Below are 72,089 nucleotides of genomic sequence, written 5' to 3'. Positions count from 1 at the left end.
TGCTTGCTTCTTGTGCTCTGTATAGGGTAATAATAAACACCCATAATAGTACCACTATTCATCATCCCAGCAATGAGACTGCTAATGCCCAAAGAAATGTGCCTGGAGTGCAATAGCTTTACTTTGAGGATTATTTTCAAATGGTGGGGATAAGCCTCCAGCCCTCACTCCAGCCTTCACATGCTGTTCCTGCAGCACAGAGGGGAGAGATCCCTGCCTGGTAGATCACCAAGGGGAATTTTAAGCTGCCATGGAGCTACATAAGGGGCAGAGTTGGAAGGAGGTCTGGGTGAATACACAGTGCTCCAGGAGAGCTTCCTATTTTACCAGCACCTCAGAGAGAACTAGAAAGATTACAGCACCTTAAACATTACTTAAATCAGGTCAGGAGCCCAGTTGAGTCCTTCCTGCATTTCCTTAGGTACCTTCATCATCAATTACAATCATAACAAACCCCACCAAAATGTCGCTGTTTATAGGTAAAGTGTCACCCAGATCTATCTTCACAGGGTCTGGCTGGATGTCCACACATTTTTGTAACAGATGAACTTCAGTGAAACCACTGAACCCTTTGGCAGCCGCACGTTTGGGAACCAGGGCTGTTTTTCCTAGAGGAGCAATTGGTGAGAATGCCAAAAGTGCTCAATGCTGGCAGAGATCCCACCAGGGTGCTGATGCAGCGACCCTAAGACTGGGGAAACCCCACACTGCTTTTACTGTCTCTTCTCCAAAGAAGTGAACAGCAAAACTGCAGAAAGCTTAAGGAAGTAAAGAAGAAAAGAAAAGAAAGTTGCCTGTCCAAACGTGTGAAATTCTTTAGGCTGCGTCATTGTTATCAAGCTCTCCAAGAAGCTTAAAAATACTTGAGTTTTTAAGCTATGCCTCATCTCTTTAAGATTTTCCCTGGGGAAAAAGAAGTAGAATAAAATGAAGATTAGACCTTGTTCTTTCTTTTGCCTGTGGAAGGTTTATTTGGCCTTCTACCAGACCAGACGTCTTCAGTTCCTCGGGTTGATCCAGCTGCTGCTCCAGCCACGCAGTTCAGCTTCCCCTGTTATTTGGGAGGTCAAATCTTACAAATGAGACTATCATTTCAGCCCAGGTAACTCTGCTTTGCCCAGGTCCCAGACGTTTCCCTCCATGAAAATGTGTCAGCCACTGCAAGGGAAAGCCTCTGACCCTGACTGTCAAGTGTTAAGCACAGCTCTGAATGTACACTGTTTTCTGCATCCATGGCACTGAAGGCAGGCTGCGTTCACTGTGGTCACCCACAGTTTGTCTCACATCAAGCAGCTGCCATCCCGTTACTGGCTTCCTTTCTTTCCCTGTTTATTGCTGTGATTTTTTTAAGTGAAGTATTCATGGGTGGAGTGACATTGGCAGAAACTGAGACTACAGCCCTTCAATCCCAGAATGGTTTCAGACCTAGCACGGGCAGCAGCTCTGCAGACCCCTTTGTGCTGCATATTCGCTATTTTGCAAGCCTTGTGTCAGGGTGAGAAAACTTATTGATCCCTTCAGTCCTTGCTTTTTCTGCTGAGACCAACTGCTGGCTGGACTCTGTTATGGACAATATTTCTGCACAAGCAGAACAAGAAGCATGGACAATAAATGAGTCAAACCACAGCAAACAGGACTGGGCAAAGCCAGTCTCGACTTTCAACAGCCTCAGGGATCTTTCTACAGCTGAGCAGACTCAAACCCACTGAATCCAATGGAAAGTCTGGAGGAGCTGTACCAGGTGCAAGTACTTCTGCACATCTCACTGCTCCTCTCCGCAATGATAAAGTCAGGGGTTTAATCTGAATGGTGAATTGTGAAATGATACTGTCTGGCCTGTGGGTAATTTTGCACCACCACATAATTAAAAGGTTGAGTTCCCATCTGCACAGGGTTCAACAACAAGTAAATCAATCGTCAAGTTGGATAGTCCTGGTTTAAGGCAAATCAGTCCAGTTGATCCCAGGGACGCATATTGCCTACAAATAATTTTCCCTCTCCTGGTGTCATAAGCATTGGCTGGTTTTGTTTAAAAAGTGATATTTGTAAGACTAGTGCAGCTCAGTTAAGTGAAATAAAGCCATTTCATTGTGATCCCAGTTTTCCACTGGCAGATGCTCTCAGCACTGCATTTCCAAAAGCAAGCAGCAAAGAACACTTGCTCAGCCCTGTCCCGCAGGCTGTGCTGTGCCAGATCTGATGGGTTGTTTTGATCCACAGGTGGTGGCCATTGATGTGGATATGGCCTTTTTTGAACCCAAAATGAGGGACATTCTTGAACAGAACTGCACAGGCGATGAAGACTGTAATTTTTTTGATTGCTTTTCAAAATGCAATCTGAAAATCAGAAGATGTGGAGCACAGAGAGCCAATAACAACTTGCAAGTGAGTAGACACAGCTGCTTTATGCATCCATTTCTTTTAAAATCACATTGACTAGAAAATGCATGGTATGTACTAGGAGACTGTGAGATGAAGAGAGTCAGGTTTTTAAACGTGGCCACATAAGTGCCAGTCCTGTTCAGAAATCCCATCTTGGGGCATACAAACAGATCTTTATAATCACTAGTGTTTATTTGCCAGCTTTTTGTGTGGCTGTTAGCCCAATGCTTCAGATAGGAGAGCGGAGTAAGTAGAGGCAGGGGATTAGCATTACTGTCTCCACTAATGGTAAAGTTGTGGCTGTCCACATGTAAGCAGTGAGGGGCTATGGCTGCGATTCTCCACACTTCAGATGTGGTATGTGGATATAGTGGAGAGAGGCATCTTGGCCCTGGGATGAGGTGTCTTATAGCTCACCCAGACTGTGCTGGTGGGAGGCACCAGCGCAGCAGAGAGGCTGGGGGAGCGTACCTGTAGCTCGGTGGCCTTTTGGCTGCTTCTCCCACCCCCTCACCATCACCAGTTGTTATGCAGAAGTGCAAGAGCAGCCTGAGAAGAAGGGGGGTTCCTCAGCTAGAGCATAGCCTTTGTGGATGCTTCTGTTCTATACCTTCCTCTTTGGATGGCTGGAGGCATTTTGTATTCAGATGACATTTTGCTACAGTCCCAGGGAAGCAGCGGGGCATTAGTTGTAGCTCCTGAAAGACAGCAATCTGCTCTTTTCCCTTTCCTCAGGTAATTTGTGACAAAATATTCCGTCACTGGTTTTCCCCACATCTCAGAGGACCGTTGGTTTCCTTCCCCCTGCAGCTGCAGCTGCAGAAGGCTGTGCAGGAGTGTGCTGAGCCAGGGCACGTGGACGCTGCCGGGCACCAGAGGACTCTGAAATCTCTCTCCAAGTTATACCACCTGCTTCGGGTCACTCAGCAAGAACTCCAAAGGGCAGAGTAGACACAAAAGGCAGAACTGCAAAGGCCACATCCCAGCCACTGCTAAGGGATGCTGTATGAGATGCAGCCTGTGTTTTCTTTCTCTCTCTCACCCTTTCATCCCTCCAATCCATTGTATTACATTTACAGCACAGAGATCGGTTTTCTCCTATGCAAACGCAGGTGCAGCACGTCCTGTTAATATCCTTTCAAGTGTGAAATTATTTTACGTTACCTAGATTCTGTTCTTGCTTATTTTCCTGAGCTACCACTAGCCCTCTCCATCAGCATTCAGCACATCCTTTGCTTACCAAAAGCTGTAGTCACTGCTCAGATAGCATCTGTCTGAGTGCTGTGGTCAGAGTAAGGATGCATTTACTTACGGATGGTGCTTCAAAGAAGAAAAGCATAAATACAGTAAAATTAATATCAATAATTAAAATAATGTGTGGGTGGGTGCAGATAAGTACATGCATGGTGTTTGTTTTAATTTCTCTGTAGAGTAAGTGTTTTTTAAGCTAGGGACAGAGTGTTCTGTGTGAAAAAGCAACCTCAAACAGGGAAATGTATTGTCACACGAGTGAAGAGTTGCTTTTGTAGAAAGCAGTCCTGTCTGATGTCGCCAAATGCATTTTCTCTTGTGTGTTGCATTACCTGTGCCATAGCTAACTTTCTGGGGAGAAATTATGTGAAGGTACTTAGGACTTTTCTCGAGTAAAATAATGATACCCTTGTTGAGTTCCCACGTGGGTACTCATATTCTGCAGTGGAAAGGTATGAATAATGCCACTGAATTTTCCCGTGTGAACAAGCCCTCAGGCACTTGAACATCAGAGCACTTGATAAGAAGCACTCCTTTGCCAGAGAGCAGATTTACCCAGGAATGCCAACAATCTGTCCTTTGGACTGAACAGAACAGTATCCAGACCCAGAGTTTTCTTACACAGTATTTTTTAATGAACAAAAGGAATTTTTTCGTAAGAATTCATTATCTTGCAATCACTTACATAAATAAGGATCCTTAGATTAACTTCAAATCATTAACTTTGCCTTTAAAAAGTACGTAGTTATGGCTGGAGAATCTAACACGTGGGTTCAGAAGACATTGCATTTATTTATGCCCAATACTGGGCAATATATCCATGAGCTGGTTTTGGCATGAAGACATTAAAAACCCCACAAACGAAAATAAACCAACAGCCTATGACAGCCCTCAGTGTAGAAAGACTCTTCAATATTAAGACTGACAATACTGGTTTGTGGATGTGAGACACATAACAGCACGTAATCTTTTTTGTCTTTATAGCCCTCAGCCTTGTGACAGCCCCGAAGACTGTGAGCACTAATTATCCACAAACTTTCAATTTCTGGAGTGGTTCTTTAAAGTGATGTTAACGACTGCCTATGACCAGAAAAATGTGAGCTGCTTGGGCGACCTTGACACTTGTCTAAAACTAGCTCAAATTTTCAGACTAGTGCTAGTTTTTTTTCTATTATTTCTTGCAGCAAACTACCATAATTTTAAAAATTAAGCAAGGCCTCAGGAAGCTCATAGTGAGGGCAAGGTTGTCTGCCTTGCCTGGGGCTATACTGAAGAGAAGCTGCTGCTAAGCCAGAGCTACAGCTTAGGAGGTCCTGACTAGTAAAATTGTGCTCAGTCCGTGCTTCTCCTCTAACCATGGAGACAGACAATGTTTCAATACTTTAAGATCATCTTTTGCAAAAGCAGGAAGGCAAAGCAGAATAAGAAGAAACTCAAATTCCAGAGCAAGCCCTTTACCAAGTCATAAAATTGATAGAGGAGAAAATAATTAAGGATAGAATCAGATTATGGTAAAGGGTTGGGGACAGATAAAGTATCAGGTAGAGGGAAGATGAGGAAAAAACAAAGGAGAAATAGGAAAAATTAAGTAAAAAATATGTCCCACTTTGTGAAAACATGGTTTATGATGTAAGATTAATAAACTGGCATTTATTCTGAGAAAGAAGAGGCTGAAGAGAAGCACGGTAACACTCTTCAGAAACAGAAAGAGGCTGAGAAAAAGAGAACAGAAGAGAACTGCCCTGTCCAGATTTCCTTGGTGGATATGATGAGCAATGATCTTACATTTTAGCAAGGAAAATTCAGGCTAGACATCTGTTACAGGCTTTCTAATAGTAAGGAACAGGGGAGAAATGGCACAGATCATTTGGGAAAACTTCAGTCTTCGTAAGTTGTGATTTTTAACTACAGGCAAGAGTGAGTGCCTGACAGGAATGATGGACATGCCGTTACGTTGATGATCCTGCCTTGAGGTAGCCTTTTGTCTTCAAGTCCTGTGATTCTGTTATTACCAGCTTACGTTTGTGCTCTTGTGACTCCCTCACAACAAAATCCACCCTTCTGAAACATGGGGATAGGTAACTCTCCTTTACCTTATATGTGCAAATCCATGGCGTCCCCCAGGAAGGGAAGGCACAGAGCTCTCCAACTGTGCAGATGATGCTACAGAGCCTGGTGGTGTGATCAGGGTTCGTGTGTTCCCCACATGATCTCCCTACTGAAGGCACTGATCCTTGCTAGGTCAGGAGCGATGCAGGATATACCCCAAATGCTGCTGGGGAACCTGAAGATCTTACATATTAATGCTCTCCTGTTTCCCTGGTCCCATTAATTCTTTCCTCCTTCCCAAGCCCGAAGGGTACCGTCAGGGAAAAGCAAGCATCATGCAGACACTTGGTGCTTTGCAGCAGTGTTACACTCCACCATAGCAGGGCTCCCCTTCCCATTTTCAGGTTTGCATTTCAAACAGGCTAAATTTCTGCTGGATGTGGTGTTTCAGTCTTAAAACAGGTGGAAAAAACATAGCGAAATGAAAGCTGGTGGCAGCCAAACTATGGTGGAATGTCACTCTGCTCAGAAGATCCTTCTCCTTGGCAGGATTTAGGAAGGAAAGTTGCCTTCGACAGATTTCTCCAACCCCCCCAGGGCCTGGCTGCAGCCACCTCCACCTGGCAGGGACCTGCTTCCCCCACACTACACACTTTCCCAGGTCATTAGCTTTCACTTCTTCTTTTCAGGATACAAAGAATAATCCTCAGAAACCTCTCAAGAGCAACACAAACAGGTTATTTGTACTTGGCTGGGCTGTGAGATTGCGTATCACTGATGCAGCCAGCTCCGGCTGGCTTTGGTACACCTTCACCAGTGAGTGGAATGACCAGGAGAATCTGACAGGCTGCGTGAACACAGGGCTTGGTTCTTCACTGCCCCCCGCGCACCTTGTAAAGTCACTCAAACCTGGGGAGCAGGAGAGAAAAACACTACCAGTGAAGCGAATGAAATACTCCAACTTACTTAGCACGAGTACCGATGACCAGGAATAAAACAGTAGCCAAGGAAAAGAAAATGAAGGCACTGGTTTAGTTGCCATTTACCTTAAGGAGGCAAGTGCAAACTGCAATCATTTGAGCCTCTATTATTTTACACCCACGTATTGTGGTGGAGATACCTCTACAGGTGTTTGACAAGGAGAACCAGGCTCACATGGCCCTGTGCTCCCTTCCGACAAAGCCCTTTTCATACTGCCTTGGTAGTACTGCCCACCAAAAATAGCCCTGGCATAAAGAGATACCCACCTGGCACGTGCTTCAGAGGGCATGGCCAGGTCAGATGGGTATTGAATGAGAGTCCTGTGTGCTGTTGAACCCGGGCTGTTGGCACCGTGTGTTGCAATACAATAGCCAGCAGTCATAGCCGGGAAATTCTGCAGTGAACCATTCCTGGGCTACGGTCAGAAAATGAAAAGTTGCCCAAAATTATATCACGCACTACAAGAGTATTTTATTTTTTTTTTAAACACCAAAACTCTCAATTTAAAATGCTTTTAAGTCAATTTTGAAGATATCTAACGTACTTGGTTTTGACAGTTTCTATCCGAAAAAATTTGCAAGTTATTTTCTCAATTTTAATTAATTCATACTGAAAAGGTTGGCAAAGCAAAAAGACAAAGATTGAAATGAATCACAATTTAAAAAACAGTGTTTTGTCTGGTCCATGTAGCAAAGCTTGTTAGTACCTTCAGCATTTTCTGATGTTTACTTTTCATCCCAATTCAGATGAGAAATTTTATGAAAGCTCATAATCTTTTGCAGAAACTTTTTCACCTAGCCCGAGTGGTCAGATCCAGAAAAGAGGAGGTCCACAAACAGTCTTCAAAGTCACCTTTGCTTCCCACTTCATTTCTGCGTACTGGTTGTGCTGTTAACTTGGGCTGCAATGGTTTCTGCTTGGTTTCTCTCACTATCAGGTATCTCCAAAGCACCTGCCTGCTGGCATCCTGTTTGGTATCTAGTTCACTGCAGCTTTGCGAAATCACAGACTACGTAAGATTCTTCACATCGTTCATCCCCTCCATATAAAAGGTGACTCCTCTTATATAGGTTCACTAATAGCATTTGGCTGCAACTAGGAATGGCCACTTAATCCAAGAAGTCTGTTCCCATTCAATTGATCTCAGCCCCATCTCTTTGCTCGGTCAGTCTGTTCCTGAATCCTTTTCGCCCTATAAAAGTGGCACTACCTCTTGATTAATTTCTACCACTTGCTGCGCTAGTGCCTTAGTCAGCAACTTTCTCCCGTATTTATGGCTCTCTGTGGAACCAGAATGGCATTAAAAGTCATTGTTTATTTCTTCTTTGCATCTTGGTTAGCAGCATGTGCTTCGACTCTGCAATAATCTAAATACACTGTCTGTTCCCACATTTTGCAAGAGGTGAGTCCAGTTAGAGGTCTACTTCATAATCTCTGGAAAGACAGATTCAACCCCTTGCTCAAGATTTTCACAGAACAACTACTTCTTAAATAGAGATTTTTCTCCAGTTGGCATTGTATGCTCCGCAAAAACATCTGCAAGCAATAGTCCTGCACTAGGGTGATGCGAAACAGAGCAAAACTCCTTGCCCCAAAGGATTTACATGGTCTCCCTTGTGTTTTGAGGTTGGCTTAATGGTGACTAACCCAGAACAACAGGTCATTGCTACAGCCGCAGTTATTCATATAGAGACTACTACTCCCTAGTGTGAATTCATGGACCCTCCTGCACTGAAAGCATTCAGATACATTGCTGGAAGCAGCACTAGAGATAACAACAAATATTTGGGACTGGGGGGGAAGAGAGGGAAGGGTTTGTTTTCTTTTGATTAGAGACATTGACTGAACGAAACACTTCCTACAGGTGAAAAATGGGATCACAAACTTGAAGAAGTTAGGCACTCCTCACTGATTTGTTTTTCCTTCATTAAAAAGTGTAGACCCAAGCTGCCTTATTTATTTTTTATATAGTTTTTTAAAAAAAAATAAAGAAGCCACATACCATGTTGTCTGTCTTTCAGCAGACCATATTGTTGTACGTAATGGGCAGAAGGTGATAAATTGCAGCTTTGAATGAGTAGCAGGCTGAAACATCAGAGCCTTGTGGTTATAATATCAGTTCACTTTACACATCTGGACAACCAACTGTGAAAAAAACCTATAACCAGTATCAGTGGGAGCATACAATCAGATTAGGTCCCTTGGCAGATGCTCTCAGAAGCCTAGTACAGATGAACAATGAAATCCCTCCATCAGGGCTGACCTGCAGTGAGTCCAAGCCATAAGCAGAGTCACTCTGCAGGAGCCTCAGTCGCTGCCACTTTCCTAGATCCTCAGCAAAATCAGGAGAAAGGCTACTAGGCTTTCAGTAGCAGAAAAAGGCAGCAACACATAGAGAGGGAAAGAATGAGTTTCTTGGAAGAATGAAAATCGAGGACAACTGAACTTAGTACCGAAGCTAGTAAGACACCCTGCAATGAAAAATCATAGAATGTCAATAAACTGATTGGAAAAAAAAATCCCAAACACTTCTATTGTAGTTCTTTAAAATAAAAAAGAACAGCAGCACAGGGGATATAGTGCAGGCATCTCCAAAGCCACTTGTTGTGAGACTGTCTAAGGATCTGTCAAGTAGACTGCGGAGCTGTAGAATGACGTCTGCAGCCTAAAGGCTAGACAGAATAAAATATCTTAGCAAAAGCTTTTAGAACTGCCATTTACATAAATGCAGAAAACTGCTTTAATTAGTAACAGCCTATGTAGGCCAAAAAAGGAGAAAAGAGTGCTTTTCTCAATAAAAGTGTTATTATGTCTATAAATTAAAGTATGGCAAAATGTTGAAAACCCTGAAAGGCTATGATCCATCATCCTGTGGTTTGTTTAAGGTTTTGATCCTGCAGGCTTGGGCCCCTAAGCAGCAGAGTGATTGCTGAACTCCTTTAAACTCTGTGATTATTGGTGCCTTCTGCAATATAATTTGAGCTCCTTTTTCTGTAAACCGGAGGGGCTTTTTCCTACACTACAAATGTGCCTAAGTGGTGACGGCAGCCAGAATGATGTGCATATGATCCAGTGCATAATCACTTCCACAAGCATCTGCTGCTAGGGCTTTCACGATACATGTAATCCAAGCTGGAGACTATTGTGAATACCTCTCATTCTCCCTTGCTGGTTCCTTAGCGGTTTCCTTGTAGCTAGTTAGAAACAGAATCCCCCATACTGCTTAAATTGGTTATAATCTCTCCAAGATTCATGCTACAGCAGGAAAAGACCAAACTGCATGGAGTTCAGGATGGGTTCATTCTCTTAAAGGTACGACATGCAAAGCTGCAGGAAAGAACAGAGGTTAACTTTTATTTCTAAAGAAGAGGTTCTCTGGCTAAATGTAAGTAGCTGAAAAAGGTAGATGTTTCAACCAATATCCCATGTACATTTTTGAATTAACATTTGTCTGTATTTGCATAATCTAAAGCTCTCTGCTCCTTTCCCATTCAAAAGAAAATTAAAAAAGAACGTGTTTACTACTACAAATCACGCAGGTGTGCCAATTACTTCTTTCTCATTTCTATGTCAGACATTTCAGGTTGTATCTTTGTCCTTGGGAAATGGATTTTTTCCATTATCCCAAGAAAGTGAATATCTGGAAAAACACAGTTTCCAAAAGTTAATTTTTTCTCTTGTTCAAGGGTTATTAAGCACCATTCTAATCTTACAGAGAGTTATCAGTGGCTAAATATGTATTACATGAAACTAGGGCCTGATTAATGGATTCAATGTCTAACAATAACTAAATAAACATCCATGTAATTACCCCAGCGTTCAGAATTTCACTTTTAATGGAATGATACCAGTATTATCCTATCTGATTCTAGATTACATATGTACAAGTAAGTGCTTTGCCAAACTTATGTTCAGATATGCTTTCACATGGATTAAGACTACAACTGACTCTTGGCAAAACTGTGTATCTGGATCGGAGTACAGAGGAACAAAAAATAACCCTTACAAACTAAGATCCATGGTCTTTCTTTTAGTTATCATATTCAATTGTTTGTGGAGTAAAGGCAGTGTGTGTGCTCACAGATACTCACGCATCTGTTTGTTGAACTGTAACTTCATGTAACAAATGCTCAGTGAATTGTCCACAAATGCCTGGTATTTTTATTTTTCCTGTTATATTCCGTATAAATTAGGAAAATGCAAGAGTAATTAGCAACATAAATGAGCAACACACAGTGTAGAGAAATAATGAAAAATTAATGGAATGCTTAATCAAATTCTGCATTTTTACCCACTGATTTCACTGAGATTTCTTAACTGATTAAAGAGTTAAATTTGTTGGATCACATTCTAGTCTCCAACTCTTAGAAAATACTGGATGAACAGTATTATATTAGCCAAAGAAATATCGCTGAAGAGGCATTAGATAATGCAAGTATACTGCATGAATATCCATTGCTATTTTGGTAGATATCTCTCAAAAGATATCTAGAAGAAATGAAGGCAACAGTGGGACAGGACAGTGATAAGCACTACTGAAATGCCTGCAAATGGACTCTACGCTAAGTAGCAGGGACAGATCTTCAGTCCCACTTCATTCTTTTTGCATTCGTTTTCCCTTGCATACGCACTTAGATGAATTCACATGTGATATTAGCATGTTTTAAGGCTCAAGTTGGATTTACGCCAGCATAACTCACTGGCATTTCGGTGTGTGCTCTTGATTCACGTCAGCAGGAGAGCAGGAGCTCCTTGCATTTTAAATGGGCAGAGGTAGGAGTAATATGAGCGATAAGTGCATTTAATAAATGTGAGAATACAAAAGTTTTGCTATAGCCCAGAGCTTTTTTCTTTCCCTAGCTGAATTCTCTGTGGAAAGGGCGATGCATGGCTGTGCTGTCTCAGAAGCATTCCAGGGATGCTCCTCAAGGACCACAGCACTGTCCATCACCACCAGCCCACAGACACTGGCTCAGCAATGGCGTCTGGCACGCTGGCGACGGGGCTGCGGCTCCGCTTGCACCTCAGCCACCTCCTCTTGGCTCCAGGGCAGGGCAGGGAGCTCGGGGGGCACGGGTTCTTCTTCTCTCCTGCACCTGGATGATGAGCAGGTAGATCAGGCCAACCTGCTGGTTGAAGGCTGTAGCTCAGCCCCTCTCCTCCGATAGCAGTGATTGTTAGGCAATGAGTTACGAGCATTCACTCTCCCAGTCCTTGAGTGCAAGCTCACTGGGAAATAAAAGCCACTTCTTTAATGGATCTTCATAGGGTGCTGGAGGGCAAGTCTCTAGCACCGTTCCCAGCGCTGAGGTGTCTCCTCCAGGGAAGTCTCTCTCATAACTCGGGCCCTTCCCAGTCCTGGCACAACGGTGGGGCGCTGCGTGGGGAGCTCACCCCTCCGCTCACCATCCTGCTCCTCCGGCGTGGGCTGCAAGAGCCTTTCCCATGTCTCAGCAAAATGCCGCATTCATGTCAAGAAGGGCAGTGAAAGAAAACAAAACAAATGCAACACAACTGGAAGTTTCTTGCCTATTGATTTCACCCTGTTCCCACAGCTCCAGGACTTTGACAGCCTCATACAATCTTTGCTGAGAAAGACCTTCTCATAACATAGCCCACTGCAAAAAGATTGCACGGCTGAATTTAATACTATCTGCTTTTCCATGCGGGAAACAGATAAGAATTGTCTGAATAATCACTACAAAATAAGGCAGCTTTTCTGGAAAGCATAAAGAAGGAAAAATAATTTGTTGGGCTCCATCCTTTCATATTATAGACAGTAAAGCACAGCAAGGCTGTGTCTAATCTGTAGTCCAGGAGTTCACAAAGCTGTCAGCCAGGTCAGATGCCGTCTCTGGAAGCAACAGACATTTCAATGCAAGTACACACACACCTGGTAGGGCATTTGGATAAAAGTCTCCACAGCTATAAATATTTAAACTAACTGCTCTGAGTGTGTGTTCTCAAGCTGCAATGATGCTGGAGTGCAGAGCAGAGCTGGAGCAACGCCAAATCAATAGGTATCGGCTTTTAAAGGGTGGTTGTACGTATCTCTGTGGACACTTCTGTGAAGCACTATTAAGAGAAGAAGATAACGGTGTCTTTTCATTAGAAGAAGAAAGCCATACCAAAAAAATACAGCCTCTCTCTTGCATAGGAATAGGGAAGATTATTCTGAGAACAGGCTGAGAGAACTGGGCTTGCTTAGCCTTAAGAAGTGAAGGCTGTGTACAGCTAACGGGAGCGTGTAAAGAAGATGGAGCCAAACTCTTCTCGGAAGTGCATGGTGGCAGGACGAGAGGCAACAGGCACAAACTGGAACAGGGGAAATGCCAACTGAGTATTAACAAAAAGTTTTATACTGTGAAGAGGGTCAAGCACTGGAACAGGTTCCCAGAGAGGCTGTGGAGTCTCCATCCCTGGAGATATTCAAGCTTGACAGGACAAGGCCCTGAGAAATCTGGTCTAATTGGGCCTCCTTTGAGCAGGAGGTTGGACTAGGTGACCTCCATGTCTCAGTGCCAGCTTGCAGCCTTTCAAAAACATCAACCACAGTTTAAAAGTCAGAGAAACATAATGGTCTTTCCTAAATATTATTACTCAAAATACCCAAATGTTTCTTGTTACTGTGGCTATTCTTTATGTGAAGGAGCCAAAAGCACATATTTGGTCTCTATCTAACAAGTGCCCCATCCAGTTGTTTGCAGGCATCTTCTAGCCTAAGCTGAAGCACAGATTTCACACTCTGGCCTAGCCAAAGCCAGCTCAGGCTCTGAGGAAGCTGAGGAATGGGGAGAACAAGAATTTCATGAATGCCAAGGAGCTGCAGAGTTGCATTGCCAACAGGATGAATCCTCTGCAAAACTCTTGAATGCCAAAACTTAATCTCCATCTGAACTTCTAGGACAATATGATCATGGTTTAAACATTTTGTTGTCTCTGTCAGGCTAAGCGGATAAGGGCCTGATTGTGCCAGGTGCTGGATAGGATCAGAGTAATAAACAATTCCTGAGTTTGCATTCACATTTGGACCCCTCTGGCCTGCTCTGTAAAACACCTTCAGGGGCAAGAGTGGATATGAGTATAATCTATGTCCACTGCAAGACCTCAACATGAGCAAAAATTGGAATCAAGCCCAACAATTTGGTTCCTTTTGGTGTGACTTAAATTCTTCCTCCCACACAGAACCTCACAGCTGAGAAAACCCCACTGTTCCTCCTTTATCTTAGGCACAATTGCAAGATTAAGGATGAAAAGAGACCAGCCAAGCACTGGAGGTACAAAGATTTGAAAAAGTAGCTGTCATGTAACTAGCAGAGAATTATAAAATAAATCCTGCAGAAATACGAAAATAAATGCCTTTTAGGTGTTCAGATGAATAAGACATAGCAAGATTCTAAATAATGTATCACTATTGTTAGAAGCTTGAATATTATTGCTTTTTCTCCCCAAAGAAGTAGTATATGTAGCAGATACAAAAGGGTTGTTGGTTTGTGTTTAGCTTTTTTTTTTTTTTTTTAAAGCATCATGCCAAGTTGCTGTTTTCAAACACATGTTGATGCTGGGAAGAAATGGGCATGTATCCATCTTGCCTTCAGGCCAAACCATTTAACCAGAACTGGGAATACTGACAAACTTTCTCAACCTCTCTCTCTCTCTTCAGTGCAATTGTATAAAGCAGCCCTTTGCAGATCTCTCTATGAAAATGACAAGTAAAAATATCATGCTGCGTGCTTCCATCTATCAAGTGGAAAATTATTTTTAATGTACTTCTGAAGAAAGGCAACAGGTAGGTAGCAAACGTTCTCATGGTCATTATAAAGGGGTATGTGTCAGTCTATAAATCAATAGCTGGCTTGATGCCATACACTTCTGAATGGCAACCGACTATTTTTGCAGAGTTCTGCTCACAGCAGCGGAGCATCAATGCTAAGTAGTGTGTAGCTATTAGGGAAAAACCGAGCATGACAACACAAATCATGGAGCCCCTGATGAACATCTCTGCACATGGCTGCTTCTTCTCATCACGAGCAGAATTTAATGAGACACCTGCAGTTTACAGACACTCTTCTTCCAGCATAAATTGCCCTGAGAACACAAAGTCTTCTTTTAAAAATGTTCTTCAGTAAACCATAAACCACAAAGAGTTCATTGTCACTAATAACATACTCCTCATTAATTTATAATTGTATGAAACCATATTCCCGCATACATGCCCTACAACAGATCTGAAGATTAAGTCAAAGGCTGTTAAGATTTCCTAATTAGCACAGTTTTCAATCTTTTTAGTTTTCATTAAGAAAACAGTGCTGGAGGCCTTGAAACTGACCCCTTGCAATGCTCCAAAAATAGTAATTCTTCATAAATCTGACCCCTATCAGGTGAAGGAGGGGACTGAATGCATCCCATGGGTCTCTGGATAGGAAGAAGCTCAGGCAGGTTGGGATTCCTCCTCTGCTTGAAGCTGCAACGGCATCCAGCTGACTGCAGCCACAGAGGCTCCTGCCTCAACTTTCACTTCCATTGCAGAGAGGGGTCAGATTGGACTGCCAAAAAACATAGAGGGCAGTTCATTTGAATACCAGAAAGGAGAAAGGTAATGTATACCTTGTCATTCCTTATCACATTTGCAGAGGGGAGGCAATAAAAACCTTTGTTTTCTAATCAACAATGTGTTCTTTGCTGCATGGCAGAAGAAACAGAAAATGGCATCTGCTAAAAAGAAAACAAAACTGGCTCCTCTGAATCAGTGAGCAGAAAGAGAGAGAAAAGGCTTGCTGCTGAGAATGAGGGATATTGTCATCCACCAAGTAAGCAGCTGGAAATCCCTGGCATGAATTGCAGCATCTATGGAGCACTCCGGGGCTTTATTGTCTTGGACCAGAACATGGTGTTGCCACAGCAAAGCAGCCTGTCAAACTCTCTTCAGCAGATGCACAGGCTTCCCAGGAATTTGACTACGAGCTGGCTTGTCGCCATTGACAACACCTTTTTGACTTTTTAACATCTGGGATGAATACTTCAAGATCTTTGGTCTAATTTTGTTGCAATTTGCAAGTATCTGAGAGTTACCGTAGAAGGGTCCTCAGAAATTGTTAGCACATTGTAAGCTGTGATCTGTGCTGACACAAGCCTGCTGCTTGTAGGCAGAAAAAGAAGATTTGTGGCGTTAGTTAGTGGAAGACCATTTAATAGCAGCGTTGAAAAAAGTAATGGACATTTCATTCTGGTCCTCTTTTGTTGTCAAATATAATCTATTTGTCAGTGGCTGCCTCTCTGACATTTCATATCCTTTTCCCTCCACGGACAATAGCTGCGTTTCACACTATGCCAGCTGGTGTAAATAGACACATCTCCAGTGAAGTTAATGGAGACAGGGCTTTCTACACAGTCTGAGGAGCTGGTGCTGAACATTTTAAGCTGGCTGTGCAGTCTCATCAGTTATCAAATGGGACACGTTGGAGAGCCACCCCGAGTCAGACAAAATAGTTGTCTAACAACCCTGCTATCAGGAAAGCCGCAAATGCCCTCACAAAAATGGTTCTGGTGGAGCTGGTAAGTACCTTTTACAATATAGTCCTTATGGAAAAAAAAGGGCAGCACATTTTTATTCCTTTCACATTATTCAGAGATTTTTCTCATCATCAGAACAAGAAAATGTCAGAATAAGTTTATTTGAAAAATTATTTTTTAATAAAGTAAATGGAATGTTCTCAGCTAACGGTAGCGAAAGAGAATAACGTTAATGGAATTTTCATTAAAGAAAACTTCTTTTCAAAATAGTATAGACCATTGGGAGAGGAAAATTAGTAGTCAGATCCTCACTGGCTGCAATCTGGCATCATTCTAGTGACAGACTAACATCTCGTCTAGCATTGCAAGTGAAATTACACAGTCAAGTTGTGCTCTGACATATGCATGTTATGCAGTACCTCATATTTGTTGCTAGTTACCTCAGGGCAGAGAAGTAAATTTATTTTTAATAATGAGAAATAAGCAGGTGACATCTAACAGCAAACTTCTTGAGGGTTTGACTTTAAAAAACAAAACCAAAATAGCCTACAAAAAATACAAATTTCAGGCTTTAATCAAGCCTCAGTGGTTCAAAACCTCATTCCTACGGCCTAGGGGAGTTCTTACATGCTCAGTTCTTACTAAGCACAGGGTCATTTCTGTATCACCTACACCCCAGGGGCCCCCTTTACTACCACAATGGAGTCTATAGCTGTGCAAAGGATTAGTCGTGTTATAGGCTGGGCTATCTTGATAAACAAGTTCACAGTCAACTTCTAAAAGATGCAACAAACATCCTATCTCCAAATTACATAGAAGTAACCTATTGATTTGGATTTTTTTCATGTTTTAGTATTTTCCCATGCTTGAACTGCCTCTGTCCCTGTTCCAACCCCCAGGACACAGAGGCTGAGAACCCCACAAACATTAATGCATTTATTCTTGAGCAATACCTCTACAAAGCAGAGCTTTGCTGCTATTAATTTTCTGATGTATTTCAAACAGCTCTCATTTATAATGATTTTTAGAGATAAAAAGGAGTGGTTAGTTACAGTGTTATTTGGATTATTAACAGTCATGGGGAGCTAGGTACATTGCAGGGGGATACTCCAGCTAAGTACTTACTTGCATCTCCCAGCAGAAGCATCTTTTAAGCCTGGCCTGAACTGACATGCTGAAGGACACAAGATGCTGGGAGGAAAAGTAAGAGTGAAACCCTGAGCTGGCATTTTCAGGCCAAAGCCTCCCGACCCTGGGCATGCCTTGCATTACCACCCTGGGCTGCCGTCCTGCCTGCCTGGCAAAGCACCCTGAAGCCCAAGCTAGCGCTGGGGTTGGCGGCTTGAAAGCACCAACCATCTCCGTGGTCTGCAGCACTGGAAAAAAGTCAGGCGGTGGGATCTCCATGGAGATCTCTGTGCCTCTCTCCTTCAGTCCTTTCAGAAGGGAGGAGAGGAGTTGCAGCAATGCCTCCACCACAGCTGCAGAGACGGAAGGTAAGGCAGACAGGTTAGCTCAGACACCCAAGGCAGCCTTCCGGGAGTCAAGAGCAAGTTTGGCGCAAGTTCATTTATCTTCTGTTGCAGGTTATAAAGGTGAGGTGGCATTTGGCAATGTTTCAGGAGAAAGCAGGTGATGAAATGTGTGGAAACATATATGCAGCAGGCACGAAGGGAGACTCAGGTGAATAAACATCAAATATAGAGCCCAGGGAACGGAAACCCTTTCTCCTATCAGTTAAATCACAGCCGAGGGGCCCAAATTAATTCTGTCAGGAAACCCACAATACCTGAGGGGCACAGGAAAAATTTGAAACTTAGCAGGAAATCCCTTCACAGTGAAGCCACCGAGCGAGCCGGTGAGAGAAATTACTCGAAGGCTTGAAGCACATCCAGGGAAAACAGACAACAATCTACCAGACATTACAGAATATTCTGGGGATAAATTGCTCTAGAAAAGTGCAGTGCTTCTTAGGATTGGGCTCAAGGTACTTGAGTATTATTTCTTGTGTAAAGCCTCCACAGCCAGCTGCTTTTGATTTTTTTTAGCGACTTCTTATCAACTGAGAAATACCAATTAATCAAAGCAAATCTTTAGCAAAAAAATGTATCTGTTTTGAGAAATATCCACAGGAACATAAAAATGGCACTGAACTAGTGTATTTTTTGCCAAATTGCCTACTAGGCTTCATGACTAGGATCTGTTGTTCTATGGCTGCTCAGCAAAAGGGATGTTCCTGCAGATGCCAAAATTTTCATACCTAGGAGTAGCCTTAATTTGTGAGCTGCCTCAAAGCGTATGACCCCACAATTTCCAGAACCCTTTTGCAAAACTGGCATTGTAGAAGCCCCAACTCAAATGATGATTTTCAGAGAACAGACTCACCATTTGGGAACTGGAGACTTTGAGCAAAAGGAGACTTTGAGATACAGAACTCTCCATAACATTTGAGATTCCTCTGTTGCTGTGAATGATGCTCACTATGCTGCATAAAACAAACTCCCAATTTTAATGTCACTCGTTATAGTATTTACAAATACGGTCATGCCCTCCATTAACAAAGAATTTAATAGCTTTGAAGTATTTTTTTAATAAACAAAATCTCCACATTTTTCAGTACTGAGATCAAAGCATAAGTAATTCTTATAAACATTTTATTTGAACCAGCATTAGAAATAAATTTGGCATTTGTTGTATCATTTGGCCCATTCTTATGTAAAAGCCTCCTATTCTGTTCTGTGTATAATTTTATTTTGATTACTGTAATTTCATTTGCAACTAATCACACACATTAAAAATCAGCTAGCCTTGAATAAGCCTTTATAAAAAGCTCGACACTCTGTGTTGCTCATTCTTGATAACTGATGCATTAATGCACACCTGATTTAAAATGCATAGTACAAATACAAAGCATAGATTACAGTGAACCAAACTGCAGTCAAGGTTTTCATGGCTCTGCAGAGCGTGGTGTGGTATTCACCAGCTGTAGTCCGGGGCCAGCAGGCTACATTTAAGCTCTCATTTTTTAATTTATTCCCAGTGACTGGCTGCCTTGGGAGCGGGGCAGAAGGCTTAGTGTGTTCACTGGGAGCAAATGGCACTACAAGACTATACGAAATCAGAAAGATCTGAATCCTGAAGTCTTGTTCCTCACCAGCCTGATTTCCAAACAACCCCTCATGACGAGTACATCCTCCCATCCAAAAACTCATCAGGCCATTATATTATTAAATGATACTAGATGATGTTAAGTTTTTTCTCAAATTGAGGCAATAACAAATGTTTTACAGTTACAATTAGATATGGGCCATATTTGCAGATTCAGAGCCTTTTTATTTCTCTGAGATGCTTGATCCCCAGCATACCAGGGAAGCACTCTGCAGGCTTTGAATCAAGCCTGCGATTCCCCATTGCAGCCGGCACAGCTCTCTAAGACTATGTTCAGAAGCAATTGCTAGATCGGATCCTTAATTTGTACTTGACAATGTTCAACTCATATGCGCAGTAGGTGGGCGGGTGAATTTGATGGCTTTCAGATTGTGTGTGGGAAAGGAAAAATACACTTTGTTCTGTATTTGGCATGAAAATGATTAATCTCTTTTATATTCTTTTAAGTTACAACATGGATGTGGAGCGAGAGAGACTTAGATTTTAATCTTTTCACTGAAGTAAAATAATTAAAAGGGTTTCACAAACTCATTCATTTCCACAAGAAATATTCTATTTCAGGCATGTTTGAAAAAGTGTTTCAGAAGTTAGCGATTTAAAGCAAGCAGCTGCATACTGATAACAGGGGAAACATCTCACTGCGGCTTTAGATCACAGGAATCCATTCAGCAAAAGAACCAATTTTTCTTTCTAATTTTGAAAATAAACCCCACTGGTTAGAGTGCTAGCCTGAAACTGAAACACGTATCTGCTTATTTTGCAAGAGAAACATTCTAAAAATGGATTGAAAGCGCTACAGCTCTTTCTTTTAATATCTCACAAACAATCATTTACTGTGAAGAGAAAAGCTACTGAATTCTTCCTCCTCTAATTACTATTCATTTGTTACATATGGACAGAAGATGTGACACTGTTCACATGGGTATTTTAAATACTGACTGATTATGAACTCTATGCTTGCTATCGAAGGTATTGTCACGGAGGGCCGATTGCAGCGGGTTACATGTGCTCCCAGCGCTCGCTGCAGTGCACCCAGAGCAGTCCTGAGCGGTGTCTGTCTGCTGGTCTCAGAGTGGAAACTCTATCATCACAAACATCTAGTGCAATAAGTGCCTGTAATGATTTGTTTCCCATGTAATAGCCTGTTCTTGTACCTTAACCCCTGACAGCTCAGTTTTGTCAAAGGATAAAATGTTTTATCACATGAGTCAATGCTTAGATGGAAAACGTTTGGGAGAACTGGTGATGACTTACCAGTCAATTTGCTCAATCCCTTTTTCTGCCCTTGGACTTGTCAAGTATGAAGACAATAAAATCCTGGCAGTATTTACATTTTATGTCCATCTAGAATAACTTACCGGGTCAAGGAATTATCTCAGCCTGACACGTGGGGTCACCAAGGGGTTTTCTGAGCCAAAGAGTGCCAGTGGCCGGCAGACCGCCTCTCAGTCGGGCTCCGTGATGGCCCATCAGGATAAAAACAGCTTCTCTCTGCTGCTAGAAGTTTTCACCTACAGATGTCTACTGTGATGTGTGGGCCCATGATTTTCCTGGCAACTTTTCAAAACTGGGCTTTTTCAAAATTATTTCCATACTCACTCAATAGTTGGACGTTCAGAGCTTGGCAGAGTTGGAGAAAAAGTTCTGCAAGGGAATTCAGGGTTCAGAAAGTCACACTCATGTTATCAGTATTTTCATTCACCCTGAACTCAGACTTAAGCCCAGAAGGAATCATTAAATATTGTAATCTTCTGTAGATCACAGGCTTTCATAGAGTTACCCTTTGTTGAGGCCCCAAAAACGTTTGTTTGATTACTCATTTCTTCCATATGAGAGTTGATTGTTGATTTGAAGACATCCAGACATGGAAAGGCCTCCACTTCTCTTTGTGGTTTGTTCCAATGGCTAATCACTCTCACTTGTTTCTCAATTAAATCTGTCTGATGCTGGCTTCCAGCCATCTATTCTTACAATGTCTTTCTCATGAAGTAAGACAGCTTTGGGTAAGTCAGGGTCAGGCACTGGCAAGCTACGTCCGCTCAAGCAAAATGCTCTGCAAGAACGGTTGTTAGCATTTTTTATTTATAACCTCTTTATATATTTATTTAAATGAATGTAAATAAAAAACCCACAGTGAATTAGTGTTTTATATAGCATTTTAACAGGCATTGAGCACTATATGAGTATATGGTTTTATTTTAATATTTCTCTAGGCAGGTATTATTGAGAATTGGCAAAATAAAAAAAAATACATATTTGTTCTTCTGCTTTCTATAACAAACATCTGCATTCTTCTCTATCTCAAAAGTCTGTTTATGAAGTTAGAGAAATTCGCTGTCTAAGGAGTAGGCCAAAACAGCACTGGAAACTCAAAAGAAACACCAGCCAACGGTCTGGCTGACTAAAGAGAATGAAATAAAACTCAAAGTTTCATCTGTCTCTAATGAAACTCATCGGGAAAAACCTTAAAGACCCAGCTATGGCATTCAATAGCTGTATTTTCATTAGAAAGCTATTTCTTATCTGCCAACTCTACCCTGAAATCAGGATGGACAGAGAAACTGAGGCCTCAGATGCCTGGAAGAAACAGGAATTACCCAAAAATGCAGAACACACAGCAGAGAGAAGAAGGAAAAATCTGGGTCTGCATCCATTTAAACGTATGGAAGTTTTGCTCTCAATGCTAATTTATGCTTTACTACTTTGACTGAAATATTTCTTCTACACAGAGCCCTCAGATTCAAGAACTGTCAATGCCACTCCCTATGTCAATGTCACTGCGCTGGGGTGGGTCCATCTGTTTCCAGGCTGGGTTCAGAAGGATGGCACCATAAGGACATACTGAAAACCTGAGACAAGCACAAGCATGCTTTGTAAATCCACCAACCTCGAAGCCCACAGAGACGTAAAATCAGGCAGAGAGCCCAAGGGCAAGGGCAGGAAAAGTAAAAATATTAAAAAAACAACAAACCACCTGCAAAGTACTACTCTAGAAAGTTACTGTCATCTTTCTAATACGAGTTCCAAAGACCCCTACAAAACAAACTAGCCAAGATTTATTTTAATAATTGAGACAATGGTTTAACTTCTTGTCGTTCTCCACCATGGAAGAGCAACACTGCACTTAACTAATCACTGTGAATGAATCATTTACACAATTACCATTAGTGCAGTTACCTGATTATGCCCTTTCACACAGCTAAAGGAAAGCAAAGACAATCCACATACACCAATGTGCTGCACCTTTTCTGCAGGATACTCTGGCATCACATTAAGTGCTATTTCTAGAGACTGCCTGCAGCGGATTTAAATTCTGCTTGGGTTGAATAAAGGAAAGATAATGTTACTCCAATCTCTTACAGTCATCTGGGTTTTGTTTTGATCATATTTCAGGAATATTCACATGCTTCCCGTACAAACTGTAAGAGTATTTTTGTAACATAAAGTTCTCCTTTCTAAGGTCATTTATTTTCGTTTCAACGCAGCCATGCTGATATGATGAAGGGGCATGAGAACTTACTTCCCCATTTAATCACGAACTCTAACCAATAAAATGTACTCCCCAAGTACTAAGAATAGTTTTGGGCCAAATCTTACATATGTGAAACTCCCATGACTTTTAATTAACAGAGTCAAGAACTACAGGATTTGTCTCTGAGGCCACCCCTATACCCCTTTATTAGGTTAATCCTGAAGGTATCCGAGGCTGAATCACTCCTGTATCCACACCACAGCCCTTTAGGGCACCTGGGCAGATCCTGAGCATGGGGTCTACCCCCAAGCCCTTGCAGGTCTCTCCCAGCTTGTTTACATTACACACATCCAGGGCCATAACTATCTGGCCTGACCTAAATGCCTCTGCTTGGCTTACATGACTATTTAACCACTGCCACTTAACACAAAAAGGGAAGAGGTCGGGAAACCCAGTCCTGATCTCCCTGCGCTAGCCACCAGCAGCCAGAAGCTGGCGTTGAACGGAGCAATCAGCATTTGCACCCTCAGGTTTCCCTGAGCACCTGCACAGATGTAGACTTTATTCCATTGCAAAGGTCAAAGTCCATTGGTTTTACTTCAGTTAAAAATACCTTTGCTTTCCTCCATGCTTTCCTCCATGCTTTGCTTAGATCTATGCAACAGGGCTACAAAGAAGAGTAGTCTCATGCCCTGTGAAATCTTATTCCAGTGTGGGGTGTCCTGGAAGCCACCGTGGAGCCAGGCCCACCATGAAGACTGTGATAAGACTTGCCATGGCAGGAGAAACACAAACAAGACTTTTGCTTTTCTAAAAAAGCAAAAGAAACCATGCTGAGCCCAAGGAAACCCACTGCAGAGCATTTTGTGATCGGGGGTGTCACTAAGAGTAAGTCTGAAGGATGGCCCCTTTAAGAAGGCAAGGAGGAAAGGACTAAAAGCTTGAAAACAGAGAAACTAGCTCCTTGTAGAGCTGTGCAGGGCTATTGATTAGTGTCAGTCACAGATCCACCTTCTCTGTGTTTTCTTAGCCTTCATGTCCTCCATACACCTACTCATTGGGCAGTTCTGGTAGTGCCTGATGGAAACCAAGCTGTGCAGTAGGCACAGCCATCACAAACTTTCTTGTTAGATGGCTTCTGTATCAACACTGGCTCTGGCAGGCATGGTGTGGTTTTGCTGGTATATCCGTCACCCTGTCTTGGGACGCTACAGGATCACTTTCCAGATATCCATATACACAACTGGAGGAATATACTTCTTGGCAGTGATCATTGATCATTGGGCATAAAAGGATGTAGGAGCTAGAAGAAAGATGGTAGTGCAGTCAGAGTAAGAGCATCATACGTCTGAAGTCAGCAGCACGTTCCCTCACACCATGGAAAAGCCACTGCTCTAAAGAACAAGTCTGAAGGTCCCTCACTGAAAGGTCCCTTCAAAGGAAATCTTGGAAGAACAGACAACTGGCAAACTTCTTGGTCCTCCCTGGATCTTTGCTTGGGCTGATACAAGTGTGGAAGCCAAGGCAGGGGTAAGAAAACACTGACTAGTGACAGAGATTTCTGGCTGGGAAACTAAGAAAACATCGGACTGGTGTAAGACTGTGGGAGAGAGCGAGCCTTGTGGGAGAGGCTGGTGCTGTCTGACTTTCTGGGGCACACCAGGCTGCTGGGAAATAGATTTCTGGCATGCACTCACAGACAGAATTAGCTGGTGCCTGGCCCAGGAGGGAATCAGCTCCATGCAGCTCCCATAGCACCATCAACCAACCTGGATAAACACTGCAAGCCTGGGATGGGGAAATGGAGGAGTGGGTGTCAGGGCACCGGGGGAGGCAGCCGGCTGGCCAGGGCCTGGGTGCTGAGCGGGGTCAGCACCTTAGAGCAAATAGTTTGCGTTCAAACAAAGACCATTCCTGTTAAGATCTTTCCTGATGTTGTATGAAGTGGTTGTGGGAAGCACTGGCTTGCTCAAAAAGGACATAGGGGCTGAGTCTGAGGACGGGAGCATGGCAGGTGCCTTCTGCAGTGGCAGGCGGGGAGCACTGGGCGCACACAAGCCACATTGCCCTGCCACCTGCTTCTCCTGCTGCTGCTGCCGATGGGGGAGATCCAGGTTCAGTGGCCGTCTGACCACTGCTGCAGGAACAGGGAACCCTGTCCGAGTGTGAGGGTGGAGGCTGAGGCACAGGAGAGAGGGTCCTGCTGTCCAACCGAGGCTGCAGCCGTATCATCCTGCCTGGGAGCCTTGCTGCCGCGGGGACGCCTGCTCGCAGGCAAAGCTGGTCCTGGCACCGCTCAGCTGGGCTGGCACTCCTGCCAGGGAGATGCTGGTAGGGACAGAGACACCCTGGGGCAGGGACACCCCAAGGGACTGTGGTCATGGGTGACCCACTCGGGAAGAGAGCAGGAGGAAAAGCAGTAAGAGGCAAAAAGCAGCAAAACATCATCACGAACGGGAGTGTGCAGCTTTGTATGACAACACATTGTAGAGCACAACCAAGAAGCAATGGAAGTTGATGCAAAAAGGACAAGGGTAAAAAAGACATGAGCAAGTATATGTGCAGAATACCTGTGCTCACAGTCTTATTTTAAGTCAAAATATTTTTTTTGCCCAAGAATAAAAGTTAGAAGGAAAAGGTAAAAGAAATCTAATGTGTATGGCTATGAATGAAACACCTCAATCTCAAAAGACCAAAATGGGAAAAATAAAGCTTATTTCAAGTCTCGTTAGATTCCCTTTTCAAAAGACACCTGGCTCTGACACTCTGAATGCATTTAATCACATCTGTCCTATTAAGCAAGAGTGAAGGCCCTAAATTGTATGAAAATTGTTGCTGGCCCAAACATGACTCCCTAGGAATGAAAAACAGCCCCATTAATTACTTTCTGTAGAGCACTCCCAAAAGTAAATTATTCACACTGAAGCTCTAAGCATGTTGTAGTTCATGAGGCAGAGGTGGGAAGACCCTCTTTCAGATGCAGGCAGAGAGCTACGCCCTCAGACTGAGCATGCATAAACTTGTGGGAGAGGGGAGTGACAAAAATGACACAGAATTCAGTATGATTGATTAATTAGCTTTAACAGAAGTGCTGCCATAATCAAAAGGGAGACGTGATTAAATGTACAAAGAACTCGATGGGAATCAGGTGACCTATAGTCAGTTATAAATTTTGAAACTTCCCAGCTTTCCGTTCCTATCTGTAGCCTGTGCCTCCAACTATGAGCCTCTCCTGTCCAAGTATAAGCTCATCACAACAGCAAGTGTCATATCCAGTGATGCTATGTGACTTCCAAATTTTTACAGACCTTCTGAGCTTATGTGACTGCTAGATCTAAAAGTGATAATAAAACGTACTATATCTTAATGAAATACTAAGTTGCTGCATAAATATTTTATCCTATGTTCACAAAAAATATAAAAAAAAACACTTGGTGCATTCTATGCTAAACTTTCTTTTGTAATGAGTATGTTAAAAGGCTGCTGTGTTATTATTCTGAAAATACTCACCCTGATTTTGTGCAGTAATAGGCATGTGCAGTTGATTTGAAGGAGCTAAACTTTGCACCAAATTTCCCTTGGGTACTGTGTGAAACTGCACAATAAATGAGTGTTGCTGTAACTTAAACAGATACTGACTCTTTGGAGACATGAAAATACAAATGTTGTGGTGTTAACATGCAGCCCTGACGGGTCTATTACACTCTTCACAAAGTCTGATAGTTTTCTTCTAACAGTAGCTGTCTTAAAAATTTATGATGCATGCTTTCAATATTACCTCATTACTAATGCACAGCTCAGTAGGTTCAGATGAGATTCCAGCTAGATGGGTATACCCTCAATGTATAGGGGAATGGACTCAGTTCACCAAAAAGCTTTCCTTCTGTGTATCTTTATTTTTCTAGTTAATCTACAGAGACTTTGTGTGAGATCTTCCACTCTGTGTTCTCCTTTCCAGTTGGCAGTAAGACTGCTTTAGATCTCCATCTTAGGTTACAAATCCATACAATAGCATAAAAACAGGGGGTTTGGACTGAAGTTTGGAAAAAAACCCCAAAATTTTAAGCTGCAAAGCAGAAAAAAGCTTCTTCTATAGCACCTTTTAAAATTCCCAGTAATATTTGAAAAGATCCAAGCAGATGAGAACTTTCCTCTATAAAGATATATATAGCATTCAGAGTATTGAAACTCCCAGCATAATTATGTTATGTTATGATAAATTTCTTCTGGCTTATTATCACCAAATAACAATGCAGAAAGTAAGTACCTTTTAGCTTTTTAATTTGAACTCATTTAAAATTAATTAATCTCTGTAGTTGTATGTCAAACATGCAAACCAGCTTTCTAAAGGAGTGTCTCTGTAATTTAACACAACTTCTGGCTTACTCCCACCCAGTTGGCTCCCTCCAGCCCAGAAAAAGCCTGGGAAAGTAGGTAAAATCGGCATTCTGACACGAAGGCTGGCAGATTTGGCTCTGCCAGGGTGTGCAGGACATGAGGGAGTACAGTTCAGCATCCCTCACCCAGCTGGGGCCTCCGGTTTCAGCAGACACAGGCATGCCAATAGCCGATGGATATATGCACATCCAGTATTCCCAGTACGAGTGAAATCCCGAAACTGATGATGTTTTTTCATTCACATCTGAATGGTGCTTTACGCTGCTTGAGCTTACGCATCTCTAAATGAGAATTAATGAAGATGCATGCTTAATACCAAGCTGGGCTGGCCAGGTGCCCAGGTATTGGGAGCTATGCGTTATCCATTACTGGAATGCATTTACTCTCACTGATGTGCAGAATTAGGATTTTATTGTTATTCTTTCTAAATGAAAAACAACTGCAGAGGCAGAATATCCAATTAGTACTATAAGACTGAAAAATAATAACCCAAGTTCGGTCAATAGGACAAAGTGCTCACTTTGTCTGGGTGGCTTTTTAGTGAGGGCATCCCTAAGGAAGCTGTGAGATTTGATATGAAATGAAATGCTTTTGTCAGCCTTCAAAGCATCTGGTCTCCCAGGAAATAAAACCTTATTTTGGAACTGAGTCTTACTTAAGTCTTTCTTTCAATAGAAAGAGCACTATTTCCTGGCTAACAAATTTTTGAATTTACGCAAATTTCAGTTCCTTGCAATGCTGGTCACATATGTTAAAAGATGCACAGTAAGCTGCAGAATCATATTTGCTTTACAGAGGGTCTGTTTTTCTTTTCTCCATATCATTTTCCATTATATGAATGGTAGAAAAAGAAATTAGGTTAATTTTCTGATAATTCTTTCTTTTGAAGACTGAAAACTACACATTATCATTTTGAATTACGACTTAGCACCCCTTTTCCCCCTTTTCAGCAGAGTTTGAATTTTGTTTCATCTACCTCATCTGCTTTGAAATATCCCAGAGCCATGCAGCTCCAGTTGCAATAAAAATATTTCTGCTGCATAATATAATCAAAACTGTAACGTAAAAAGTTAAATAGGTATCTGCATCTATTTTGGCTATTTAGGTATGGGTATCTTTTGCTAGCACCTTCCAGTGGAATAATCCTTTTTATTTTTATTCTTGAAAGCATTTCAGCACCGAGCAGTCTTATCTGCTTTCCCTGGTACTATTCACTGGCTGAACTGAGACAAGCGGCCAGCTGCTTTGTAAGAAAGATGAATGTTTATTCTTGCTAAAATCTGTGCTGTGATATCATGCATAATTAAGGGAAATGCATTTTACTGGACTGTGGAAGCTGAAAAGCACATAATCCCATGCTTTATGTTTATTTATGCTAAGTTTCAACTTTGGATCATCCACCCAGGTGACCACTTTGACTCCCAGGCATGCCTGCAGCATGCAGACTGATGTGTTAGGTCCTGGCATGTAGAAGACTGAAAGTTTTACCTTCACCACTAAGTTGGCATCACTGAAGATTTCATCCCACAGCCACACTGCAAGCTGCAACTATCAGCGCAGTTGGCTAGCTATTGATTTATTTAAATAGTAGTTGATGGTTTAATAGTATTTAATTAAACTCTCATACTGGTAGAGACAGCACAGTTGAAACCAGCTAAGCTTTGGTAGCCTGTTCCCTTCGATGTACATGCAGTTTTGTGTCGTGGATTCTGACAAAGGAACCAGGATGACAAAAAGAAAACAATCCCTTGCACATCATCCCATGGTAGCTGGCAACAGGGAACTACCAAAACTTGCTGCCCAAGCTGAACTGTCTGCACTGGAACAACATTTTTCTCATTACACATATTCTGCATATTTTTTAATCATCTGTAATGAAACATAGCTATATGTATGTATGTGTGTATACACACACACATGTTCTAACACATATACATATGTGTGTATATATATATTTTTATATACACACGTTCTAACACATATACCTATGTGTGTATATATATATTTATATATATTTATTTACACACATATTGGGCTGCTTTCACACTGGAACAAAACTGTGTACGTTCCCAAAAGTGATTGTTTGATCCCAGGCAAGGAGCTTCATCCTGCAAGAAGATCAGATGTATTAGCTTCCAATACTTTGGACTTCTCTCACTAGAGCAAGCTTAAATCCCTTCCACATATTGTGTTTAATAAGATATTTGTTGTCACTGTTTCGGGGAAAAAAAAAAAAAATCATTGCAAGAAGGTACGTGTGCTCCTGATGGAACTGTAAGCTCTTTGGGAACAATTTTCACATATTTTCCAGCAAAGTTAGACTGCTTTGTCCTAGATTCTAATGCTACCCTGGGGGGGATTAAGCTGTTCAGAAGTTGCATCAATTTCTGCATAGATCCCAGGGAACACAAACTTGCTCATCCTGGCTGCAAATTTCTAGGTGAGAGGTTGAGCTGCTGCTCTGTGCTGTCTGCAGGCCAGCAGAACTACATAGTTGCCTGAAGAGACAGAACACTGTGTTGTTGCTGGGCTGCAACAATCATTTTCCTGAACTAGTACGAGAGATGCCACAGCTCTTCAATTTGTCGTTCTCCATGAAGCTAGGATGAGCAAGTTGATGCAAATCAGCACGCAGCCCAAAGTCCTTAAATTACTGTATTTACTAGATTACTTTTTGATATAGTGGCATAGTACTTTCAGAGGTCTTAATCCGACTATTTTTAAACCAGCTACTAACCACAAGCTGGTATGAAACCGGCACCAAATGAACTCAACAGCAAGCTTCCCTGCTGTTATAAGCACCTATAAAATAATTTGTAAACTTCTAAGTTTAGATTTGACAGAGCGCTTGAGCATATGCCAATTTAAAGTATGTAAGAAGTCCCTTCAGCTTACATCTGTGAAGACTAGGGAGGAAAAGAACACCATCAACCTACGAAAATATTTGAGAAAAGATCCCTCTCTGGAAGTGCAGATTTACTAAATAATGTGAACTCATTACGAATACTTCAACTGAAGCCTTCTGAATCCTCTAATACAGGGGCCAAAGAAAGCTTTTGCAAATGTAAATCTGAATCGACTTAGACATAGACTCAGATGATTTGAAAACTGATGAAAAAGCTATAAAACACTACAAAACCCAGCAGGCGTCAAAGGGCAGGTGATATCTTCTGCCAGTTGACCTCTTACCAGTTTCTCACACCTGGGGATTGTTTTAACCTTGTACATTTCCACTTGTTCCTGATGTACATTTACGTATTTTCAGGCATGTGAATGGGGCTGTTCCTTCAATCTTGAGAAATCAAGCCTGCAGACATCACACATGGAGACCCCAGGTGATCCTGGACATCGAGGGCTCCTGTGCTTTGACAGCTTCGTGTACCTGCCAGAAGCAAAGGTATTCTGCCCCATTAGTAAGAACTGATTAAAAAAAGAAACTGAGACGGGCTCTACAACCCCTCCATACAAACAATGAAGGGTAAGGCAGCAGCGAAGGTCCCTTCAGCATTGCCAAACCCTCTGAAGGCAGATGCAGTACTAATCCTTACTCCCTGTTCGTGGCATTTCCGCCACCATTCCTGCATCCAGCATGTTTCCACTCACTATCAACATCTCACTATACACTTACAAGGAGCGGGTGGGTGGGGTAGAGTAACATGGTTGTCCGCCACCCCCACCCCCCGCCCAGCATAGACTAGGAAGTATTCGGCAATTTAGCATGAATGAATAATTCAATAGTTTATTTTAAATGGAAGAAATTGGATCTGCAATAATTACATTTTCTGTATTTTGAGAACTATCATAGATAACACAAAATGATGTAAACATTTTAAAATGCAAGAATAATGCAGAATTAGTTCTGTTATAATACAAGGCAAATGTTGGCAACCGGCAGCATTTAAAAAGCAACAACAGGAAACAGATCAGATGAAGCACTGATTTATATAGTGTAGTAGAAACACAACTGCTCTGCAGGCTTTTTCATATCGTAAGACAAGAAAAAGATCGATTACATATAGTCAAACCTATGAAAGAATAACTAATGCACAGCATTTGAAAAGTAGATTTGTATACCAATTTCCAGACAAAATATAAGTATGATTTGATGTCTTGCTGAGCTCTATTTTTTGTAATACTTCTGTTGTTTTATATTTTTTATATTACATATGAGAAAATTACATGTTGTTGAAGTGCCCACTTCCTTTTAAACATCGGCACCATTAAATTAGAGGTACGTTAAGAGTCACCATTTGAGGAAAAAAAACAAAACAAAAGTTGTCACTGTAGTAGGGCAAAATCCTACTTTGAAAAATGAGGTAAAGAAATATACAACTATGGCAATATAAACCTAAAAAGGTTTTCATAAAGCACAAAAAGTTCCATTGTACCAATTCCTTTAGGAAAAAGGTTTTGCAAATGTATATCCAAAGCAAGTGTTAAACCACAGTTGTATATTGTTTGAGTTTAGGAGCTAGTGTTGTGACATTTGATTCTTATTTGCCGGGTAACAGAGTAATATTCACTTAAAACCAGCAACTATGGGGCAACAATCATATATACATATATATTTGTAACTATACCTTCAAGTAGGTCATGGAAGATGTATTTATTCTGATAAAATTACTCAAAGGACAACTATACATATTTTGCATGAGGTGCTGAAAAATGGTGTTATCAATTAGACTTAAACAAATCTTTTACACAGCAGCTTAATATCTCAAAATGGAAATTCATTAAAAATTATAACAAGAATTAAAGAAGCTGTAATCAAACACAGCCTTCAGCTTATTCCCCTAGAAAAAATTGTACTGTTTATTTTCTAACCATTTGACTTGACAAGAAGTTATTTAGGAATGTTTTGCTGATGAAACAAAGAGACCCAGACATTGTAGCAAAGAATTAAATATAATTATATCATAAAAAGACAGACTTGAAACTTCAAAATAACTTGAAAGAGTGATTAAGTATGTAAGCAAGTACTAGGACAGACATAATGTGATTCAAAAACTCTAAGCAATTATCTAAATTTTTAAATTCATTTGAGGCTTATTAACCTAAACTGTCTGGAGAAGTTGTTGATACATGGATTCACTTGACTGTATGTATTCAACCCTCATTTTTTCATCCAGAAACAGGTACCAATGATGTGAAGTAAACAGAGCAGAATTCACAAAGCTCAGAGATCCTCAAGTATGTTAATACCATCTTGGGAACCTGAATGGAGGAAAACAGAGAAAAAGTTTAGATCACAAAAGAAACCAAAAGACAACTCAGAACCTTATGGTTAATATGCAAACAAAAGTTGCTCTATTTCCACATTTGCATCTGCATTCTGTTTACAAAGTTTGGATTTGGAGCTTTCAAGTTAAATGTTTGCATTTTTATATAGAACAAGGAAGAATTTTCTCCTTGATAAATCTATGGTACTATGCACAGCTTTATCCTGCCTCTTAGGTCTGGGTTTTTAAATTTAAAGCCCTCAAAATATTACAATCTGTTGTGATGCTGGAAGAAGGAACTTTGATTGCAGAATTCTATTCAGACCTGCTTAACCAGCTGAGATCGGGTAGCCAAACCACATTCTTAACTGTACAAGAAAGTAAGAGACAGAATCTTAAGAAACTATTCTTTAGCATTTTTAAATGGTCAACCATGCCGTAAACTAGATTACCCCTAACCTGGAGAAATCCTGCAGCAATGAAAAATGGATACAATAATAACAATAATGTTATGATAGCATCTATTTTTTGGACTATGTCCCAAGTATTTAGGTAGCACCAACCTACTAATGTACACAGTCCAAAGGTTATTTCTGCTACCAGATTTGATTAGGAAATGAATTTTCCCCCATCATAAAATAAATTGCTTTTTCATTGAAAGACTAAATGTTTTCAGAATATTTTTTCAATGAAATCCCAAATATTTTCACCACATACAATTTCCATGCAAATATCTTCAAATTTAAGTTAAAACTGTTTCTTCATAAAACCAGCTCAAGCTATTATATGATATCTTAAAAGGTATTATTTTAGCCTAATATTTCACATCAAGAAAGCATTCAAAAGATGTCTTTGTTGAAATTTCTGTACTATAGCCTTCTAATTAGAAGAGAAATTCCTAAATGTTGGCTTGGGACAATCCACCTTTTAGAAGAAACAGTCCAATAGATCTCTAGCCCTTACATACAAAACTGCTGAGAATTTTTACTTAATTCCAGTTGTGTGGATCCCCTGCCTTCATTTTGTGTTCATACAATATCCTTACAGTAATGGCAGCAATTAGTTTCATGTGAAATAATACTACTATTACTATATGCAATGAATTTGTAGCATCTCATTTGCTAAATGAAATTTGGGAACTAAACCCAAAGGTCAGTATCGTATGACAACACAGGAGCAGAGCAACAGGAGAGTTCTACAGAACAGTGGAAAAGGCTTGGGAACTTCAGTGCTGCTATTTTGAATATGTCTGTTCTAGGACCAATGTTTGTAATGATGCAAATCCTTCTCTTAAATAATTTTTCTGTACTAGTATATACTGTCCTTTGGAAGCTCTGCTCTTCTGACTGGTCTTAGAAGCCAAACTTCCCTTTCACAGTAGCTTTTGACCTTGAAAAATGATAGGATGACTTCATTAATAAAAGACTAAGCATGGAATAGTAAACTTCAGGCTTTTTTTTATTTGATAGCAAATATAAAATAGCTTTAAAAGAATCTATAAACCTCTCCTGAAAACTATAATCATGCAGGTCTTTATTTAAACTTTAAGAACGCTACCTGAATAACTATTCAAGTCTGACTTTTGGGATGGTTTTGAGCTTCAGCTTTAGACCACCTACATTTAGCTGTCTACATGTGTGATAGACATCAAAATTCCTATTAAATTCAATGGAAATCTAGTAGACGTACCCAACAGACTCTACAGAGCTCACTCAGCAGCAGACATCCTGCCCCCAACCATGGGCTGGGCACCCCAGGATCCTTGGAGGTTCCACTGGCCCAATCTCCATGGCCTTGATGAAGAACTACGTACCCAGCGTAGTCCAGACCGCTAAATATGGGGGCAGGATGGGGGGTGCGTATCTCAAACTTATGCTTAATATCTAGCTACTCCTTTTATGCCAAAGAAAAAACCAAGTCCTTCCCCAGAGAGTGGGGGATTGTCTACATATGGGTAAACCCAGAATTAATGAGAATGATTTAGTATCAGAATCAAATGTACAACATCTTCAGATGTTAAATACTTTTCTCACATTGCCTCATATCCTTGATTTTATTAACATACCCACTATTTTCACCAGCAAAACAAGGAAGAAAATTAAGATTATGCTGTGATTTCCTGGACAAGTTAAGAGGCTGTGCAGCTTGGCACATGTTAGTCATAAAAACTGACCCTTTTTGCAAGATAACTGTAAAAAAATGTTTTTATTGTCATGAATTATAGATCCAAGTCCTTCCTGTTGACTACATCATTGAATTCCATTCTGAGACCTTCTCACCCATAAATCTTGCCACACAGCAAATTTGAAAACTTACAAGTAATTCTCAAGTGTTCAAATGAAAACATTCACTCTGAATGTATGTGTAATAATACATAATGAAGAAATTCAGAGCAAAGCTTTTCCGAATCAAAACTGTAGGCACCGATCCAATAGCAGAATTTACTTTAGCTCTAGTTTTCTTTTTAAATCATCAACAACAATGAAGAACCCATACCAATGGGATTCTTAGAAATCATATTTTAAACACCTTATGGAAGACACTGTTTCCTCTCCAGGGTTTAAGCATTGCCTACAATGCAACTTGATCCTGTGGTATCTAACTCATAAATAAGAAAAATGTTGGATGTTTTTATTTAAGGAAAAAAAAGTTCTGACAATTCTCAGATACACCATTTCTGTTCATCAGTCCTCAGTGAAAGTCAAAGACTTTGAACCTACAGATATCTATGCTGAATTGCTAAAACAGATCACCTCTGAAGAAGGACCATGCCTAACTGCCTGGCTTGAAGCAGGAAAGATGAAATGCTAGACCCAGGAACAGGATATGCTGAATACTGGAGTATGAAGGCCCTATAGGCAAAGCTTTGATCCATACAGCAGACTTTCTTTAGGGAAGGCAGGCAACTGGTATATATGTTCACTGGGGTAAATTTATCCACGGAAAGAAAGGACGGTCATAAAGTGCATCCCTGAGATGAAATGCATATTTGGCTACTTCTTATCACTTACTTTGAAGCCAAATGCCAGATTAAAAAATGCACAGTTTATATTTTGCTTCTTTATTGCTATGTTTTTCTATTTCTTTTGTATAATATATATTTTTGTGCTGTTGTGTCTGTGTGACTATCTTGCTTACATCAACATTTTCTTTTGAATAAGTAAACTTCTATTTATCTCTGAACCACTTAACTGTATAGGCTACTCCTTCCTGCATGTTTTACTACTGATACCTTGTGATAGGCATTAGGTCAATAAAACTGGTGGGTTTCATATGCTGTATGTATCCTTAATATGCAAAGGAATATTCAAAGGAAAAGCTTGTTCTATCCTGTAAGATTATTATCAACAACCACCCATAATGTGGGCTGAAATATCTGGTCACAAAACTGAATTTATTCATTTTGTATGACAGACCATTTTGTCCTTGGATTAGATCTTAGCACCACAAAAACATTTAGCCACCCCACTTCATGTAATCATATTAAATAATATACATAGCTTCACTTTAATGGTTTATGGTTTTAACTTCAGCTCAGATTCAAATGAAACTCAGCAGCACAAGAACCAGATTTATTTTAGTCTGAAAGAAAATGAGCCAATCAAAATACATATTTAAGCCAAATTCTAAGTTTTACTAAGTACAAGATGCCTTTCTATTTAATGTTGCTTGTTTCACAAAAAAAGCGCAAAGCTTTATGTGCTAGTGTCCAATAAACCCAAGAATCTTAGTTTCTGTTACCTCATTATTTTGCTCTAAAAGCTATCTGTTTAGTAAAGTGATTCCTTTGCAGATAGCTGATACTATTATCATAATCCAAAAGAACAGGAACTGTTGCAGACATGTGATATTATTTTAATAAAGAAAAATATTTTTTAATATTTTTAATTAGCATACCTACATTTTTCCTGCAGTACTCCAGAACATCCTAAATAGAAGGCTTACTTCTTTTGGCTTTCTTTAACTTTGAATAACCTTCTTCCTTCTGTCAACAAAACCAAACCAACCAACCAAACAAAAAGCAAAAAGCAGTAAAGCAAACAAAGCAGTAATATTAAGCTAACAGCTCAACTAAAAAGTTGTTTCTGAGTGAAATGTTTAGTAGAATGATATGAGAAGTAATTAATAAGAGTTTTTATTTTCCAACATAAATATAATTTAAAGTATGTTTATATGTTCAGTGGGCAAATAATTAAAACCAGAGCTGTTTTGAAAATACCCTTTTACATGCTGGCAGCCAAGACTTTCAAAACCAACTAATAATTTTTGGTGTTCAAACTTGAGAAAAAGACAAAGGCTTACTCATCAGAGGTGTTTAGCAGTGTCCCCAGTCAGCACCACTGTATTTTAATCTGGAGAGAGGAGGAATCAGACTAATGAGCACTGGAGAGTCCGTCCCTACCCAGTTAACAGGCAAGTCCCTCTTCTATTCCTGAGACTCCAGCTGAGGCTTCCCTAGAGCTGGCTCCAGCAGTGGCAATGCTGCACTGGCAGTGCAGGCAGGCAGGCAGTGAGAACTTGCTGTCTCCTGCTGCTTCCCAAAAGTAGCTTGCAGGGCTCAGGCTGGTATTTGTGCTACTCTGCTTGTCCAGTCTGCCCAACCTGTAGAGCTAGCTCCATGCTCACAAGCCCTAGTGTGGCTGAGTCATTCCCAGGAGCAGGCAAAGGACTTCAGCACTTCACTCATATTATGGTAGAAGTCTCCCTTCAGTACTCAGACCCCTGGGGTCTGAGTACTGAAGGTCTATTTTTATAACCACAGCTATTTTTAGTGGCTGTTTTTCTTTTCTTCTTTGTGAGACTGACTCCTGACTCTGCTGCTGTAGCATCGCAGTGCTGGGCCTCTAACTAGTGAGTCAGTTGTAGCCCTGTGGAAGGGCCTTTCCCAGCTGCAGTTAGATGGGGCCAGCTCAGAGCAGCTGGGCTGGCGTTTCCCACACCAACTCCTCTCTCCCCTGCTGCAGCCTGAGCTCTAGGGTATGACTGTGTTCCTGCAGCAGGCCTCTGAGGCTGCTCTACTGGCCCTTTCTGAACTGCACAAGTAGCACAGACTGTGCTCTTTTTATTACCATTAAAAGTTAGAGAATCGTCTCGTATTTGGCTCTAAAAGCATAACAAAACAAAAAGATGACAGATAAAGTTTAATGTTAACAAATCCAAATTAAGTGGAAGAATCTGAATTATGGATACATACTCTTAAGTTCTTAATCAACAGTCAATGAGTATGTTGACAAGGTAAGTTTATATATTGCAATGTGTGACTAGGCAAAGGCACTTCAGATCAAGCATGTGTAATGAGACCTCAGATGGTCACACTTGGAATGAAACACAAAAGGCAAGGGAACCTGGGTGAAAAGGAAGTTAAGTGCGTGTAACTTTTCTTCCTGGCTTATCTTGTACAGTTATTGCATAGTATTTTCAGTTGGCTATTAGCAGAAATAATACATACATATGTGTGTAAGAAAATACAATTGTACTGAGCACTGGGGACCTGGGACCTGTTCCTTCTAATGGGCCTAATTTGTAGTTAGTAAAAACATAGAGAATGGGGTCGTATGGAGAAGGATGTGGAAGATACAACTGAGTTTTAAAGAACTGATATTTGGAAACAGAAGTGTAGCCCAGTGGTAGGTAAAAGCAATATTTAAGAATAATGAAAAAATATTTTGAAGAGGAATTTAAAAGTACACACTATTACCATTAGAGCAGTATCCAGAAGAAAAAGTATAAAAAAAATAAATAAATTCATATTAGGAACCTGTTTAATTGCTGCTGCTGACCCCATCTAGTAATACAACAACAACTTAAATGTGTTAAATAACGAAGAGAATATAATTTTTAAAAACCCAGAATGAATTACAAATAGCCTTTTGGATCACATTTCTATAGAACGTTCTGAATTTAAGCGCTTAAGATGAGACACTTACAGAGACAATGAGAATGCCCATAGTTATATTGGGCAGGATAAAACTGTTTTCTGTAGAATCAGAAAATCTGCTTCAGAAACATATTTACATTAAGTAACATCACTAAAAGTTTTCATTTTAGTAGTATCTTTTGTAGGGGACAAAATGCACACTTGAAATAACAGTAACGTAACCAATGGTTAAGATTAATTTTATCCTGGTTAAGCTTAATTTTATCCAGAGCAGGCTCAATAAGATTTCTTTGCTTCCCTGTTTTAACTGGAACATGCTAAAATGAAAAAACTTAAATTTTCCTTTTTATCTCTTAATTCAAGTCCCTGTAGACTGGATTAAGGGGTGTATGTGTGGGGTTTTTTTACCTGTCTCCTTTTGGCACTATCCTTCTTTGCAGATGCTTCTATGCTGCTCTCCTTGATTGAGGAAGTCGGTTTTGAGCTCAGTGTTTCACATGTCAGATACTCGTTCCCTGTAATCATCTTAAAGTATGGAAGTTTACACCTTCATTAGCAAAAAAACCCCAGTATTTCTCTACTTGTTAAAATGACGTACTTTTTCAAAAGGTGCCCTCATAACACAAAGTTGAAATAATCTACCAAATTACATTTTATAGGGGAAAAAAGTGGCAAGCACAACACATTTCACCCATGTGGGATAGCCTCATAAAAATTACACTGAAATCAGCTCAGCTATTTATTTTATTGACATGCTGACAGAATCATAGAAAATTTAGGTTGTAAAGTACCTCTAGTGATCATTTACTCATAATTTTTGCTCAAAACAGAGCTAACTTCAAAGTTGCTTCGGGCCCCATCCAGTCAAGTTTTGAGAATCTGAAAGGAAACCAACTCTACAACCTCTCTGTGCAACTTGTTCCAGTACTTAACCACTCTCACTCTGAAGTTTTTTTCTTTATGCCCAGTAGGAATTTTTCCTGTTGCAACATCTGCTTTTAGTGAAATTTTAATTAACCTTGTATTTGCAAAACTTCTATGTTTGTCTAACAGCACCATGACTTACACACACTGCAGTCAGCGCTACACAACTGATGAGGTTTGAGATTCCTTCCAGGAGCTGTTCATTAATATGGTTTCAAATGAAGACAGACTGAACACCAAAAATTTCACCATGTTAACCTCACACAAATCTTGATAAACGGACAAACTGTCTTAAAGAAAGGAAAACTAATTATCCCACCTTAAAAGTCCCAAATAAAAAAAGTGTGTATCTCAGACAACAGAGTAGATCACCTTCCCTTTCAGAAAAAAAGCAGCAGTAGCTGACATTAACTTTTACGGTAGAAATTTTAGAAAACTATATTGAGCATGACGGTAGAACATGATGAAAGTCATGCTCTTTATTTGTTTTAGAATATACTGAATTTGTGAGAACCAGTGAGAATGAGCCCTGTTATTTACTGTACCTGTTCAAAGTTAGATTTGGAATAATGACTGGTTGTCTCAACAATATAGTCCTTAGAATGCCATGCTGCTTTATTTTCTTCATTTTTGGCGATGCACATTGTATCATTTAAGACAGATTCATGAATATTTAACCCTGGTCCTTCATTTGATCTCTTTGTTCGTTGCTGTGATAAACAAAAATTTGTCATTTCACTGTCTAATTTACAAATCTGCAAAGGTACTTTCTTTGACTGGTATTGTTTCTCAAGAACTTGCGTGGTATTTTGACTTGCAAACTTTTTTCCCTTTCTTGCACTAGAAGTAGGAGATGCGTATGTATTCAGACTCAGATTGATGTTCGATTTCTGAAGCACTGACCCAACATTCTTAAGAAAGGAAGGAGAATTTGCCTTTTTGTGATTGACTTCACTTGCATTCCCACCTGAAGGTGAGTTATCAGAAAAATTAGAATTAGTCACTTGTCCACCAGACTTTGTTTTCCATCGAAATACAGGTATACCATGTTTTGCGTTTGTTGTCCCATTCATTACCTGAAGTACGCTGCTATAAGTAGGATTTTTGACTGACGTATTTTGAATGGGTTTGTAAACCTGAGTTGTGCTGGACTTGCACACACTCAGCATAGAAGATGAGACACCCATAATTTTTATTGGTGAATGTCTGTCAGCATTTTCTCTTTTCTTCCCATCCATTTGATTTGTGGGCTTTCCATTCATTTGCATCAACTTTGCTTTGAAAATTGGTATAATTTTGCTGACTTTTTTGGGGGGGAGTTCAAAGGCTGAATTTACAGGCATTCCTAAAGATTTCACAACTGGTAACTCCGGTACTTCTGGTATTTGCCTATCATTCATTGATTTCTCTGGTGCTTCAATGCTAACCTTTCCTGTACCCTTACGGCTACTCGAAAAAGGGAGTGTTTCTGGCTCTTTGATCAAACGCTCCATCCAGTGGCTGTTTTCCATACTGCATCGTGAAGAAATTCTAGGCAAAGTCCCTTTCCTTGGAGGAGCCTGCGTTAGAGATACTATACAAACCATCTCACCAGCCAATTTCATATGTTTAGATTTTATTTCCTGCAATACAACAAGAGGTGCTAAATTGAATGAACTGGATTTAAAAATCTTATAGTGCCATCCAATGCATCATTATATGATATCTACCTCATATACATCACAATATATAACTATACATTTTCCTGTTTTGAATTAGAGTGAACTATATTTTTAAACAATATTTTGTTATCACTGCAAATGAAGATTTGTTTCCTCCTCCCCCCAGTTCTTTGTTTATAAACTATGCTGGAATATCGTATTTCTCAGAAGGAAAGACTTAAATTACAGTCTATATCTTGGTTTAGTGCTTTCCAATTGGGTAATGCCTAGCCCTTTTGAGGGGGTCTGCAGAGAGTTTGACTGACAGGGCTCTTGTCTCTTAAGACTTCTGAGGGCATCTCTATTCTGAGCAAAAACCAGTTTGGATGTCTATAAAAACTGCAGATGACAAAGAAGAGCCATTCTAGCTTTGATCACTGAAGAGACTTAAACAGGAACTGCTTTCTGAGAGGGTTATAGTATTTTAGCATCTCTGCAATTTCTGTCACTATTCTTTGTTCAGAATTAACTACTTCATTTTCTCTTTCACACACTACTACCAAAGAAATTTGAGTCTCAACCTTTGTCACAACCTCAAATTAAAGGAGTTTTGATTGCTTGCCTCCTTTTCATCACCAGCCATGGAGTAAATCTTACAGCTTGAGTGTTTTTAAATGCATAAGGCCACAGAACTTTATATTTTTCTTGGGTTTTTTTTAAAATAAATTGTAATAATAGTAGTAATAATTATTCTTATTATAATTATTGTTGTTATTATTATGGAAGAGGTTTGAGAAAGTTCTGGATATCCAACTGTAAAATAAGGTCTATATAACTGCTAATATTGATAGTAACTAATTAACACTAACCCAATTTTTTAAATGTATTTGTGACGTGAACAAGAACATAACAATGGCAAATAGCAATATAATATTTAATTACATGTTTAATTAAAAGTTACATGATTGATAGTTGTTTGTTGTGAAAAGCATAGTTTTACACTTTTACTGTATTCTGACTATGATAAAGACCATTTCACACCATGAACAAAGTACAAGCCATTAATACGTTTATAAAAAAACCTTACACGCACCGGAGCCCTGGAGAGTTCCTGTGTAGCAAAAAGTGCTTTACTTGTCATCTTTACTGGAAATCCACACAGATGTGAAAGATTACACTTCATGTCAGAAAGAAAAGAGTTCAACACGCATTCTGAATCTGTTCTAGGGAAATACTGCATTGGCTGACTTCGAATGCAACTTAAAGGGTACCTGAGTAAGTGTTCAGGGATACATAACAAGTTTCTTCACATTTCTATAATTATGAATTATCCTTCGCTGAGCATGATACCTCTAAAGCTTTTTGAAAAAAGGTAAACAAAAGCACTTACTTTCTTAAGGGACTGAAGCTTATAAAGTTATAGGACTTCAACATGCTTATACCATACTAATCTACCATAGTAAAGATTACTCATTAGAAGTAATCCTTAGTCTAGTCTTTCCTAGCAGAAAAATTCTCTTTAAAACAAATCTTTGTTGGACATGTTTTTACAGGACTTTAACTCTTCCTTTTACATCACCATTGAGAGGGGCATTATGTTTACAGAAGCTGTGAAGCAAACTGATCTGTTTGACTTACTATTATTCAATACAATAGACAAAGAGACTTGACTAAATATTTTGTTCCAAATTGTCTATTGAAAGAATTCTCTACTGACTTCTATGAAATTATGGAAGAAGAAAATGTGGGACAATCAAAAATGAAAATTTAGGTCTTTGCTAGAAGTGTAATAGAGGAAATGTAACAAAAATATTCCGAAAGGATACGTAAAGAGCCTTTCCCCTATTGGCTTGAAGTAAACATTGAAATATGTTTTTGTCTCTTCAAGATCCTCTGGAAGAATATATCCGTACTTAAAAAACCCCAAAAATGTGTATTACAAATTCAAATTCAATAGGTATAAAAAAGGGAGGGAAAACCAAAAGCAGTGTATATTGTTTCTCACCAGATTCTTCCAATGCATCTGAAATTCTCCATATGAACGGAAGGGGGATTCTGGAGGAATTATGTGGCTGATGTTTATGATCTGACCTATTTTCATGCTGTGCATAGGTAAAAGAAGAGATGCTTAGAAGGGGTGTCATAAAACTCAACCAAAAATATACTGGACTTCTGGAAAAAAAAGTAAATCTAATTTTTGTCATTGAAAGTATGGATTATTTTTATGTTGTGAGGACTAATACCTTTAGCTCACAAGTTTATGACAGAACAATAGTAATATTTCCTGAAGTATGGAAAAGAACTTGGCAACTACAAGTCTAATTTCTCTTGTCTGTAATACTCACTACCAGTGAATGTAGAACAAAAGCAAATATATAATTACTTGTCATATTTTTATGATGAAAATCATAGGTGAAAATAGAGATACTCTGTGGCAAAGGTGGAAATACGTTTTTTCTTTAAATCGACACTTTCTGCTGAAATTATATTTGAGGAAAATTAATGCTTTTGCATATCACAGAGTTAGCGAAGAGATTACTGAACTTGAAATAATATTTAAATGTGTAATTTATGATTCACTGATTAATTTTTCTCATTTTCCATAACATTGAGACATGAAAGTGAAAAAGAAAGGTTCCTGAATATAAAACAGACTGTAAAACAGAAATGCTCTTATGACTAGTATCAAATTTACAATTCGTATGTCAAACATTCCAGGAAATTACTGTTTCTGCTGAAATGTAAACAGACTCCTACCTTGGCAAAACATAGCACCAGTTACTTAATATGGAATGTTGGTGAATAACCATATTTTCATTGCTGTCAAACAGCTTTAAGGTATTTGCTGAAATATCAAAATCTCCCAGCTTAAAACAGATAAAAAAAAGTTATTTGCAAATATTTCTACAGCAGTACAAAATTAAAATTTCCAAAAATAATTGTGTGTAACAATACACTGAAGCTTATATGTTATTATTCTTTTATCAGCTCTCACAGACTGCTTATTTCAGAAGATATTGCCATTATCAAATTGCACACTATCTTATGTTAGAGCCTAGACTTCCAAAAGTTATGCAAGTACAAGGTTTAAAGGTTATTTAAATCAGTGAGATTTAAACTTTATTTGAAGCGTTTTAATAAGTAAGAGTACAGAAGGAATTTCTCAAACTAAGAACTGTCTCACTTCCATGCACATTTTTAAAAATTTAAATTAGAAACCCATGTTTGACAGTCTAGTAACTGCATATGCCACTTTGCCTAATCAAGTGCGAAGATCCAAGCAACAAAATTAATGGGACATATAGTTTCACCCTGTGAGAAGTCAAAAAACACCACACTTTTTCACAAAGTGAAAATACTTGACTGTAGAGGCCAATCAAGCACAGAGATCTGAGAAACATTTTCTCTCTCTATGGTCTGCCAGGGTTTGCATTTATTCACTGACAAGAAAATATGGCCAATTCTGTTTTAGAAAAGTATTAAAATGATCAAACTGATAATGAAGCCACATCATAATTGCTTCCATCATTGCTTTGTGTCATTTTGGAATTGGATTCCTAAAGATAGCTTTAATGTTTATGCTGTCCAGCTAGGTCACAGAAGAAATCCTATTCTTCTGTTGAAAGCCAGAAGTGTTTGGATCAGAAATACTTATTTTGGAAGAAACCAGCAAGCCTGACAAATAGGCCTGTGTATGTACGAACATATTCAACAATGGTGACATGGCTGTCAGAAAGCATGGTAACTTCTCAACATCAACCATGATTTCTGAAACAATTTATTAATTATGCTTGCAAGCACCATAGTCCAGGCTGCTCCGGTATTTTGGAAGCTGCATAGATAATGAAGCAGATTCCAGAATAATTACATATGGGGACTTTAAACATAGTGCTGACAACTTACCTGTAGCTTCACTTTTAAGATGTTACTCAAAACTGTCTATGTATTACAGTGAGATAGTGAACACCTTCTAGAAAACACTGCTAGAAGGAAATCTAGAATCATAAAGACATTTTACCACTATATTCTGTTAACATTTTTAAAAGGTCTCAGTTAGTCTAGAATCTCAAATTTACAATGCTTGCTAGAATGCATCAATACAGATATCATATAGATGTTATGCACTTACAACAGATGCAGACACTCAATGAATATGATTACTGTCTTAATGCAATCAGAAATAAGCACTTCTATCCCCATCATACTAACTGCAAGTCACCTAACAGCAAAGAAGATAAAGAATAATAAGACAAATACAGTCATAGAAAATATAACTGGTTTATACCTCAGGGGGTGGCAACCGAATTGAGCAAGCCTCCACACTGATGCAAAGCTGTCTCTCTGATACATTGAGATCTATAACTAAAAGAAAACCAAAGCAAAAAGCACTGCTTTGAACTACAGTTCATCTGTTAGACAGAAAGCTAAACCAAATGTTTATTTAAAGTAATTGTTAGTCAAAGTGCTGCACTGGAAAATCAAAAGGCTAGACTTCCTTAGCATGGAAATTAAAACTAATTTCATTTTAACTGTGAAAAATTAAAATAATAATTAATTACCATCCATACAGTACACCTCCCTAGGAACTCATGGCTGTCCATGCAACTGGATGCTTGATTCTCATATCCTTGATACACAAACACCCATTTTCAAAGCAAATGTAGTTATTACAACCATTGGCTGTACTGAGTCATCTAGCCCAGTATTATGCATACAGAAGTGGTCAATAGGAAAGACTATATAAGCAAGGCAAGCATTTATTGGCACATCTCCAGAACATCCACCCAGCTCTGAGCAAGCTCTAGCACAGGAACTGAATGTACTATGTTACAAACTTAGGCTTCAATATCTTCAAATGTAACCTTTAACTTTTATACTGGCATAAAAATATTACTTTGTAATTTTCACAATAGCTAAGCAGCATGCTTTGTGACTTAACTTTTGTGAACAGCAAACATAGTACATACAGGACAGTCACTTTAGGTCATTTTCCCATCTATTATTATGGAACTTTCACATCACTTGCAAGACTCATAATTTGAGGCAAGTGCATTTAATTGTAATAATCATAACTTTTACATGGTAAATTTCAATGTATGGCTGTAGATCACTAGTAGAAAAATTACCTTTTTATTGTGGGTAATTTTTCAAAGGTGCAGTTGAGCTGACAACTAATGCATACAGAGCATCATCTGCCATCAAGTGTATTTTGACTGAGGTTATTTCAGAACGAAAAATGAACATATATTGTGTTGGGAATACCAAGATCATGGCAGCATGAAAGCACATAACTATACCTTGCTCTCACAAGTTTACCATGAACAGAATATCGTACTTACCAACAGCATTTTGCCTTCCTGAATGAGACAAAAAATCTTTTCCTTAATAAATAAAATAGATAGTTATTATTTTCTAAACCATATGCCTAATGTCTTTATGCCAAAAAAAAAAGGAGAAATCACACAGTTTTGTTTGTGTGTGTCATGAATGCTGAAAGGTTTGTTCCTTTTAAGGAGAGAAAAACCCTTCTATAAATTAAATTTTCACTGATTCATTAACTCCTTTTATAAAAACGAAAGATATATGAAAGTATATGAGTGGACAGCAATTTATATATTGTTTTTTCCTCCCAGTAAGGAATTTATACATAGAACTATTTTTAATTGACTAACAGTTAATAAATTTCTCAGGTTCAAAAGAAAAGCTGAATAGTATTACTACATGTTTTACCATCTATTACCAGTTTTGCACAGCTTTAGCAACATAGATGATTAGACAAGCTGCATGTACCAGGGTCACATTGCTGTTAGTCAATGTCTTTCATTGAAACCAGTTTTATATCAGCTACCATCTAGCTCTCTACTTCTAGCTGCTATTCCTCAGTAAGTTGATTTCGTTCAGAGCTATATATTTTGAAGATACTGAAAACAAGATACTGTTAATATTGTGGCTGGAAATAAAACAATAACATATAGACTTTTCTCAATGTATATCTGGAATATCTACACAATTGCTCAGTTTAATAAGAGCACACCACAGTATCTGAAACACATCTGTTTTTCCATACTTTGGTAATTCACATTTATTCTACACAGGAGTTAATAGAGAGATGTCAGGCAAAGGAACTACTGTCTCAAAAGACAGAGCTTGGTAGAAGGAGGTGGTCTGACAGAAAAACACTTCTGCATTAGAAAAACATGCAAACCATGTGCAGAAGTGCCACTGATGAAAGCATGAATCTGAAAAGCAGGCCCAAGTTTTAGAAGACATTTACTGTCCAACAGTATTGGGTTTGGAAATTATTAATCTGCTATGTTGTGTTCAGTTGAAATAATTATTTGATCTATTACAAAGATGAGGAGGGAGATGAAAAAGCGAATGATACATCCATTCAGATCGTGAACTTGAATCATTGAACTTGGATAAAGGAACAATAAAAACGCAATCAAAGAAAAAAATCACAGGATAAATGAATAAAATAATTGAATATAACGAATGAAATAATGATGAAATAATTATGGAAGTTAAATTACGGAAAATAAATCCAACAATAAAGAATGAAAACTAAATGCTTGATCCCTGACCAGTTGAGTCAAATACCTTGCACCAAAAGATGACCAGCCTTGTTCCATCTGGGTGCAAGTCTGGCTGTAAGTGTGTAGGAAAGACAGGTTTGGAGAATGGCTGGACTAACTCTTTGTGGTGCTTCCAGCTAATAACATCAGTGAGAAAATAAAAATGCATTATTAATAATTTAATACATTTTTTTAAAGGCTTCAGTCAAAATTTAACCAAAGATACTGCTACTACATCTTGGAGCCAAATGCTAGTATATGTTACACATCTTTACTTTTCATCTACTTAGCTACAAGAGGAAGTTAGCAAAATATTTGATGTAGCATTTAGATTTCATGCATCATCAAAATAAGGTGCACTACAATTCATTTAATATTTTCACAAGGCTGATAATACACTTGGGGAAAAGATAACTGAACTATAGGGATTACTTCATTAGATATGCATTCCTTTCCAAACAATAGGGACAACATCCAAAATTTACATATATTAACTCTGCTGTCAAACTCAAGACCAGACACATTTTCTTGCAATCACAAAAACAATAGATAAATGTAGCTTTGTTCACCCAGCAGTACTACTTGCCTGACTGCTTCCCTGTCCTGTATAGCTTTCTATTGACAGTTAGCATTAGTCAAGAAAAATAAACTAATTACAATGGGTTAAAAAGAGTTAACTAATACACCTCCAGGAGGATGTTTCTAATGAGATCCTGCAAGGATCTGCTTGCGGCTCATGATTATTAAATATACTTTGTACTACTAATCTGCTGGTGTTGGAAAATCTAACGATGACAGGTCAGTTACACAGATCAACATAAAGCAGTTTTGTAAGTTAAGTGTATTTGAGCAGTATATGATTTACTAATCTAGATATGCATTTACACTTCCTGGAGCAAGGAAAAATACACCAACTGGCTGTGAAAATGAGTCACGAGAACTACTGGCTTTGCTTACAATCAGTCTTCTGACTCAGCAATTTTAGCACGTCCACACATACATTCATAAAACCCACAAACATTGCACACTAGAAGATAGTAAAGCATATGCATACTGGTCTAAAAATATATCAGCTGTTAAGCTCATGGGTTCCATTTCTTCTCTTAAGCTTTTGTTTTGTTTCTCTGAGACTGTGCTACACAGGTTGGATAGACCCAAAATGAGAATGGGAAGATAGATCAGCTGTCTGAACACCCCCACCCGTGGAACCTATAGGGCACATGCAGAAGGGGTGACACCAGAAGGGGAGCTGCAGGTCTTTGGCCTGAAGGGCAGGTCTGTCATTGCCTCGAGGTCAAACCTCAATGCCCCTGAACAGGATCAGGATCCCACTGCAGCAGAGAAATCTAGTGAAATTGCTCGGGAACTTAAAACTTTTGACTCTGACAAAGTACACTTACTATACCCAGTGAGAGATATTTTGTCTATGGACAGACTTTTTTATCCTGAAACTTGGCTTCTGTAGTGCAAATTGCATGCCCTATGAAAAACACTCATCTCTGGCAACAGCAATTGCAGGCAAGCGTAACAGTCTTAAGAACCGTGATATACATCTGCACTTACGGTAGCTCCTTGTTTTTCTATGTAGGCTTGACATATTCCTGATTTGTAAAATGGTATCTAAAAATAAAAAAAAAATTCAAGTGTCTGAAATTAAGGGGTGTTTTAGCAAATCATAAATTAAATTCTGATCCATCAGTGACTTTGCCTAAAAAAAAAAACATGCTAAGAAATACTTAAAGCAAACACCACATCCTGTATTTTAAAGGAGAATGATAACTAAAATTAGTTCAGGCATTTGTCATGGTGTAATCTTATTTCCAGCTAAAGGTACATTAACAAGCAAGCTAAAGACTGCCCAAAACAAAATCGCAGAACTCTGCCCCTGCTGCTTTCATTGTGAATTGGGTGTCATCTTACCAATTGAGTCCATTCTGTTCCACAAAAGATTCACCATCTGAAAAGGCCATTTCATCAAAAGAGTAGAAGAGATAAGCTGTCATCTACATTACTAATGCACAAACCCAAAAGTTTGCCTTAAATGACATAATTTTACTTATCCTTGATCCTCAAACAAAACACTTCTTAGAGAAACACGCATGTATGTGGGTCGAATACACTTGACTCCCAGCCATACTTTGGTTCAGGTTGAAAAAGAAGCAACAGGCCTCATGTCCTTGGGGTGAGCTTGTGAGCTGGAAAGCCCCTGGCTCATGTACAAGGGAGTCAAGGTGTCTTGAAAAATATTTCGAAAGGTGGTTTTGAAACCCAAAAGTACAAGATAACCCAAGTACGGAACAAGATATCAGAGCTAAACTGAAGACATCTGTCTTGTCTATACTATTGACTAGCAGCCAACTACTTCACCCTATAAATATTAAAATCAGGATGGGCCTAGTTTGAGCTCTCCCTCAGCAGCAGCTGGCCTGCATGCCAGGTGACTCCCCCCTTGAGCAGGGATGCCTCTCAAGGTTAGCGATTCCTTACCTGAAACTAAGAGATCCTTCCTTATCCAAGGCAGAGAGATCCCTTACCCACGACAGGTCCTCGGTAAGTGACTGATAATATGCTGAATTAATACTATGAAGCATTACTAATCCATGTAGCTACTCAGATATTATAAATATTGCATGGATTATTCCATTAGACATGAACTGTTGATCAAGTCTGAGACTAAGATGGGATCCAGCTGCACCTAGGCTCCAAAAAGGAGTTTAGAAAGCAAGGGAGTCCACTCTGAAACTTGTGACTCAACGGAAAAGCCCTCTTTACTCTTCATGCCTCTGGTCTTTCTGTAAGTCATTCTAACTCAATTTTCCTTTCTATGTTCCTTCCATGTAGTAAGTAATAAGATGAACCTTGCCATCAAACTTATTGTACTCTGTCAAATTATTATTTTACCTCAATAAAATATATTGCTGCTTCTCTCTTTTGAGTGAGTGCATTCTGCTCATCCGCAACAGTATGTAACTACGTATACTTATTTACACAGTGATACTGACCGCCATTACAACTGAAATTTGATTTAGTGTTCCAATAACAGGCGCAGAAAGGATGTCTTGATGCAGGAATAATAACTGTCTATAAAAAAAAAGTTAGAAAAAAATTCAAAAATAATTTTCCGTACTTGATTTTCTCAGCTTAAATTTATTTTCCTCACCTTCTGCAAACATAAAACATTCCATTTTTAATCGGTTTCCAGTGGTTCACTATAATATATTGGACTAGTCCAGCTACTTGCTCTTAACCCACCCACAGTGGTCTAAGGCAAAGACTAGAGGCCTTTGGCACATGAACAGAACTCTCCAAAAGTGTTCCTTTTGTCAGAATTTCTCATTTCTTCCCTTTCCTATTAAAGGGAATGACATAATTCTTGGTGAACACTAAGGAGTGTACATATGCTTTCTGAGTATTCTTTTAACTCAGTCTCAACCTCCATAAAGCAATACAATAGCTCAAACAATGTACCTAAAGCATTCCAACTTTGCAAGTGAACACAGATTAATTTTAACCATTTATTAATTTGAAGTAGGTGGCCTTGTTAGTTTTAGCTGATGACATTTAAAACATAATAGAAATGTGGTTTTTTTGCCCAATAGCCAGCAACTTTCCCACCAAAAAAAACCCCTATTTTGTACAATTTTATACTGTTTGCTGCTGATAAGAATTTTGCTGATTTTATTACAGTTAATTCCAGTACTGCTAATAAAATCTTTGAATAACAACCACCAACAGCTTCTGACAATAATAATCCTCAAAATTCTTTACCTGCAAATCTTTATCTGTGTACTCCTTGTCTCAGTTTCTGGTATCTGAGAACTCAGTATTACAGTAGTGGCACAGAGTTTTTGCAGTGCCGGCAGACTGACAAAGAACAGAGACTGGTGCCTGGTGTCATTCATGTTATATTGTTGATTGCCCCAAGGTGGCACCTGGGTCTTAAAAGAAAAAAATTAATTCATTTTTATAAGACAGATACTTGTTTACAGAACTTTACAAGTTTATGGTATCAGGTAAAAGAATAATCAATTATCTTCTGATTAAGATTAGGTAAGCAATTAACATAGTTTGGTCAACTAAAACAGAAAGCTTAATACACTATATTAATGCATTATACTGGAAAAAATAATTATTTACAAGAGTCAAAATATTCAGAGCAAAGACAATGACAAAAGCATCCCTTCCACCTTCTTCTCAGTCTATGTTGGGGCTGGAATCTATTTGGGATCCAAGAACTGAGGAATCCTTCTGTGATGTTGGTCCCCTCCTGTCTGCTAAGAAAGTTTAATTCCCAGGCGCTCAACAGCAGTCTCCTCACTAAGTCATACAAAGACCGTGCCTGGCCTGTCAGAGAGAATGAAAATCACAGAAACACAGAGGCACACTGGAAATCTTATCCTTTTTCCCCACACCAGGCTTCCTTCCTAGTCTTACAGGGAACTTTCGTGCTCCCTGCTTAAATCCATCTCTCTTCTTAAGTGACAGGTGAACACCGTATTCTAACCTATGCAGAACTGAGTACAGTCTCACACTGTACTGGAAGCTGTACTAATCCAGAATCGCATTCAGCTCTATGATTAATAATGAACACAGACAATTTGTTCTCCCATTCTTGCTCTGAAAGGAGAAATATATGAAGAATAGCATTTTGTCTTGGTGAAAATTTTTAATAGGCACACTCCTACATACTTATCAAAAGATGAAGAAAACATAGCTGGTATTTGGAGTGGAATGTGATTAGACATATAGTGGTTCTATCAAGGCTGTCTCTCACATCCTAAGCTTTGCCTTATAACAGAAATTATTGACTCTGTTTTGTGTTGAAGAGTATGAGGCAGTTTCGGGCTCAGGCCACAATCATTATCTTGAAGTGCACATGACTTGATATTTCACAGGAAGTTAGAACACAGAGTATACATACGTTCACTGCTATACCACTGAGCAGACGTGCTGCGACTTTGTCATTTTTGGAACTTCCTAAAAAGTACCAAAGAGAAGAACCGAAAGAACCAGAATTTCAGCCTGAGAATGTGATCCTTTGATGCAATACTAACATATTTCATGTGACTGGGAGTAATATGAAGTTATGGCTGTTATCTGGCCTGTTGGATGCCTGTCGTACACTCCTATGTACTGCAGCATAGGTCGGGCTCAGTGTAAAGGAATCAGAATATTTATACAGAAAAAGAACATCTAACATTTCATTATTTAAAGAAAATACACCTTTTAACTATAGCACCTTTCTCAATCAAAGTGTTTCAAAGAAAAACAGGCAGGTAGAAAGTCTGCTTGTTATGAAAAGCCAGAAACAAACACTGTACACCAGAAAAAGCTGTTTTAATAGTTCTCCCCGCTCCAAACTCTAAAAACCTTTTGGGAAATGACCTTACCAGTGCAGTGAAGATAGCAATAAATATTTTGTTTCCAAATTTTATGAAGTCACCAGGTATTCACCTGAAAAGCAATTTTGCAAATCATAATCCAAAAGTGATAAACTGGAAATGTTTTTTGAGGAACAATGTCAAAGATAACTTTGCTGTTCTGATTTTGCCCTGCCTTGCTTACAGTGTAACACATTAAAAAGATTAACCTGAGTCATATCCTAGAAAAATCACAAGATCAGTGGTTTATAGCTGTAATTTTAAAGAGAATAACAAGTTTCCTTGTTTCTTACCCTTAAAGGAAAACACATTTCAAGTTTTTCACAGCAATCATGGAAAGTAACTTTTTTTAAAATGCCAGCCAAAACTATCACTTCATCAGAGAATTCCAAAAGCTACAGCTTAAGGGAAAGGACCATTTTAAACAAATAAGAAAAAAATCTTGTCCGTTTGCAAACATAGAAAAGAAGGGCTGGGTCCTCAGCTTTCATAATGTTTAAAAGAATCCTAAATGGCCAGCTGGGGATTTTTGTGGCAAAAATGTTGTAAAACACATGCTGTAACACTCCAGTAATCTGCTTGCTGTTTGACGCCAACTCCCCTGTGGGAACCACTCACTGTATTCAGCGTAAGTTAAATCTTCCCAGTCATCTTAAAAGCTAATGGGACAGAGTGCTTGCAAATGGCCTCTCCCTTCAGGGGAGAGGATAAAGAGAGAAGTACCCGTTAACATAGAACTACCAGTTATAAATCATAGGAAACAAACCCAACTGCCTTCTATACAAGTAGGAGAACTTAACGTGTGGTGGGTGGGAGAAGTTACATCTTTAGACGCTGATAATCACAACACATGAACTTGAAACCACCACAGAGCTCCTGCTAAGCTGAACAGGACATCAGTTAGAGAATGGCTATCAGTGGTTTTCTGTCAGAGCAGACAGGTAAATCACAGAACTTGGCAGCGATATTTGTTATTTTCAGTAATGGCCTTATTAAAGCTGAGAACGACACCAAGCTGTGAGGGACAGTAGCTACTCTCCTGTTAGGCTGACTGTAACGAACTGGAGACGGGATTTGAAGATTGTGGTGGCATTCAGCAAGGAAGTATGAAGCTGTCCTGCACACTGATAACCAACGGCAAATGCACAGGGTACAGAACCACCACTGAAGCACCAGCTTTGAGGAAGGGGGAACTCAACAGGTCACGCTGGGTAAATTTTATGTCAGTAAAGTTCTGCTGTAAACAAATGCCACAAAAAAAACCCGGCCTGTAATCACGCTGGAGCGTGTACATGGGGCTATTGCTGTTGAGGCACCCAAGCAGCATACAGATGTTACCCAGTGCCGGTAGCGCAGTGCAGGGCACTGCCGTGAAGGGGACGGAGGGGGCGACCCATTCTGGCCCAACAAGCAAACAAAGCCATCAAACACATCGGAGGCCAGAGCAAAGGCACCGAGCTTTAGCTTAAACAAAACCACAGGAAAACAGGGTGGCAGGCGGGTGAAAGGGCGCCACCAAGAGAAGGGGAAGGCGCCGCTCCCTGTGCCCTCAGCCCACCGGCAGCCAGGCAGGCGGGGCAGGGGGATGTCACAGGGAAGCCTCGGCTGAAGGCCGCCGGGAGAGCTCTCCCAAGGCAGGGCGAGGGGCTCCTGCGACAGCCGGGGGGTTTTCAGGAGCTGTAAGGAAGCACCTCCGCTACGAACGCTCCCCAAGCCGCCTCCGCCGGGCTCCCTCACGGGCTGCGCGCGGCGCCAACGCAGCCGCGCGCCTCCCGCCTTCGGAACCCCTGCGCGCGGGGCGGCCGCCAGCGGTCCGGGGACCCCGCGGGGCCTTACGGGGGACGGGCGGCTGGCCGCGTGTGTGACCTCCCCGGCCAGCCCCCGACCTGGTGGAAAACCGGGCTGGAGAGGGCAAGGTGCTCCCTGCCGGCACGGGAGCTGCCCGCCTGCACCTGCCGCCGCTCCTGCGGAGAAAACCGGCGGCAGCCGCGGGGATGAAAGGGAGAGGCGAGTAAGTGACCGGCTCGTCGCTACGCGGCCCGGCATTCACCACAGACAGCCGCTGCCGAAGGTGACGAGCGCTGGGGTAACCGCCCCTCGCTGCACATTTCGCCGCTACAAGGGAAGAAACCTGGGGGTTCGGAGCCCGGCAACGGCCTAGAGGAGCCCCGCGGCCATCGCCCGCCCCTAACCCGCCGGACATAGCGCTGCCCGTGACCGGCGGCTGGTCACGTGCGGGGCGCCGCTCACCCCCGCGGCCGGGGGAGGGGGCGGGGCACAGGACCGCAGGCCCACCCCACAAGTCCCACCCGCGGCCACCTCGGTCACCGGCCTGACGCCTTCTTTGAAAGGCATTTCGCCCCGCCAATGAAAAGCCGGCAGGGAGTGGGCGGGCGGAGGGGAGAGGGCGGAGCCGTGCGGTGATAGGCTTGCGGCTGGGCTCCAGTCAGCGTGAGTGCGTGGGAGCGGGGCTGTAGCCTGTTGCGGAGGCGGCGGGGCTGTGAGTATTGCCGTGTCGTACCGCGGGGGACATGGTGGGCTCTGGCGAGGCCGGGGGTGAGTCGTGGCGGGGCCGGTACTACCGGCTGGAGGAGGTGCAGAAGCACAACAACAGCCAGAGCACCTGGATCATCCTGCACCACCGCATCTACGATGTCACCAAGTTTCTGGACGAGGTGGGTGGCCGGGGATGGCGAAGGAGAGGCGGGGAGCCCGGCGCCGCGGACGGGAGGCGGGTGTGGCACAGCGAAGTGCCGCGCTCGGCCTGCCGCCGAGCAGCAGCCGTATGACGGCCCCCGGCCTTGGCTGCAGCGGCCGGCGGGCCGCGGGGCCCTTGGGGGCGGGGGCGTGCGAGGGCGGCTCTAACGGCGGGGCGGGGGCGGGGGCAGGGGCAGGGGCGAGGGCGGGCTCCGGGCGCCCCGGCGGGGCAGCGGCCGCCCCTCGGGCAGGAGAAAACCGAGCGTGCGGAGCACGCCGTCTCCCGCTCGCGTGTAGTTCGCTGCTAGGAGCCGGTTTCCGCCTTCACCTGCCTTTAAACTTTCTGCCGTTGTAGAAACCGGAGTTCCCCAAAGGCTTTGTGCTCTTACTGCCCGCTCGGCGTGGGCATGCACCGCGGTGCTGCGAAGCTGTGGAAGTTCAGACTCTCGTAGGGTGCGGCGGTCGGGTTGAATGCCTTGGGTTGGTGGTTGTTTTTTCTTTCCCTGGTTAACGATTGGTGGTTTTGATCAGTTGCTGATGATGAACGATTGATGTAATCATTGACAGTCATGGTTAACAAAGAAGCATTTTAGTTATTGGACTAAAACATTCTTCTGCGGAGATGCAGAAATGCAGCTACTGAGCAATTTTTTTCAGTTTTAAGTGTAGCTAGGATTTATTAGTGATATTTTGAGTTTTATTCCTTACTCCCATTATTCCCAATCTGCAAAGATCTGGCATCCAATTAAAAAGTGTTAGGGTAGACTGACATTAATTTCTTTGAGAATATAGCTCAGATTGGTAGAGACATGACAGAACTCAAGCCTCTGTAGCCCCATCTTGATTTTTGTGGTGGTAAATGCTTGAAATTCAAAGTATAAATTGAGCATTTTGCAAATAAGAGGTCGACAAGCGATTTTTCGAAGGCAGTATTGACACAGGTAGTATTTCATTCTTAAGCAGTGTGCCAGCACAAATTGTTTGGCTTTTCAGCAAGGTGGATTATGAAACTGATCTACTGACTCTTTCTTCATTACTTTTCATCTAGCTCTTTCCCTAGTCTGGTTCATCTTTTAGCTGTGGAAATGTTTGTTTTGTTATGCTGGCAAGGCCAATTTAATTATAGAAGCCCTGGAGGACAATGCAGTTTTTCATGCAGCTTGAGAAATTGAAGTAGCTGTTATTGGAAACTTGATCGGTTTTGGTTGATACATAATTGTATAAGTGCTTCCAGACTGGGGGAACACCCCACCCCCCAGAAAAAACACCAAGCAAACCTAACACAACAGAAGGAAAAAACACACTTGACAAAAACCCCAGTATCTAATGGCCTTTTTGATTTAAGTAGTTGCACAAACAAGCTGACAGCCTCTTCCTTCAGTACATGTAATGAAATTGGTGAACATTAAGAGACACTACCTTGTGCAGATTTCTCTAAGGAAGTCTTCATTTCAGCCTTCAGGACAATGTTGCTAATTCAGCAGCATATCAAAAGAATTCAGTTTGCCTGTAAGCAGTTGAATAGCTTGGACAATTGTGGGATGTCTGATGCTCTTTGGTACACGTGGGTCAAAATTTAGCCTCACACTAAACAGCTTTCAGTGTAATACAGCTGGTTTTAAAGCTGAAATTTCTAGCTCATATTCTGAGCTAATAAATGAATGAGATTGGATAACTATTTTCAACAAAAGTATCTAAATGATGTTTCAATACCATTATTGGTCAAACTCAGTTTTACTTCCTGCATTTCCTTGCAGGAATAGAAAAGCTTAAAATAATTCCAGAATTAAATGTAGTCTGGAGAAGAGGAGGCTGAGGGGAGACCTTATCGCTCTCTACAATTACCTGAAAGGGGGTTGCAGAGCGGTGGGTGCTGGTGTCTTCTCCCAAGTGACTAGCAACAGGACAAGAGGACATGGCCTCAAGTTGTGCCAGGGGAGGTTCAGGCTGGATATTAGGAAAAATTTCTTTCCTGAGAGAGTGGTGAAACACTGGAACAGGCTGCCCAGGGGTGTGGTGGAGTCGCCATCCCTGGAGGTGTTCAAGGAATGTGTGGATGAGGCATTGTGGGACATGGTTTAGTGGGCATGGTGGTATTGGGTTGGTCGTTGGACTTGATGATCTTACAGGTCTTTTCCAACCGTAGTGATTCAGTGAAAATAAGTCCAGTAGTACTAAAGAGGATGCGCTGCTAAAGCATCACCTCAGTCCTGCTCTTTCCAAGTAGTAAATAAGTAAAAGTATCAGTTTTACCAGGGAGTGAAGAACTGGGAACAGAAGCTGACTTCACCAGTCCCCTTTCTTAATTCAACAAGTAACCTTTCCAGCCACTGCATTAACCTATGGAAATATTTTGTTGTTGATTATGAAGTTGAAAACTTTACAGTGCTTCAATGCTAAAGACACCCAGGATGCTCTCATGCCTAATAAGTGAAAGTATGCTGCTGCTTTTCACTCTGTTGAAGTACTTAAAGGGTGTATTTCCTCTGTCCAGCTGTTGTCTCTTCATAAAGCTTGTAGATGTTTAGTGAAACTTGTTTGGTTTCTGGGAACCATCAGCCTCTGTGAACATTTGATTGATGTTAGATAGTAAGTGGACTGGGGGTGGTGATGTATATGTGTTGGGAGTGGTGAGGCTGAAAAGGAGTGGAGGTATTGTGTAGTGTGACCACATTAGCTTGGTTTCCTAAGGACAAGGCTTAAAAAAGATCGTTTGAAATACAGATGAAATGCTGTAGGAGGAGAGGATTGTGCACTTTGACACCTTATCCTAAGGATTACTGAAGATGAAAATTCCAGCAACTGCTTTTTTAATATATTTTTTTTTAAATGGCAGATCTCAGGAAAACTTTATAGCTTGAATATATCTCTCTGAATTTTCTTTGATTATCAAAGTATATCCTCTAGGAGAGGAAATCCAGAGACCTCAGCTTTTGGAGTGCAGTATCTGAAAGCTCTTGGCATGAAAGACTTTCTTGAGACCAGAAACTCGTATATCACCTTTTCCATTCAAAGGCTGTCAGACCTGTATTACAGAAAATCTGGGAAGCCTTTTCATAGTTTCAGGTCCTACATCATTTAAGAGAAAATAGCTACTAGAAATGCATGTGTACTTGCAGCAGGATCTTACTGCTGTATCTGTATTGCAGATAACCACATATGTGAATAATATTAAATGTCAATTAATGGATTAAGTACTTAATTAAATAAGATAGTATTTCTCCATATTTTAATAAAGTAATCCCACTATCAGGCTTTGACATCAATCTAATGAGCTAAACAAGAGTAGCTGGGCCTATAAAAATATGAATGAACTGATCAGTGTCCTGATCCAATTCCCATGGTGGTGAGAGTCCTCCCTATGGCTTTTGTGGGAACTTGGTTGGATTCCTTGAGCTAGGCAGAGAAGCGAACAAGAATAGGAACGCCTTTACTTGAGAGAAATTCCTTATTCTAGAAACTAACAATGGTACATATTTAATATTCATCTAATACAGACTTTGTTTAGGTTACTTCAGTTGTTGGTGGTGTCATAATTTAGCCAAAATATTAATGGCCAATGAAAACGGCTTTTTCATAAGGTGTGAAGTTGTGCTTTCATAGCATTGTTTCTAAATAGAATAGCCTGCTCCCACAAAATGTGGTTTATAATGCTGATCAAATAAAGCACAGAAAAAGAAATACTGTTTTAGTCAGAATGAAAAATGTTCTCTCCACTATGTGGTGCTATGTTACGATCATCCAGTATCATAAGATTGGGGAGGAGTAGAGTAATAGCTTCCATGTTTAAGGTGATGAATAGCTTACAACGAAAGGTGCCAGTACTAGCACATTTTCAAGTCTGTCAGTGTACCATGTGAATTTTTATTTCAGAACCTTGCAGTCTAAGAATCAAAACCAGTGTTATCACTTCCTTAAGCTCTTACGAAGCTTGCAGGAAGATTTGAAAATGCTTTGAAAAACAGCACTTCTTAGCACTCTTATGCAAGATGCTGCAAGCTGTAATTGTTTATAATTGGGGAAATATGCACCCAGCTACTGGGCATTTCTTTTGCAATTCATCTAAAACCCTAATGATGGTTTTCAAAAATACACTTTCACAAAGAGGTCTACTCTCCTAGGCTCTTAAAATTTTACATGAGTAGAGAATTTATATCCTGTAACTTAAATAGGTGATGGAAATAATTTGGAGGACTCTTCAGACTACATGAAAGTGCCCTTAAACCAAACAAGCATTGGTCTGTCTTGCACAATAAAGCTGATGTTCTCCGGGTCTTTCTGGCTCTGTTGCTGCCCCTTTCTGCTTCTCATTCCCTGTAGTGCAGAAAGCAAAACTTGTATTTATAAAACTGCCACTGGTGGAGACCTTTGCTAATCTCCTCAAAAGTTAAACTGGATCCTGGAATTGATTCCCCCAGTATGGGAAGGGGGAGGGGACAGGAACTGTGAATTAAGATAGTTACACTTCAATATTTTAATATTAAATGTATTTAATTTAATATTTTTACAGTTTAACTATGACACTGAGAAAGTTGCATGACTGTAGTGAGGGGGAGAAGAGGTGACAGGCATTCAGGATGAAGTAATCGCAGACTTCTGACCCAGATGAGAGCAGTGCATTTAACTGCTCATTTGCTTTATCTAAAACTTTCTAATGTGCTGGTGTTAGGTATTAGTCTATGCTGTGTACTAGGGCTGGTTTTGTACAGGCTTGTTACACGTGTAACTTAAATACCTGTGTTATTATATTGGGAATGTCCTAGGAATGAGCTGGACTAACTTAACTTATCAGCAAAAGCTTTTTAATTTCCCTTGAACCAGTTTTACTTGCAAAAACAGTTTAGTTATTTGTATCAGCAGGATTTCAGTTTAAGAGTCATTATCTATGTAGTCTTGTGGGCTTCCAGTGCCAGGGTCTATCCAGAGGCTCTTCATTAAAGTAGAAACTGTGGTAGCAAGCTTTGTTTACCATGCGGAAGTGTGAACAAAGGCCCTGTATAAACAAACTTTGAGAAACTCCTTGAACTGTGGAAAATGATCAGCTTTTGATAGAAAAGTCACTTCTTGCCCTTTGTGAGACATTACAGTTGCTCCCTTTCATTAGGGGAGGCGAAGTCTTTTCATTAATTGCTTTAATTATGTGCTAGTTGTTTGCAAGTTTGTATCTTTAAGCAGAGGTGCCATCTGAAAGAAAAGCATCTAGCTTTGAAGTACTTTTATTTATGTATGTATAGCAGATTACTAGTAACATCTGTTAGATGGCTTAAGTTAGGAACTCTGTATGTGATTCTTTCTACCTTAGTCTTGCTGATGTGAGGAAAAATCAGTTGTCCAGCTATGGTAGCAGAGGTCAGGGTGAGTTTGTCCCCTTGAGCTGATGTGTGATAGCCAGTGAGAGGGTTGGTCACGGTCACAATGGTGACAGTAGTATTGGGGTTTTGTAGACAGAGGGATCAGTTACTAATTAGACCAAAAACTAATCCTCCAGAGAAAAGCTGGAGTGTCTCAGTGAAGCTGCCCATATAGCTACGTGATTGCTTTGTAGTGGCACAAGGGAGGGATTTGGGAACAGATTAGTATACGATCATTCTGTAGTCAGCAACCTGTAGGTAGTTTGTTAAAGTACTTAGTGAAATAATTTTACTGTAGATGCAGGTATACTGGTAGGTATCCACTTGTTTGGCTGGTTGGTGAATTTTTTGGGGGAACGAGTGTAAACCATGTGATCTTGACAACTTGCTGGAGTAACTAGTGTTTTATCTACTTGTGAGTAGGGTTTGGATGCATTACAACACATGAGTATATGAGTGTACATGCTACTAGTGCTTTATGGGTAGTTTAACTTTGGTGCCTTCTGCTACTTGTTGGTGTCTTGTTTGTTAAGCATGTTTTCCAAGGAGTTTAACCTTATCTGCTGAAGATGCTACAGATATTTTTCTATTTTGGGGAGCACAGTCCTTTAGCATGGTATTAAAAAAACAAAACAAACCCCCCAAACCCCACGTTGCTGAAGGAATTCTTTGAAGACTTAGTTGTGGCAATATCTGGGAGAGCCTGTTAGACCCAAGTTCAGCTTCTTAAATGTACTATACGTTTCAAGCCACTGAAGTTGAGTGATCCCTAAACCTTTGTGCAGTCCTTTCCCTGAATACTTACCAGAATGGATTCAAGGGCAGGATTTTGGTGAGCATGCCATATTTCCATGTCTGCTTGCATAATCTTTGCTCTGCATGCACTCTTTGGCCTTTTTGACTCAGCTGCTGTGCCTAATGTCTCTATCAATTGCTTCATCTTGTTTTTGCTTAGTCATGGTAGGGATCCCTTACAGAATCACAGAATCAGTACGGTTGGAAAAGACCTGTAAGATCATCGAGTCCAACCTGGGGAAAAAAAAAAAAAAAAAAAAAAAACAAAAAACAAACAAAAAAAAAACAAAAAAACCCACACAACATCAAAAAACCCACAAAAGAAAAGAAAGAAAAAGAAAAAAAAAAAAAAAAAAACACCACAAAATCCACGCCACACAACAACAATAACAAGCCACAACCCACCCAACACCACACAGCACCATGTCCATCAAGCTACATCCCACAATGCCACATCCACACGCTCCTTGAATACCTCCAGGGAGGGTGACTCTACCACCTCCCTGGGCAGCCTATTCCAGTGTTTCACCACTCTCTCAGTGAAGAACTTTTTCCTAATGTCTAGCCTGAACCTCCCCTGTCGCAACTTGAGGCCATTTCCTCTAGTCCTGTCACTAGTCACTTGGGAGAAGAGACCAACACCCACCTCTCTGCAACCCCCTTTCAGGTAGTTGTAGAGAGCGATAAGGTCTCCCCTCAGCCTCCTCTTCTCCAGGCTAAACAACCCCAGCTCCCTCAGCCGCTCCTCATAAGACTTGTGTTCCAGACCCCTCACCAGCTTCGTCGCCCTTCTCTGGACACGCTCCAGCACCTCAATGTCCTTCTTGTAGTGAGGGGCCCAAAACTGAACACAGTATTCGAGGTGCGGCCTCACCAGCACAGAGTACAGGGGCACGATCACCTCCCTACTCCTGCTGGCCACACTATTTCTGATACAGGCCAGGATGCCGTTGGCCTTCTTGGCCACCTGGGCACACTGCTGGCTCATATTCAGCCGGCTGTTGATCAACACCCTTCTAGCTGTGGTATCTTGGCTCTTTAAAAAAAGTGTTGGGTTGTTTTGGGTTTTTTTTCTGAAAAAAGCAACTTTCTTTATCTATTAAAGTAAGTGTCTGATTTAATGCAAAGATTCAAGCTTTGGAATTCTGGTATTGCTGGAAACCGGTAGTAATAGTGTCTTCCTGGTCTGTATGAACAAGTCTTATTTTTGTTGTAAGAGAAGGATTGATAGGAGGTCAATATGGTGGATTTGAAGTAAATGCTAACCTGAATTACCTAGACTAGCAGGAATGTTTATACTATTTCTTTCATCTACTGTCTAAGCATAGCCGTTCTGTTCAGGTATATTCCAGGCAAGATGACCCTAAATAGTAGTAGAAATTTTGACTATTTTTGTTATTTTAGATCCTGTAGTCAGAAGCATTAAAAATGGAATTGAGGTTCCAAAACTTAATTTCCTCTGTCAGTGGTAAGGTGTTAGAATTTATTTCATGGTTGCCTTAATCCAAGGCAGTAGTAATAAAATGTTTTCAACTTGCTTATTTCATGATTCCTGGTGTTTATATAGTAGTTTCCTACTTAAAAGTTGAGTGGTGAATTTTTATGGCATGTTACTTCTGTTTTATGAATGAGTAACTTGAAGCTGAGAAAATTCACTGAACTAGAAGATGTGATATATCTTGTAGTATGTACAGACAGAGTTATTTGATGGAAGTGTGGAACTGTATGCAATCCCAAAAGCGCATCCTGGGGAAGAATAAAAGTCAATGGAGAGCAGGGATTTAGGTTAGGTGAATGGTGAGGGGTTGAGGTATCAGGAGATAACTGGGAGACTGTACATCTCAAGAGTTTTATCAGCAATGTGGTTTTGGGATTCCATAGTCTGCTAAAACCAAATTGCTATTCTAGTGTCTTCTATGTGCTTGAGCAGTTCAAAAGTAGCTGGCTTACCAGATAATCATACAATAATTTGTTTTGGAAAAGACCCTTGAAGATTATTGGGTCCAACCCCCAGCTCAAACTAGATTAACTTGAAGGTCAGGTTCCTTAGTGCCTTGTCTAGGCAACCTCAAAGGATGGAGATTCTGCGTGCTCCCTGACCAACTTGTTTCAGTGCTTGATTGCTCTTCTTGTGACTAGCTTTTTTGTTATATGTACCTGGAATGTTCTCACTACAACTTACACCTTTTGGCTTTTATCCTTTTGTTGTATAAAGCATTGTTTGGATAAAAATAAACATTTTCTGCAGAATTGAGAACATGGTATGTAACTTTAGATAGTAGTTGGGCTATTAAAAGACTGTCTGATTCCCATAATGTTCTAAATGCTTTAATTGCTAGGGGTAATGTCTCTTACTGCTCCATTGCTGATGGAGTAGAAACTTAGCTTCCTTGGTTTGGGCTTCAGAGAATACACAAAGCTCTCTAGTTATTCAGAGAGACTTATGTTTGCTCTAAGTCTAGCAGCTGATTTTGCAAGGACTACTTTATTATCTTTGGGAATGTGGAAATGAAGAATTTCCATTTTTAGAATGTAGAATGGTTTTCAGTAACAAATTCAAACTCATTAAAAATTGCAGCACCCGGGTGGTGAAGAGGTCCTCAGGGAGCAAGCTGGAGGAGATGCTACTGAGAACTTTGAAGATGTTGGCCATTCTACAGATGCAAGGACGCTGTCAGAAACCTTTATTGTTGGGGAACTTCATCCTGTGAGTATGTGAGAGTACCAGTACTTGCTGTTTACTATAGTGTTTTTGTGTCAAGTTACTTCTCTGGTAATTAACTTCAAAATAAAGGAGAAGTACTAGTTTGGTTGGATTCCAGCCCTGCAGCTGTTTGTGGATGGACCTGGACTGGAGATAGGTTCCCCCAGTGTGAAGGGATTTGATTAGTATAGCATAAGGATGGTCATATCTAAAAGTTTGCTGCTTTGAAATATTTTACAGCTTAGTTCTTGAATAAACTGAACATGGAATTATGCCATTTCTGGTGTACCCTGTGAGCTTTATAATGACACTCTGTAACCCCTGAAGATGGTATGTCAGAATATCTAGACCTTTTCTTATGTCAATATGTAGAGTGACTACTAACACCTGCTTTCATTCTTTCATTATTAAATATATATGCCAGGCTTCTGTGTGGATCTTAAAGTACAATCCTGCCTCTTCGTCTGTATGTTTAGAAAATGGCTACTGGAAGCATCTTGCTTCTAGTTTGATGCTCTGTCTTCCCCTCCCCCCCCGCCCCGGCTCCCCCTGTTTTCTGCTGTATCAGTGTTCCCTACTTGTAGTTGTCAGGGTTGTTTATCATCAGTTCCCACTGGATCATCTGTTACTTCCTCTTTTCTATACTCTACTTACCATTTCTTGTACTTTTAACAAGTACCTTTCTGCTGCCTCACCTTTGAAGGCTTTATTTCTAGCTACAGAGCTGCTGCCTTGACTTCCTTCAGACAGGCTTTGTTCAAGCTCTCCTGCATTTTAACAGTTGAAAACCACTTGTTAGAGATTTAGGTTGCTAGTGTGCCCATCTGCTCTACTCTACTGCCCATCCCTGCCTCTTCTTTTTCTCTCTTCTATTTGTTTTGTGTATGTTTTGTCTTACATTCAGGGTAAATATCCCTGCCTTGAGTAGCATATTTGACAGTGAGGTTCCTGATCTTGTATCTGTCTTAAGTCCTCTCTTGATAAATACTAATACTGTAGCTTCTCCTAATATGAAGTAGTTCAGCTCTGATGCACATTTATAACCTTTCAGGCTTGTCATCTATTTCAGATGGCAATTGATGCCAGTAAAGTTGCTCTTAGCCTGGCTACCAGTCCAGTTCTCCCTTGTTCAACAAGTGCCTGTTTTTATTTGCTATGAAACAAACAGCTTGATAGTGCTGTATTTTGTACGTTAAACTATTAAGATTATATACTGTTGGGCTTCTTTGTAGTGAATGTGACTATTTCAAGTAAAACTTTGAGTTTATGAAAGATCCATAGAATTTGGACTTTTGTACTGGGCATTGGACCAAAACTGGTTAGATAACTTTGCCTGGTAATATGAGTAGAAAAGGTAGAAGTAAACTAATATGATTGTAATCAGTGTATAAGCTAAGGTTATGTGTACTGTTTAGAGACAAAGGAAATGTAAAAACATGGGCACAAGAAATAATGAAATGTTGGAGACTGGATTTCACTTTTTTATTGTATACTGGGAAGTATTTAAGGAAGTGATCTTGCTTACGGTAGCTCAAAATATACACTGACATCTGCTTTTTTGCAAGTCTATTTTCTAAGTAAAAACAGGTGTACAGTACCAGAATAGAACTGCAAACTGAATTTAGTGATAAATGTTATTTGAATACTTTGGGGTTTTGTCTAAATGATTTTTGCTTGTTTTCTTGCAGGATGACAGAGGGAAGCTTCAGAAACCAACAGTAAGTGTGTTTCTTGAAAGGCCACATTGTTTCTTTTAGGTGTTTGGGACAGTGTCTCTCTGTAAATGGTATACCCCCAGAGGCAAAAATAGTTCAACTTGATTTAAGTGTAGTGTTTCAGGTCATAAATCTGTTAAACCTGTTGATCTAGCTTCAACTTACTTCCTGTTAGCTGTTTTTTTTCTTTAATTTGTGTGGTTTTGAACCAAGAGGTTACTAAGTGTGATGTCATTACGCTATAGCAAAAAAGTGAGTCTAAAATCATCAATGGCTTTCTAGTATTCAGTTTAAGAAAAAAATCAGTTTACAGATAGAATGGATTAAACTAACAAGTGTTTGTGGGGAAAAAAGTGATGCCTAACAATATATTGGTAACACTAGTAGATTGCTGTATTATGGATCAGTTAATTTGCAGTTGTGAACCTTTTTCAAGGTGAGAATACTGTTTGCTTCCTGACTGTTTCAGTAGATTTTGCATTGACAGAGTGTCCTGTCAATGCAGTATTGCACTTATTTTCTATTTTTTTTATATCTTTAGTAGAATAAAGTTGTGTTGGCACTCAGCTATCAAACTCAAAAAATTCAGATGTCCCTTAAAGGAGCAAGTGCATCAGGGATTAATTTGCACAGTTGCTGCTGCTGTGTGTATAGAGGATGTTTGTTCAGAGCTGGCTTAACAGTACAGAAATGTGTTTAGGAAATAATTGAAGATTATTAAATGAAGTGTAGTAGGAATAGGATTTTATTCTTGCTGTTTGAGAGAACTTCTAAGAAACAATCACTTCTTGTAAGATCTTCCAATAATATGAGTAAGTTAAAGAAAAAAAGAGAGTAAAATAAAAAGAAATATATGCTGAAATGTTTGCTATAGCAATTATTAATTTTATTATTAATAAAGACTGGAACTAGTATACTAATAAAAGTAAGAAATGAAGTGGTGACTGGAGTGCAGAGCTTCTTCCCACCAAGAATAACAGCTGCTATTCAGATTTCTTTTGAAATTCAGGGCAATTTACACTTAAGCTGTAAGAGCAGCAAGCATAAATGCAACTGAGAAGCAGACTAGCCAATGCAAGTTAGTATACAATTCCTTGATCAAGCTCACAGGAACTTACTAAACTGAAGTACGTAGAATATTAGTTTGGCCAAAGCGTGGTCAGTTGGGAGTTAAGATGTAGCCAAATGGCTTTTTATTACACCCCTGTTCTGCTTATTAGCTTGTTTTAGTGCTGGTCATGGTTATCTATGTTATACGTGTGTTTTCCGTCATTCCAGAAGGAAGCTGGAGCACTTTCTTCCAGTAGGACATGTGGGTGTAGCTGATAAGACAGTTTCACTTTGCACTGTGCTCTGGGTGTGTAATGTGACAGGTTGGGCCCTGTGTGCCCTGGCTCTCTAGGAGCCGTCAGAAGGCCTTGTGCTTTCAAATGTCCTCATCCTTGCACTGTATTTAAAATACCCTCAGTGTACATGCCCAGTGTCATACTGTTTAAAAACAGGCTTTTGATGAGCTACACTGTATTCCTCTTACTGTCTTGGTGTGGGGGGAACCATCCCCTGGCCCTGGAAGTGGCAAGTCTCTTGTAGAAGGTGTTTGCCATTGTAAGTGTGGGCACAAGCTATTCCATGGTGTTCGGCTTTGGGATTAGTTTTTCATCGAAGTATTTGCAAAACCAACAGAGATGTAATCACTGAGTCTTATTCTTTTAAACGTAGTATTTGTCATGTGTAAACCTATGATGATTTGGGTGCTTGAAAAAGTAGCCTTTTTAACCTATGAGAGGATGTTACGAATCTTTTTGCTCTTTAAATGAATTGTAAATATTCTGATACTGAAGCAATTAATTTTTCAGTGATGGATCTTGTACCACTAAATTTAAGTACAGTTTTAATCCTTGGATCTTTTAAATGCAATAAGGGCTATGTGCAAGTAGTAGTATTCAAATTAGCAAGTCTTCATATAAATTGTGCAGATGTACCCAACTGGGATTTGATCTCATAGTGCTTCTTTTTCTGTGGAAACTGAACAAGAAGTCCAAATCAGTATCGGAAACAAATATAACATTTGACTGATTATTAGGTAATCTGAAACACCACACTAAAAAACCTGAGTTTAATAAGCCTTGTGGATGTAAATTAGTAGCTTTCTTCTTGTAGGTTCCATATAAGAAATACATGTGTATTAATTCAGTCTTTTCAATTCAGTTTTAGGCAAGTAAGGGATCTTTGTCTTTTAGGCAACTCAGACTTTTCAAATGTAACCTGAGGTTGAAGTTAGCTTCATGGAGAACTTGCAGCAAAATTCCTTGTGATGATATTTTTTTAATAACTTTTGATGCAATGTTGACTACAGTAACTGTAGCTAGCTTCTAATACAACAGTCTGTTACAGGAAATCTGAGAAAATGCTTTCCAAATGCAATCCCCTGAGTTGTTTTTTAAATTAGACCCACTTAATGACTTTTGAGAAATTGAGGGGTTAGTTAAGATGGAGAGGGATGTCTGCCTGATGTAAATATCTTCTTATGCTTTGTTTTCCAGGAAACTCTTATTACCACTGCTCAGTCTAATTCCAGGTATAGTATGACACCTGATGTCAAACTTGAAGTTCCTCACGATTATGTTTCTGAAGCTTAGAAAGCTGAATAGTTTCTATCTGCTGGAAGCTTAGATGTCAGAGGATGGCGCGAGAAAATTTCTGTTCTATGTTAAGTCCAAGTTGGCGTCTACGTACCACTTTAGAAGCATGTTAGCTTACTGTCTAGATTTTTCTCTCATATTGATACGTATCAGTATCTACCAAATGGTTTATGTTGCACAAGCCTTCATTTCTGGAGGCTATCATGTCTTCTACTCACCTTCGGTGCCATTGCTGACTTTTTTACTGACATGGACTCCTCACTTTTAAAACTTGCTACAACTGTTGTATCTAAAGGAAATAAGAGGATGGTGTCTATAAGAAGGAAAATCTGTGTCAGAATTGGGGGGGGGGGGGGAACCACCTTGGAACACCACTGAATCAAACTTTTTATAAAGTTATATCCTGCTAACAGTTGCCTGTTGCTGAAGCCTCAGAGGACTGTTTCATGGCCCTCTGAGTGGGGAGCTTGGGTGCTTGAAAGTGTCATGTGATGCTGCTTCGTAAATGGCTTCTGTATGAATGATACTCTGGGCAGCATGCCATGACTTTAAAAGTGTCTAGAGTCCTACTCTTCTCTAGTAAGCAAACTTCTTGGAAGCTGTAGTCCAAAGCCTTAACAATACAAGTTGGTTTTTTACTTGGTTAGAGTATTACTGGCCCTACCTCTGAAGTATTTGTTGGGGTGGGGAGGAAGAACTTAACGTTAAGTGTGACTTTTCTTAAGCTTGCTAGTTACCACTTCCTAAACTGCTGTTTCAAAAACTTCTTTCTAGTTCATGGTCCAACTGGGTGATCCCGGCAATAGCAGCAATCATTGTGGCCCTGATGTATCGTTCCTACATGTCAGAGTAAGCGCCTTACTGAGAACTAATGCAAGAAGAGACTGATCTGGGAGAGAATATAAGCAATCCTAAACCAGTATGTTTCGGGACAAAAGCCTGATGTCTGAAGGAAAAGTCAACTTTTTCAGAAAACTGAACAATTCTTTCTGCAGTGCACTTTTCTTAATGTTGCCTTCTTATTTGCTGTTCTGAAGGGGTAAAAAGGCAGCATTTCTCTTTTTGTGTAACAATTTTATTCTCTAACGAATTATTTGATAACTGTATTGATTTCTGTGTTAGAATATTGTTTTGTATGTAACGCTGATTCTGGTTATTTCTCTTTAATCTGTAATGGGGTCCATAGGACTGTCTTTAGCTATAAATTTTACAGCTTTAAATGACTACCAAAACTCTGTATGTGTATTTGTCCATGTACACAACTTCACTTAACTTAAAAAAAAAAAAAAATCATGTTGTCTTCTTAGATGTAGTATGTTTAAATGAAATGCTAATAATGGAAAAAACTGAGTGGAATAGTGGGTATAGGTGCCTATAAGAGGTTGGGCCCTACCAATCAGGCTATAATGAGCTGATTTTTTTTTTTTTTTGCTTTCCTCTTGACATCTGTTCTTATAGTTGTTGTAGAGATTCCTACCAGCAAACTGTTCTGTTTGGCTCCCATTGAAAAATTCAGGCAGAATATGAAACCCAATGTTTGACCCAATTATGTCGGTCTCAGTTTTGTGAGAAGTAGCACTTTTTTGCAAAAAAGGCAGAAAAAAGTGCTATGTAACTTCCACTGCAGGTAATGGAACTGCTACTAAATAATACTGTTCCTGCCAAGCACTCAGGTGACTCTAGAATTTGTTCTGGAACTTTTAGACTTTTACAAAAGTCTTTGACTTTGTCACATACATTGTGAGGGGGGGAAAAACTGATACATGGAATCTGTTTCTGACTGTTCTGTAGTGTACTCCTTGGTGCTTTAATACAAAGATACGACTTTTTTCACTGCTAAATACAAGATAACTGAAAGTTTGCATTTTGTGGTGACCACTTTTAGTCATATATAAATGACCATGAATAAAAGTTTAATTGCTTACTCTTGCTGGCTCAAGTACATTCATTTCAATCTTTTTTGAAGGCCTTGGAAGGGATGCTCTTGCATATTGGGACACTTCTGAGAAGTACCTGTTTCATGGTGCATCCTGAAAGTCAAGATATGTCCCTTATGCAGGGAAATCGCATGTAAAAAGTGGGAAAGTGTACTGTGGAGCAGTTAGCATAGGTAAACACTTTCTTCAGCATGATCTCAACACCAACTAGTGACTTTGTAGTGGTATGGCTCTCAAGCTCTGCCTCCCTGACATTCATCAGGACTTGAAACACTATTCCAAGTGTTGCCTCTTGGTAGCACCAGGGAAGATGCATGTAGTTTAGGCCCTGTGTCAAATCAAATTGAAAGATAGTACACTGTAAATATGAGCCTTTAAAAAAAAAAAAAAAATTGGGGAAGGGGAAGTGCTAGTGCTGTGACTTCAGGAGATAGTTTTATGGGTATGTAAGAATATGTCAATACAGGATTCCTTAAAGGAGTCCTTATTGAGGGATTCCTTATTTCTGGGAATTCATTTACTGTTAGAGCAAAAAACTTCAACTGTGAAAGTGTTTAGTATCTCTTACATTTGTGTTCATATGTTCTGTCAGGCTTGGTTTACAGATACAGATGTATGCACACTTGCAGTAGATGCCATCAATGCCTTCACCTTGGAAGTTTTAACCTGCAGTATAAATGGCAATGTTTGGGATTGTATCTAGCACTAACTAGAATGTGGTGAAGCTGAGTCAAACATTCAGGCTTTACTGACTTCTTACAGATAACCTTTGAGAAGGATGTATTAACTCTGAGTTGGTATTTAGACTTGTAAATCAAATTTAAGTACTGAATCTTCTGTTTGTTTTTAAAATAACATTTAAATTCACATGGTGAGGCAAAAACCCCCTCCACTTTATAAAGCTTAGCCTTTTTTTTTTTTTTTGTGAGAACTTCAGACTGGGATAATTATGTCTGTAGCAGCAGACAGGGTAGTGTAATCAAAGTGGATCCATAAGGCAAAACACTTGTTACAAAAGGCCTTGTTTCCATGTTGTGTACATTTCAGGAGTTTTAGTATGGTATAGCTCTGTTTGGGTCCCATATACTGGATGTTTATTGGGGGCTGGAGCAGATTATAGAATCTCCTGGAGTACCTATGCAAGCTCAGTTCCATCTAAAAATCAGTCCAGCTGGCGTGCACAGGGAATTTCCACAATGTGAACCAAAAGTGCAGTGAGTGGCGATGAGTAGGCAAATGCTTTGAAAGCTGATAGAAGTTAAAATGCTAATATAGATGCACACAGCACATTTTGTGTGGTTGCTCTGTTCATATTCCCTTCCACCAGTGCTGGTGGAAGTTATTCCTCAGAGGCGGATGTGAATGTTCCAGGTTTTTAAATGTAAACTGATAAATTTGTAAACTCCAAAAATAATCA

At 40.1% G+C, this 72,089-nt stretch overlaps 3 protein-coding genes across 3 annotated transcripts in view; 2 read left to right on the top strand and 1 right to left on the bottom strand.

Annotated features, from left to right (window-relative positions):
* DIPK1C (divergent protein kinase domain 1C) overlaps window positions 1-3,333 on the top strand; it is an 11,045-nt gene extending 7,712 nt beyond the window's left edge. The window contains exons 3-4 of the mRNA XM_059815778.1: window positions 2,221-2,385; window positions 3,118-3,333. Of these exons, the coding sequence (XP_059671761.1) occupies window positions 2,221-2,385; window positions 3,118-3,333 (381 nt within the window). The remainder of the gene's footprint in view (window positions 1-2,220; window positions 2,386-3,117) is intronic.
* A 33,028-nt stretch (window positions 3,334-36,361) lies between these two features.
* C3H18orf63 (chromosome 3 C18orf63 homolog) lies at window positions 36,362-51,352 on the bottom strand. The gene is made up of 13 exons (XM_059815818.1): window positions 51,219-51,352; window positions 50,453-50,531; window positions 49,014-49,070; window positions 47,476-47,587; window positions 46,215-46,256; window positions 45,161-45,237; window positions 43,633-43,742; window positions 42,881-42,977; window positions 42,702-42,787; window positions 41,969-42,146; window positions 39,781-40,857; window positions 38,720-38,836; window positions 36,362-36,418 (listed from the first exon to the last, which is right to left on the bottom strand). Exons 1-13 carry the CDS (start codon window positions 51,350-51,352, stop codon window positions 36,362-36,364), a joined length of 2,223 nt encoding a protein of 740 aa, XP_059671801.1.
* Window positions 51,353-55,334: 3,982 nt separating this feature from the next.
* LOC104253921 (cytochrome b5) lies at window positions 55,335-70,659 on the top strand. Its single transcript, XM_059815405.1, has 5 exons — window positions 55,335-55,506; window positions 64,253-64,381; window positions 66,067-66,096; window positions 68,637-68,671; window positions 69,510-70,659. Exons 1-5 carry the CDS (start codon window positions 55,363-55,365, stop codon window positions 69,586-69,588), a joined length of 417 nt encoding a protein of 138 aa, XP_059671388.1. The 5' UTR covers window positions 55,335-55,362; the 3' UTR covers window positions 69,589-70,659.
* Window positions 70,660-72,089: the final 1,430 nt, after the last annotated feature.

The sequence above is a fragment of the Gavia stellata genome, chromosome 3 (assembly GCF_030936135.1).
Source record: "Gavia stellata isolate bGavSte3 chromosome 3, bGavSte3.hap2, whole genome shotgun sequence".
NCBI lineage: Eukaryota > Metazoa > Chordata > Aves > Gaviiformes > Gaviidae > Gavia > Gavia stellata.
This window is presented reverse-complemented; position numbering and strand designations above follow the sequence as displayed.

What these genes read in the sequence shown, in the direction of transcription:
- C3H18orf63 (XM_059815818.1), bottom strand. Translation starts at nt 51,352, where the DNA reads ATGAATGACACCAGGCACCAGTCTCTGTTCTTTGTCAGTCTGCCGGCA. An exon ending in TGGTGCTATGTTTTGCCAAG is followed by an intron (nt 42,978 to 43,632) that starts GTAGGAGTCTGT and finishes ACCTATGCACAG; the next exon opens with CATGAAAATAGGTCAGATCA. An exon ending in AGATGCATTGGAAGAATCTG is followed by an intron (nt 42,788 to 42,880) that starts GTGAGAAACAAT and finishes GGGTTTTTTAAG; the next exon opens with TACGGATATATTCTTCCAGA.
- LOC104253921 (XM_059815405.1), top strand. Translation starts at nt 55,363, where the DNA reads ATGGTGGGCTCTGGCGAGGCCGGGGGTGAGTCGTGGCGGGGCCGGTAC. An exon ending in TTGTTGGGGAACTTCATCCT is followed by an intron (nt 64,382 to 66,066) that starts GTGAGTATGTGA and finishes GTTTTCTTGCAG; the next exon opens with GATGACAGAGGGAAGCTTCA. An exon ending in ACTGCTCAGTCTAATTCCAG is followed by an intron (nt 68,672 to 69,509) that starts GTATAGTATGAC and finishes ACTTCTTTCTAG; the next exon opens with TTCATGGTCCAACTGGGTGA.